Raw genomic sequence first — 54,804 nt, forward strand, 5'->3', positions numbered from 1 at the left:
CTCACCAAACATTATGGTCAAAAATTAGTCAGTACCATAATAAAACATAATCTCTCCATAATAATCATAACATTACAATTTTATTTTTCATTAGAGTAAATTTAATAATGTTCTTTGTGTTCTAAGTTAAATTTTAAATAATTACAATTTTATTTTTCATTAGAGTAAACTTAATAATGTTCTTTGTGTTCTAAATTAAATTTTAAATATTATGCAATTCCAATTTAATTCTATTGTTTGTTCCGCAGGAGGCTTAATTTTCATAGAATCATAATATCAATTAATCAAAAAATTTGGTAAGGATTGTTCCCCTTATATTTTTTGTTGTTGACAAAAACAAGACATGTGTGTATCTTATTCCTTTGTATGCATGTGCTATGTCTAAAGTATAATTATTATCTTTATTGAATGCCTAATTTATTTTGATATGAATATAGGGAATTTAAAAAATTGTAAATGAAAATTATTAATATCTTGATATAAAAGTGATAACATATAACCTTTTTTTTCAAATTTGGAAACGAAGAAGGTCTTATAAGAATGATATTAATAAAATCTGACAAAAACAAAACAGTGTTGTTATTTTGAGATGATGTAAGAACTTCAAAAAAATCATGGAATATAGTATTTTTAAAAAATTATATAATGTTTAACTAATTAAACTTGATCCATAATTTTGTTTATTTATAGGTATGTAGGTATAAGCTGAAAATAGATATAGGATTGTGACACACATCATGACATGTTTAGATATATTGATAAAATTATTTCAACACATTAAGTATAAAATTTAGTAACACACTTTACATTAAAAGAACCTTTAGCTTTTTCAAAAAACCATAGGTTATAAATTGAGATGATTGAGATTCATTGTTCTCACAAATATTCATAATGAATTACCTTAGTGTTTTGTTTTTGGTCTTTTTATTCTTCCATGATTATGCTCAAGCTTTTGACTATTGGAAGATTTCACAATTTTGGCCAAGAGGCCTTTGTCATCGTAATCCTTCATGTCTGAGAACAAAACCAAAACCATTGGAGTTCACTATACATGGTTTATGGCCATCTAACTGGAAAGGACCACTTTCCTGCACACAAGAACAATTCAATCCTTCTCTGGTAAGATTTCTATTTCTTAATAATAGTATTATTTTAATATAATACTGGAAAGTGATATTCTTTGTTTATTTTATTAGATAACAAGCTTAGATGCTCACCTTCATCAAGTTTGGCCAAGTTATTATCATCAGAATGATGGAATCTTTTGGGGGAAGGAGTGGATGCGTCATGGAACGTGCTCTAACCTGCAACAATTTGATTTCTTCACATTGAACATAGATATCTACGAAAGGAACAATCTGACAGATATACTTAAAAATGCGGGTATAGTAAATGGTAAAACATATAATAGAAATATTATCAGCTTAGCCATAGGCAGAGCATTGCATGTTGAACCACGACTAATCTGTAAATCTACTTCTAAATCTACTGTATCTATTCTAACTGAAATAAGGATCTGTTTAGACAAAAGCAGAATCCCCCAGTACATCAATTGTTCTCTACCATCACAACTAGTATCTTGTGCTAACTTTATAAACTTTATTTAATAATATATAATATAATATGATATAACTAATTAATGAATAATTCAAATATTAAATACACATATCTACAATTATATGTTATAGCTTGTTTTCTGTTGGGACTTGGTATGCTACCCTCCCTATGTTATTTTATCTTCTACGTCACTCATAAATAAAGATTTCACTTCTATACTTCTATTCTGTTGCATATATATCTTTCTCTTCTTTAATTTATGTTTATTACTTCATACTCTATTTCACTCATTATTAATAAATGGAACATTCTTTCATATTTATCATATTATTTTATTTTATCAGATAATAATAATAACGATATTTTATAATTATAATTCATACTCACACAATTATTATAATGTATTATACTATGCATATTATTGTAATAAAAAATTGAATATTTTACCGAATAAATAATACCAATTGTAATAAAAAATAGTTCTTAACTTTTTTTGTCAACTAAGTTATTTGAACTTTCTTCAGACACCCCATGCACTCCGCTATAAGAAAATGCAACTTTAGCATGCATACAAAACAACAAAAGGGGGAAAGAGAGAAAGAATTTGATTCCTACCAGCATTAAAGAGAATAGGCAGATGACAATTAATTAACAAAACATTAATTTGTCCTAAACTAGAACATTAGACAAAAAATAATCTTCATAAAGCAATGTCCACTATGTAAAATTGATAAATTTATCTTTAAAGAGAAGTTAAAAATTGTGGAATTGAACTAACTGTAAGTGGTAGCAAGCTTCCTATGATTAATGCAATTAATAGAACTTTCCTGCATGTCAAATTTAACAAGATTGCAAATAATCGTTAAGAAATAACCAACAAAGGAAGAAATATAACCTGTTGATAGAGAATAGAAATTCAATTGAAAAGAGATAAAAATTGACATCACAATAAATCAGAAAGAGACAACATTTAAGAAAGAAGACTTACTTTATATTGATATTTGTAAGTCAATTACATCCACAACTTCATATTTACCAACAAATTGAACATTAGAAAAGGGGTGAAGATCCAAAATGTTATTTTTCATCTAGTCAATGTGAGAAGTTTACAGTTTATGAAAGTACTATTTAACCATAAATATAATAATATTCACTCACAAAATATAACAACTCAGATTCCCCTCCCTATCTGCTCTTTGAGAAACTAAATAAGACAACGTGATGGAATTTCTCAGTACACATGATGCAAAAAAATTGTTTTAACTCAACTGCAAAAAAAAAAAAAACTAACATCGGCTTAAGGAAACATGTGATTAATTAGTATGAAATTATCTCTATTTAACTACGTAAATTTTGAACAGATTGAGGAGCATGGTTGTAGTAAGGGGTTAGGCATATCCCAAAACCGCAACTCGTGACATAAATCTAGGCTTCTCTTGAATCAGGAAAATAAGTTTTTAAGGCATTTTCTATGCCTTTAAACAGTGGAGGAGCAGTCAACACCCTTTGATCTAAGTCGGATTCTCCCTGCTCAAACATCCCCTCCCAAACACAAAGATCTACTTCCATTAAAACTCATTCATTCCGATTAAACATCAAATAAATGCACCACAGTTCAGAAAATGGAGATCTAGGGAGTGAGAAATGGGAAAAATGAAAAGTAATTTCGAGAAACCAAATCAAGCAAAATGAAACCTAATACCAAATACGAGCTTCGGTTGGGATGATGGAGCTTCAATATTGGTAACATTTTACCTTCTATAAACAAACTTTGTGAGAAAGTGTTTGAACAAAAATTTGTGGTTGAAGCTGAACCAGAAGACAACAGTTTATTCCTGACTTTTTACTTACATATTATCAAGAAGACAACATTTTACTGACTTTTTTCATTGTAAAAAATATTATGATGTCAATCAGAATAAAATAAAGCATCCTTAGTTTGTTCCCGTTTCCATATTCCCAAGCCAGAATTCTACTTCAATACTAAATTCATTAAATTTACTCACTAATATGAGAAAATATTATAATCTGTAAATTTTGTCAAATAAAATTTATATGGCAACCCTTTAAACTTTGTGTAAATTTTAGTTAAAGAAGCTATGTATAACTAATTGATGGAACAGTTCGAAGAGGGTTTTGAGAGACATGAAACAGACTCTCTCGGGCTTGCAAATCTCTCTATGATTCTTCCTGCTTGTTTTGATCGAAAGGCATGTATATTTAAACATGTAAAATATATATGTTGGAAATGATCTTCATAACCATTCCTATTGAAGTGAACACATCATACCAACTCCCCTTCACTAGAATATAATTAGAAGCAAAAATAGTCCTACAAGAAAAGGTTTCTACATACCATTTTGAATCAAAGGAATCAATTGAAGCTAGCCTAGTTATGTGACCAGTTCCATCAGAAGATGTAGCGCCATCAAATTGTCTAACCGAAGCCGCAAAACCTTCTGCAATGTGAGAGGACTCCATGATGAATCATGCACATCATCAGCTGCAGATGACAGAGTCTACAAGTTTAAATTATACCAGTGTTAGACACTTTATGTTGATCAACAGATAACGAGGACTAGAAATGAAGGTTCCTTTTCTTATTCTCGATAAATGACATTTCAAAGAGCAAAGTAATGGTAGTCACACCACATGTTCCAGAGCAACCTTTGGAAGAATTTGTGCCCTCAAGTTATCCCAATCAACCCCCTTGGAGGAATTTGCAAAATTGCCATGGAATTGTTGAATGTGAATAAAAAACTACGAAAAAGTCCTAAGCCTTACAACCAATAAAAAAAAAATCAATGGATACGGATTAGAGGAATGAAATTGAACATTGCTACTCCCAAATTAACAAGAAATTCTTGCAAAATTCATGCCAGTAAAATCCATATCAAACCAAAAACTCAATAATAAAAACAAAAGGCAAAGAACAAGAGAGACATAAAAATACTAACTTTTTTCTCTCTGTTCATAAAATGGAAAGAACCCATAAGAACAAAAACTACTTCAGAACTCCTACATTTATGAGATCCCCAAATGCAAAACAAAAACTACAAAGAAAATGTGAAAAACACAAACTTCTTTACCATCTTATTTTGCAAACTAAATGAAAAATTGAAACATTTTTTTTCAATTTTAATTAAAATGGTGGAGTTGAGGAAGAACCAAAAGAGTGAGGAGGAGAACAAACCTGAAACAACCGAATCCGACCAATCCACGACCTATCTTGTGATTTGAGCTTCACGTAAGGCTCCAGCGACACGCTTGAAATCGCATAGATTAGGTTTTCTCTTGATGGCCAAATTCTAAACACCACCCCGTTGCTGAAAGCAGATAGTAAATTTTTAGGGTTCAAAGAAAGAAATAAGAGGGTTTAGGGTTTCAAAATAGAAGAAATGAGAGCGTTTCTTGACGGGGGTTCAAAGACATGCAAAATATTGGATAAATTCCATATCTAACACCATTTACACTTTTATTTTTCTAACTAATACTTTTTTGTTTTTATTTTCATCCTTTTGTTTTTATTTCTCTGTCTAGCATCCTTTTATTTTTTATTTTTTATTTTCCTATCTAGCATCATTTTAAAAATAAATAAATAAATAATAAATTATTATTTTTTTTATAATTTTAATTTTGAATGCATTAAAAAATAAGTATTTTTAATGTTTAAAATAGTTAGAAATATAATTAATGAATAAATAAATGAATTTTTACAAAATAAAAATAAAAAAGTAATAAATTAAAAATGTTTAGTTTAAATTATTTTTTTAAGAATGAAGAAAATAAGAAATTAAACCCTATAACAACATAAAATTTGAATCTATAAACATAAATTAGTATTTATTTTTATTATTATTGATGATGTAATCATGTTAATTTAAAGTAAAAAATACAGGACATAACTATAAAAAAACCAAAGTCAATTAGTCTTAATTAATAGTGGACACATAAATAATATTGAAGTGTCTACCCTAAATGCAAAATCCTAAAAAAAAAACTAATGCAAATGCTACACTTAATGCTTAAAAATGAGAAGAAAAAAATGCAAAAATAAATAAGTATAGAAAATAAAAACAAAAAATAAATAAACAATGGCAGAAAAAAATAATAACTAAAAACATATAAGATATAAAATAAAGGCAAAACAAAATAAGATAATTATGCAAGATATAAAAAAATATAAAAATCCAAACAAGATCAAGATAAGATATATAAGACGATACTAAATAAGTAGATGTTGATCATAAAAAGAAAATAAATGAAAGATGATCATTCATTTAATATTTTCTTCAATGGTACATTAAATAGTTTGTGCAAAATGAAACATAATTAATGACAAGAAGTGCACAATCCAATAATGTTGGGACATGTTCTTTTTATGTTTGACAATATGAACATTTTTTTGTTCGATCATATTGTTCTTTTATGTCCATATCAGTTCTTATTCGACTTGACTTATGTCTCCCCTTTGATGTTATTTTCATGTCAAGACTTGAGCATAGTATTTGACCAGTGTATGCAGGCCAATACTCTTCATTTACGAGTTCCATCAAATAGTCTTTCATAACATGAAAAATCTGTTGCAATGTTGTTGTTTTTATTTTCTATATTTATTTATTTTTACATTTTTCTTCTTCTCATTTTTAAGCATTAAGTGTAGCAATTGCATTAATTTTTTTTTTTAGGATTTTGCATTTAAGGTAGGTAGACACTTCAATATTATTTGGGCGTTCAATATTAATTAATACTAATTGATTTTGAATTTTTTTATAATTATGTCCTGTATTGTTTAGTTGAAATTAACATGATTACATCATTAATAATAATAAAAACAAATACTAATCTATATTTATAGATCAACTTTTATGTTGTTGTAGAGTTTAATTTTTTATTTTCTTAATTCTTAAAAAAAAAATTAACTAAACATTTTTAATTTACTTTTTTATTTTTATTTTGTAAAAACTCATTTCTTTATTCATTAATTATATTTCTAACTATTTTAAACATTAAAAATACTTATTTTTTAATGTATTCAAAATTAAAATTATAAAAAAATATTTAATTTATTATTTATTTATTTATTTTTGAAATGGTGCTAGATAGAGAAATAAAAAATAAAAGGGTGCTAGATAGGGAAATAAAAACAAAATGGTGCTAGATAGGAAAATAAAAACAAAATGGTGCTAGATAGGGAAATAAAAATGTAAATGGTGCTAGATAGGGAATTGAGCCGCAAAATAGAATGTTTTGGGGTAATTTATTTTTGGGAAATGTTTTGGAGGAACGGGGAAAATTATTTTTGAAAAAAAGAATAATATTATGCACGGAACAAAAATGAAAAATAGTGGTGGTTCTAAATAATACATTTTGAAAAAGAAAAATGACGTTTATTAACTTGTCATATTATACGGAAAATTATGACGATTTTTAAAGAAAAAAAAAGAAAAGAGATTATGGAAATAGAAAGTAAAAAATTTGATTTCTTCAAATTGACATTAGATTTCTACACAAGGATCTAAAAGCAATACTTAAAAATACAGGTATATTACATGGTAACCCATATTATAAAAATATTACCACTCTCATTTTAGAGGTTTTATGAGACTTTATCATATAAATAAGAGTCTCTTGTACATGTTTTTCAACTTTGATTTGAGTAATAAAGTGTTATCCAATTTGTGAGACACTTTTACTTATTCAAAGTTCTCTCTAGAGTTGTCTTCTTGTTAGACAAATTTCTAGACTCCTCCTAGTAGTGTTGACCCAACTTTATTCTATAAATTAAGTGTTGGCCTAACCTCACTTATATTCATTGTCATAATTCCCATCTCTTTCAAAATTTCTACAATTCTTCATGTTTCCGCAATATCAATTCATCTTCCATAGAAGATATTCAAATCAAAACAACAAAGAAGAAGATCTACAAATGAATATGCAAGTTAGGATTTCATCTATTTCAACGACTTTTACAAAGTCATCCTGTAGAACCAGAACAATCACAAAGAGATAACCTATTCCACATAAAGTATAAAGTTTTTTGAATAAAATTTGTTCTGTAATACTGATAGTGACTTTTGATGTAACTATTATAGCTACAAGTTAGGAAATAAATTGGCCTTGCAAGTTATCCCACATCCCCATCCCTATAAACTAGATTGGATTAGTCAAGAGGGTGGTGTGGTAGCTGGAACCAAGTGAGTGTACCTATATCCATAGGAAAATAAAAATAGTTTTTTTTTTGTGTGATTGAGTTTCAATGAAAATAGGTCACATCATTCTTAGGAGACCCTAACAATTTGATCATAATATTTTTCATGAAGGACATACTAAGAAAATCACTTTCTCTTTTCAAGGTCATAAATTTGTTTTGTATCCTCTTACACCTCAACATGTGAGAGAGGATAAAATAAAACTAAAAACAAAATAAGATAGTGAAAAAGAAAAAGAAAAATTTGAAAAAAATTAAACAAATTGTTTCCATATAGCCTCTTTGCATACTCACATCACCATCCTTGGAGAGAGGTACTTCTTCTTCCATTTATATTTCTTCTTCTACTTTTGCAAAATTTCTCAAAATAAAAAACAAAAATTACAAAAAACTTTGATTTTCACCATGGTTTTATACCATTTGTTTTCTTTTGCATTCTCTTAGTGTTTGCTATTTTTTTTACAGGTGGATTCATGAACCTAGTGGCTACCCGAAGCAGATCTGAGGACAAATTCTTTTGAACAAGTGAGAGCCTACAAGTCATATCCAGGTCCAAGCCGAAAGCCCAGACCGAGAGGTCCAAGCCAAAAGTCAAACCGGCAGCTCGCACCGAGAGGTCAACAACCTCAAAAGAAATAAGATTGTTTATAAGTCCTTGCAAGAACAAGAAGATTTATCTTCCTCCATGTTAGTACATGAAATAAGATGAACCTATCCTTTTCAGAGACATAGTCACGAGATCCAATTCATGGTAGCACTATATTGAATAAAATATTGTGAATCATCCTACCCAATATCATAAGGTTCAAGCTCTTAATAAACCCTTGAACCACAACATTTGACCCCTCAGTAGGTATAAAGACACCATTTAAGATGATATCTACTTCCTCAATTGTCAAGTCATCATCTATGATGATGAGAACTTTACTCCTTCCTCCTTCAAGATTTCGATTTAGAGATCAAGTACAACATCATATTGATCATACGAATTCAGATAGTTGATTTATTGTATCAGAATCATTTTTTAGATAAACAAGTCAATTCTTGCAACTTGTAGATATTCTTGCAATTCAAATCGTGTCTTGAGATATCCACGTGCATGTTTCTTCTAATTATTTTGAACTTGTAATTTTGTATTTACATGTTTTTTTTATATATTTTTTTTTTGACTTCTTTCTTGTTTTTTTTTTTTTGCATCTTTCACTCTTTTGATTTTTTTTTTATAAACTTTAGATCCATCTTTCATTTTTGTTAGACTCTCACTTCACTAGATTAATATATGAAAATTTATCTATGTTTTAACAAATTGTAGTACCTTAACTATTAGATGTTTTGAAATACCAACATTTTGTGACATGAGTATCACATTAGACTATGAACATTACAAAAACAAATAACTGCAACATTGTATTTTAATGGTGATACAGCATGGGAGGAATTAAAAATAATGAAATATATATATATATATATATATATTATTTTTATTTTATTTTTCTTTTAGAGGAGTTTAGGTCTTTAGAGTTGGGGGCAAAGTCCATTAACCTTATAACCTTCTCCTTAGCCTCCAAAAAGTTTTATCGTACTCTCCCCTCATTTTCTTCTCTCATTTTGCTATTTAGTCTCCAAAGATTAAGAGAAAGTTTTCTTATAATTATTTATCCATTTATTTACTTATAATTAGTAAATATTTTTTTTGTTATGCGAATATTTTCATCTAGTTTGAATAAATAAATGAAGAGAAAACTGCAAGTGATTTAGTTTTACGAAAAAAAAAAGGTTTATTTTTAAAAAGGAAAAATTAATTTAATAATATAAATTATTGTGATATGAGGTAAAATTAAATAAAGCTGTTTTCTTAAAAGAAGATTTTGAAAACAAATTAGGAATTTAAATTTTTAACAAATAATTTGTATGTCTAAATAACGAAGACGTTGCAGGAAGAGAAATAGAATTCAGTAAAAGATGTTTTTGCATTTCAGTAAAAGTTAGATTCAGGGCTTGATTTTTATTCATGGATAATTAGTCCTTAGAAGCAGTAAAAAGTATTACGCATATTTAAATGTTCAAGCTTAACGCATATAGAATAAAAAATATGTAATTGAAGTAAAATTTTGTTATATTTAGATTAATGTATTCTTATTCAATATCTTTATCTTATCTTTACTAATAATGATATATTAAGTAAATATATTTAAAAAAATAGTAAGTGGACATTGAAATTCTAAACCAGCAAATACTTTAAAATAAAAATAATAATTACTCTTTTATTCCTTATATTAGTATAAAAAATAATTTCATCCCTAAAATTTTAAAAAGTTCAATGTCTGTGAAAATTTCTTTAAAAAATTCAATTTGGTCATAAGGTCAATATTATTTAACTTTTTTAAGATAATTGAATATGGTTTCAATGATAACAATACATATAATTCAATATCCATTTATAGAATGATTAAGATAAAAACAGAAAGGTAATAAAAACAGAAAGAATCACCTTGAATTATTTTAAACAAATTTAACATTAAATTTTTTAGAAATCTCGAGATTGAATTGATTTTTATCCTGATATAAAGATTTAAAAATATAATTAAGTCTAAGAAAAAAAGAGTAAATTGGCTATAGAGAAGGAAAAACAGAATCCAATTTTGACATGACATGATAGTTAGACAAAGAATATGTATTTGATGGATTAACATAATAGTTAAACAGGATATTCATGTAATAAGAATAAATGTTGGATCTTCATATACAAAACTTTGTTAGTAAAGTGACAATTACATTATATTATATTGCTGTAAGTAGAATAAGTATCTTAATTGCTTGAGAAAACTCATAACAGAAAAAACTGTAATATAGGTAAGCTGATATGCAGCATAAAAGTGCTTTTGAGATGGCTAGAAATTGCTTTGCTTCATAAAAGATACATATTTTTTTACACTTTCACATTATATAATATAACTGTATACTATTCTCAGCAGGCACTTAAACAAATTTCTGTCAATTCATGTTCCCAACAAAAAGTTCATCTGATTTACACTATTCTGAAAGGTTTTGTTGCTGTACAAGTTAAGATCATATGCAGCAGGACCTTGTAGCCAAGGCCACTAGAAAGTCTCTGTAGTCCCCAGATGGAAGGCCTTCACATATAACATCAGCAAGTTCCTTATCATACTTTTCCTTGAAAACCCTTCTAATCTCATCCATGTCTACCTCAGCTCTGCTTACCAATGCTCTTGCAAAAACTTTTGTTTCCCCTTTGATGCTTGTGTACAGTTTCTGTCATTATTAACCAAGTTGCAGTTTTTCATATAATCAGTTTCTTCCTGAACTAAATTTATTGATGAACATTACAAACAACAACTCAAGAAAAAAGCAGTGCATCCCATATCCTATTGCTAGTTGATTCCATGATAGAAAAACCATTAAAAAAACCATTAATTTTAATCCTTAAACATACCATGTTAATTTCTTCTAATCCTTCTGGTTTAAGACTATAGATAGTAAAGTTTGACAATAATATATATGAAGATTGAAAGATATTGAAATCCTAGTATAGGAACTAAATGAATAAGAACTTATAAATATAAAATTTATAATTAAGGAAATTAAATGAGTAGTTAAAGAAAAAGGCTTACCTTTGCATAATAGTGTGCTGGATTACAAATGCATTTCACAACCACCATTAGAGCTTTATCAAATTGCCCATAATTCCCTCTATTGATAGACTGAAACATAGTGCATTGAAAACAGTAAATTTCAAAACTTTTCACATAATGACAATACACTGAACAGAATTTTTACCTTTGTGTAGTCATGACCATAAATGTGTTTATAGCTAAGAAATGTTTGCTTCAGTTGGGGAATGCTTCTCTTGCTTAAAATTTCTAATACAACAGCTTCATCTGCAGCTCCTAAGCCTCCCTCACCAGTTTCATAGAGCCTCCTTGCATCACTCTTGGATATGTGATGGTTGACATCTACTTGGTGAGCTTTGTGTGATGCAGCCAATGCCACAAGAATCTACAAAATCAAAGCAATTTCTTTGACAAATTCCCATAAATCAATTGAGTGATTCTGATTGGAGTAATATCTCTCACCTTTTGAAATGGGTGTGGAGGGTCCAAATGGATAATATCTTGGTCTAACTGTCTCCTGAACATTCTCTGGTAGGCCTGTGTGATGAGAAGAACATGACTTGATTTTCTACACACGAAAATCTCCACAAGAGCCTTGAAATCAGTCTCATCTTGTTGAAGAGACTCTCTAACCACAGCAGCATCCCTGTCATGAGGGTCAAGCATCCACCAGGACAAGGCAGAACAGTTCATGGAAGGACAAAACAAATCTTCATACCTTTGAAGATAGCTTGTCAACTCTTCTCCATAGATTGCCTTGAAGGTCTCTTTGAGTTTTTGCTTTTCAAGGAGGGTTCTACAAGTCAGAGATGGGATCAGTTGACTCAAATCCCCCAAAGAATCATGAATTCTCTTGCACTCAAGTTCAAAATTGTGGTTTGTCATTGTAAGAATGTTGTTAGCCATGTGAGGAAATGATATGTATTTAAGCAACAATTGCTTGAAGGGTAAGGCAGGAATCCTACTTTAAGTTTTTGTGCCTTCTTCCATGGGAGAAAAATGGAGTAGGGTGGACTCATCACACACTAATGGCTATAGGGTAGGCTTGAAATTAATGTTCAAAAAGACAAAAGCAAGTGAAGTTTCTATGCATTGAGTTGATGGTGATGTGTAAAGCAGGTTGTACTTGTATGTGCTTGCCATGTGAAGCTTGTTTAGTAGCTGAATTTGTCATTGGTATCCAAGTAGACTCTGACTCCACCATAACACCTTTCCCAACATCAACTAGCTTCAGAGTTTCCATTCAAAATAATTTAATATTCAACCAGAAGAACTACCACTTTTTAAACACTTCTGAAATGCAACTTTTTCATTGCATGTTTACAGACACATCAAATCATTAAATACGTTTGTGTTTTGTTGTATAATGAGTATATTTTCTAATCAAAATGACTTTTATCTTCTTGTGATTTATTACCAGATCCAGAAAATCTATATAATTAAAAACCATCCTCTCCCCCATATTAAATTTAGAATTATAAATTTCTTTGAAGCTATTATATATGAATAAAAACTAGCTACGTTGTTATGCAATTAGTGATCTCATTTTTTTTTAAATATCACATATCTTCCTTTTTTTTTCTCCACAATCTTGTTTTGGAGATGAAAAATAGTTCTTCAATGGCTTTTTCACTTTTAAGAGTGTATTTCTTTCTTGGTCTGGTGCATTGAGAACAATAAAATTGATGGAAATCATTCAACCTTAAAATCATTAGCTAGGAAGATTGAGCTTTATTGGAAAGGAGCACATGATTGAATACTCTTTTTCTTCTGCTTTGTAAAAATTGTACATAGTAGTTTAGGAATTATTTTTGGGTCTTGTATTTTGGGCAATATAGAGTAGAATTTTATTTTGGCTTATTTTCATGAGCCATGTTGGGCCTAGTAGATTATGGTGTAAATAGGAAGAGTCTAGCTAGGGTTATAATGGGCTTCCTTGTGTCCAATGCAACTCTAGGCCATTTAGGGTTTCCAAGAGAAGCATGGAGCGGTTAGGTGGAAGCATCTGATGTCAAAGCATGGCATGGGAAGCATGAGAACCCCACCTAAGCATAGGCAAGGAAGACATGAATGTCAACATGTCATCTCCTCAATAGAGAGAGTTTTCCTTCAATGAAGAAAGGTCATTCGTCAATCTCTAATTTGAGAGGATTTGCTCAAATGAGAGAAAACCATTTGTCACCATGGAAGTGGAGAGTTTTTAAGGTTAAAATTTGAACATTGGTTGTCATTAGCACTATAAATAAGTGTGCTAGGCCTCTTGTAATTCAACTTTTAATTGAGTAATGAATTGTTGTCCAAATACTGAGACACATCTACTTGTCAAAGTTCACTCTATGTTAGTACATCTTCTTGTGACTAACCTAGGCACTTTTAGGAGTTGGCCTCACCTCTTCTAAACTTCTTTCTTCACGGATTCACTTCATTTCTCCATTGAAATTTCACTTATCCATAGCTTTTGTAAGGCATCATCTAGATCCATCCAAAGACAACGGAAAAACAAAAGAAATGAGCAAGATCGGTTTGCATCAAAGATTTGTCAAAACAAGAAAACACAAGAAATGAGTGTTGAATTGTGTTTTTATCAAATTTAAAAATAAAATCCTAAACATCATCTAATTGGATATACTCATACAATAGTTTATTTCATCAAGTGATCAAATTAAAACTCTTAACTCGATCACATGACTTGAGTATTTTCTAGCTTATTTAAAAAAAAAACATCAAACAACTTTTCTTGCATATGATGGATTATAACAAATGCAACTTAAAACCCTGACTGAAACACTTTGAAATAAAGATGGTTTTCAAATAAGTGTATTTACAATAAGTTCTCCATTCCTTAGTTAGTACAAATAATAATCATATAATGTAAATAGAGTAAGGAATAGTTAAATGCACACAACAATTCATATTGGTTCGTCTGTCGCAGTAGGCTACATCCATTTTTCAATCAACAGACTAACTCCCACTTGGTAAACTAATATTGTGAAGTACATTTCAAGTATTTTTTTTTTACTTATTACCACTCCTGACTAATCCCTTGAGTGTTCTTGACATAAGTAACTCCTAACTTAATAGAGTATTCTTTTATATTGTAACCATTCATTGCTAACCTCATTAAGTATTCTTGACACAAGTCATTCCTAGCTTGACCAAGTATTTTTTATCAAGTCACTCCTAGCTAAACTGAGTATTCTTTAGCAAGCCACTCTAAGGTAAACTAAGTATCACTAGTAAAAATTGTGTTATTGATGACCAAAAACAACAACGGTTCCTTCGAGTGTCGTCTATATTTAATTAGTGGCTCTTTTTATAAATATAACAACCTATATGACGATGGTTAAATGGGAATCGTTGTCATAGAGCAAAATAATGACGATTACACTAAAGGATATTACAAAACTTTGTAATTTTATCTTTAAATTTTGGATATTATGTTTTAAATTTCTCATTTATCTTACTTTTTTATGGTTTCGTAGTATATTATTCATTCTACCTGGTTGTAGAATATATATTGTATATAGGTTGATTAATTATCAAGCAAGAAAAAACATAAAATAAAATAAATTAAAAAAGAACATGAACCCCAAGAACGACGATGGTTTATTACAAAACCGTCATTGTATACCACCCCAAGAAGCCCTTGTTTACACATTCAGATCACCTATGATGATGATTTTTATCCAACCATCATCGTTGTCGAACCATGTGACGATGGTCCAAACCGTCGTCTAATATAATATTTTTAACAAAGTCTCGAAGATGACAATTTAGAAACCATCGTCAAAACCTGCTTTAAAACATCATTAAAGAAACTTGTTGTACTGGTGTATTCTTTATCAAATCACTCCTAGCTAATCTGATTATTCTTTACCAAGTCACTCCTAATTAATTGAGTATTCTTTTGGCACCTAATCACTCCTAGCTAGTCCTTTTAATATTCTTTTCAAAACCACTCTTGGTTTTAACGAGTATTGTTTACCAAACAATCAATCCTGGCTAAGGTATCGAGGTTGACTGTTTACATGATCATCACATCATGGAGTTTTTATATTAGGCAGTGTTTGGACCTTACAACAAGTGCAAGGTTAAGCTTTCTCTCTAAATTCATATCATTATCTTTATTCTCTAGAAAGGGGTTGTGTCTTTCAACGTATACAAAGGGTAAACACTCTTTCCTAGAATGTTGGATGAACACTCATAGTGTCTTCCATGTAGCTTTTATGGATCTAAAGATTTGGTAGCCTCTCAGCATTGGGATCTCTTATCTTCTTCTTAGAAGCTTTGAGGAATGCTCAATATTTGAGAAGCATTTTAGCATAGTGTAACCTTAGCTCTCTATTTCTTCTTCTTTATGAAAGGCTTTATATAGGTGCTAAAATCATATATCCATTAAGAGACCATTTCTAGTCGTTGAGAAACTTTAGCTTTCATCCATGTTCTTTTTGTGTTTGACGAGCTTGAAGTGGATGTTGAATTAAATGTACTCCATATAGCTTTAAATGCTCTTTCGAAATACTCATCTACATAGGTAGCATAGTCTTTTGCACAAACTCATGGTAAAAATGAACATCTTACATGGTAGATGGTTGAGCCCTAGTTGAAATGTTCTTTGTGTCAAAAGGCTGGTAAAAAAATCAGCTTTAGATTTTTTCCCAAGATATCGTTTTATCTCTTGGGAAAATGAAGGCAGTGGACATTTATTGCATCAAAAGAATAATTATACATATGTTCAAGTAGTAAAAAGTTAGCTTAATATGTGTGTGTAAGTTTGATCTTGTGTGTGCTTTATCATATGTAAAGGAAGATTACACAGTATTATATTGTTTATCAAATGGAACACTTGTGTCTTACATGATATGTGAATAAAACATTAGTTTTATATATGATGCATGATTATGTTTTATGCTTTGTTTGTATTTAAGCGTCTAAATCAAAATCACAAGGTGTTGGATTTTTTCTTAACAGATTCCTACAAGATTTTTTAGAGACAAATAATCTAGGTTTTTAGACTTTCGCAATAATGTCAATTGTTACCTCCACTGTATAGGAAAACTATATAGTATCTTGCCAATGTGATCACATGTATCATAATGTTTGCCTAGTGAACATAGTTTATTTAATGAGTTTAAATTTGTTAACATATGTTTCATACTTCCATATTAAATAACTCGCATTAAGCACATTGAGTTTGTTCATTTTTACCTTAGTTGAACCTTCATACATTACTATTAGTGTCCCACTTTTCTTAGCACTTTTAAAGGCATGATTTTTTTTATTTTTTTTTGTATTCTTCTTTAAATAAAGCAAGTGTGAGTGCCTTTCTAGACTTTGAGTTAAGCATATATCTCTTTTTACAATTATCGTCCATGTATTTCTTCGAAGAGTTTCTTTGTTGATGTATAAAGAAATATAGTCACCATTCTCCACTATGTCCATCATTTGACATAACTAAAAAACTGCAATTATCATTTCCTTCTAGTAGTTGAACTGAACTCCCTCAAACATGGAACTGTCCTTTCTCCGTGCTTTGTAGGATCCTTTATTTTGATCCTTCAAAGAATTAAGAGGTTGATTATGATATCAATTGAACTAACTTTAAGTATCAAAATATAAATTGTAAAAGTTAAGTATTTTTCAAAACTAAATTAATATAATATTTTTCAATCACAGAGTACAATAAAAATTTATTATGTTAAAAAACAACTGACATTGAAACATTAATATTTTAGAACATTTTGTGAAGTTATGCAAGTTTGTCAGACGATACTTCTTTATCTCCTCGAGATCAAGCACATATGTTTCTTGTATCATTAGACCTAGGTCAAGTTACTTGTGGTGAATGTTGAGTACTAAGAAGGAGGATTGTTTCATGACCTTTAAAGTTATCAAATTTCTAATTTGTTTTCAAGAAAATGCTTATAACAAATTATCTTTTGCTAAAGGTGTATCCATTAACACACCACCTATGTTTGGAAGGGTTCATTACCAATTTTGAAAAGTGAATATAAAAAATCTAATTGAATTTATTGTTAAAGACATTATGAATGTTATTGTTAATGGGCCATATATCCCAATGCATAAATTTTATCATTGCTCTTAGGTGGATTTGACTAATGTTGAAAATCATTACACAAAATATGATTGTAACATCAAAAACAATATCTACACTAAATCTTTATATTTTTTCATGTTTATCAATATAGAAGTTCCAAAAAATATGTGGGACACCTTAAAAGTTACTTATGAAGGCACAACTAATATTAAAAGAACAAAAATATATACTCTAGTGCAAGAATATGACATGTTTTGTTTGCAACAAGGTGAAACTATTTTAGATGTGTAGAAAATGTTTACCCACATCATAAATTATCTTATTGAGGTTGCAAATATTTTAAGAAGGAAGGTACTTGATAAATATTGGAAACCAAAAGTTATTGTAATATTCAAATAAAAGAATTTGTCTGCTATGAATCTTGTATCTTTGTATGGGCAAGATGAAATATCAAGAGTTAGAAATGAATAGACTTTTTAACCAAGAACTCAATAAAGAAAGAAATAAAACACACAAAAACAATTATACAACAAGAAGAATCGAGTGAGAAAAATCCTGAAGATGGAACATGCAAAATTTATCTCACTTGGTTAAAAGATTTTTGGAAAACAAGAATAGGAACAAAAACTTCAATCAAATGAAGCACTTTCATAACAAAATTTAATTATAATCTTCGTAATTTCACTTGTTTTGATTGTGGTGAATAGAAACAAAAGAAAATTAAGTGTCGAAACACACACAAAAAAAAAATATACATTTAGTATAAAAAAACATAATTAAAAGAGATTATGGTTGCATGACATTCACAATGATACATCATCATTAAGGGTATTCTGAATTTTGAAATTTACTCTAACTATGAAAAACTTGTATATGCATTTAAGCATTTAATGAGATGCATGATAAGGAAAATAAGTTGTTATATTCAAATAATAGACTAAAAGGTATGAAGAGTTGACTTGAGAAAAAAAAATGATTTAATTAGAAGGGAAAATGGAAAATTCAAAATCTAATTACGAGGTATTAGAAATTATTTATAAAAGTTCTTCTTTCCTACTTCTCCATGTGCAGTTCTCTAATGTGAAAATTACATGGCTTTGGAAGATAAAATTTAGTTTTTGATAAAAACCACTTCCAAAATTCATAAAAGAAGAGCTAATTTGGATAAATTTTTATTCCGAGAATATTATATGCCTAATCCAAAAAAATTAAATTTAAAAATGAAGAGAAAAATTCAGATTTTAAAAACAAAATGAAATCTCAAAACAATTCTCCAATTCCTAGTCATGTTTCCTTTATCATGCTTTTAGTTATGTGGATATATGGATTTGTGTTAATTCTCTTCTTTCTTGTCCATCTGGTGACAAGTAAGAAGCACTACAAAAAATTATTAAATACAAATTATTTTCAAAAAAAAAAATTAATTATTATATTAATTAAATTAAATACCACTTTATGGACTTAAAAATCATTAATATTTAAAGTTATTTTAATTAATAGAGTATTTAATCATTTTAAGAATTCAGTATAATCTTCTGAGAAAAATTACTCAAAATACGGAAAATAATTAGAGTGATGGTAGCACTACAAAATGTGGAGGTAGTAGACTCTTAAAATACATAAGTTAATTATAAATAAAAATATTATTTTTATATATGTTATGAGCTTGGTTATGAATTTCAGAATATTAAGATTCTCATTTGTCTTATTTTTGTTAATCAAAGGAAGTAGGGATGTGTATGGATTGGATTAATCTAAGTTCAAATAACCGGAGTAGAATTAAATCTAAATCTATTTTTTTTTTAAATAAACTAGTTTGAAATTTTGTAGATTCAGATCTAAATAATTGGATTAAAATTTATCTAAATTCATAATTTATTTTTAAATCCAAATCTGTGTTATGAAAAAAATAAGTTAGATTTTTATAAATTGGTATAGTATCAATTTTAGAATTGATACTTTATTTTCTCAAATCAGTATTAAGAATAATTTTTAAAATGAAAATTTATTGAAATCTTCAAAATTTCATAAATGTGTGATTAAATAATAATTCTAAAAATAAGTTAATTTTTGTTAGTTAATACATGTTTTATGTAGAGTTGTCCATAATCTTTGGTAAATGAATGTGAGCAACATCTCACTTCTCAATAAAAGAATATGAATTTTGTTTATCATGTTCCGTTTTCAAAGAAAGAATTGATCTTCATCTTCATCCTCTTCAATAAGTATGAATTTGGTATAATCTTCATCTCCATAAAAAAAACAGGTATATCCATACCGATCATCTTCCTATTCCAGCTATTAATTAATTATTTTTTATAAAAAAATCACATTAAAAGAAACATGAAATATTCAATATCAAATATTAAGAAATTATAATTATATAAATATCAAATAAAAGTATAACAATTAAACAAAAATTAAATGATTATAAAAAAGTGTAAAAATAATCACATATAAATAAGTTACCAAACTAAAAACCAAAAAAAAAAAAATATAACCTTTTTAAATCACCTAATAAATTAAAGACAATTTAGTAATTTAAAACTGAAATTATAAGACGAGAATAGGTGCTGGACAGACAGTACTCATCCCTTTACTCATTCAATAAGGAGACTCCCAAGTAAAATCAAAACAAATGAGACAATAATTTGTCATTCCTATTACTTTTACTTGATTTCAAAAGATTCTGCAAAGTTCAGAAGATAGTCAAACCTTTGAGGTTACTCCTTTATGATCAACACAAGGTTAAATAAGGTCAAAATCAAGTTATTGTTGTTTAGGGTGTAGGATTTAACCTGACTTGAGTTACTATAGTAAATTACAAATAAAACAAATATTCAAACCTTTGAGGTTAAGAATGAAAAACTTAACAAGAATGCCTAAAGATATTTTCAGCAAAACTACACGGAGGAGAGTAGTGTCTGGAAAAGACTCGTTAAATCAAAAGTTGTGAACTAGAAATTATGCCAATAGAGATGTACCAAAGCATTGTGCCCCTTCCATCAGAGAAAAAACAAGGTGAATTTGAACAGTCAGACTGTTGGATTATGGAATTATCTATCTTATTAGGATAAGGGAGGTAGGATAAAGGAAGGAGAGATTAAATTCTTCTTTCTCCTTCCTTTGTCCGAAAATAAAGCTATATAATTCCAAAATCCACTTCTTTGTCCGAGTGAAGCTATATAATTCCAAAATCCAACGGTAGGATTCTCTACCTTGTTCCATTGAGATATATGTAGAGAGACACACTATTTAAAAAATTGTAAATTTTTAGTTGCATAACAAGTCTTTTACAGATTTGCTACTTGTTTCAGTATCTTAAACATGTACTCTTGTCGGCACTTCCCTTCCATCTACATTTGGGATTTATGAAAGAGAATAAGCACCTTTTTAGTGTTTGAACTAGTGAAAATAGTCCAAGATTATCCGAAAAAATCATTAATGCACACAGCTACTTGGGGGATGGAGTGATGAACTTGCCTAACCAATGTAGTTAAAACCGCAAGTAAACTCGCAAAATCTTACAATGCAACGAGTTCGGAGGCCAAAACAAGTTGACTTGGATGGTGGATCGGCGTCGGAGCAGATCGTATCGCGTCGCCGCAGAGTTCCCTGCATCGGAGGCCATCTCCGAGCTACCTCATACTTAGCGTGACATGTTGTTTGCCCAAAAATAAACCCTAAATTTTTTTAACCTAGTGTGCCCAATGCAACCCAAATCATATTTCTATAGAGTGAAGAGTGAATAATCAGAAACCCTAAAGAGAGAACAAGCACCACACCCATGGTTATCAAACTCACGAGTCAACTCGTTGACTCGTCCGAGTTTACGTGTCCACTTTGCCTTACCGAGTTAACTCGGTAGTAAACTCGTTTTTGGGGTAAACTCAGTGGACTCGACACGGACTCGGTGAAATCGTAGTGGACTCGCGACTCTAGTCCGAGTTGAAGAGTCCAACTGGGTTTTTTTTAAACCCAAAACAGTGTCGTTTGTGTTTGTGTGTGGACTACGTGTTCTTCTGTGGAGTGCGGCGGTAGATCGAGCAGAGCGTGCGATGGTCGCGGGTTGCAGGTGGTGGCGTCGCAGTGGTCGCAGGTTGCTGCTTGAGATGGGTGGTGTGAAATTAGGGTAGGGAAGGGATTAGGGTTCTATTTTTTTTATTGGGCTGCTGCAGAATGAAGTCTGTTTTTTTTTAATTGGGCTTGCTGCACATTAATTTTTTTTGGGCAGAAGTTGAATTTGGAGGAGCAGTATATTTTTTAAGGAAGGTCTGGGAGGGTGTGGATCAAATTCAAGTGAGGTCAGTAGAACTGCATCTTCTAATAGAAGTAAAAATGCTCTAAAAAACTATTAATTTTTTGTAATAGGAAAGTAGACTCTTACGAGTTTACGAGTTTACGAGTTTACGAGTCGAGTCTACGGAGCTCCCACGAGTCTACGTAGACTCGCGAGTTTGACAACCTTGACCACACCACATCGTCACGACCAGTTGCGAACACCGCTGCAGCCTCTCGCAAACGCCATCATCACCGATCACGAACACCATCACCGTTGGTCGCAACACCACTGCCACCTCTCACGAACGCCACGGTTGTCGTCACGTTCTCCTCTTCTCTCTCATTCTCCATCACAGTCACGTGTTCATTTTTTTCTTCTCCCAAGAGAGTGCCTTTTATTATGGCTTAATGAAACTAGTTAGTTGTTTTATGTGGGAACAATTTATGTGAAGTTAGTTGTTTTTTATGAACAATTTATGATTTATGAAAATGTTTCCAGTTTTGTTATGTATTGAATATTATTTTTCATATGTTAGTAACTCTTACGAGTCGAGTTACAATCCTCGGGTTACGATCTTTTAGCTCCATCCCAATCCTCGCACGAGTTACAAGTTTGACTACATTGTGCCTATCCATCATCTTTCTTAATAATAGCAAGAGAAGTTCCACTTTGTCCTTCTTCAAATGGCTAGCTATATATTATTGAGGGGAGTTTAGTTATTTCAAGAAAAATAAAGATGTCGTTAGAGACATTTAAACAATATGAAGGAGGTTAATATGATTTGTCCAAAGATTATGAGCAGAAAACTACACTTCTTTAAAGAGCAAATGCATTAGCAATTTTAGAATTATCACAAGGAGCAGAGGCAAATTTGCATGACATTGCATTAGACAGTTAACACAACAGTTCTTTCCATTATCCCAGCCAAGTGTGGATGACAATGAATGTTCCAGCCATCCCAAATTGCACACCCAAATAATCAACAACTAAGGTTTTGCCTAATTGAACATATTATCAACACTGGAACCACGTATTCTCCATCAGAGTTAACAAAAGTTGCTACTTATTGCTAGAATTCAAAAAGGCTAGATACCAGGTGCATGAAAGAGCCTCCCATACAGACAGCAAGATCAAATATTATGACAAAACCCTCCATGCACAATTAATCAGGAACACAAACTTACTAAATCAGACCAATACTGCCTTTCGTATCCGGCAGTTTGGTATATGTGTTTAAACTTTCTATAAAAAAAAAATTAATAAACATTATCACTTATCAGCAACTTTTACATACTTGGGTCAACTTGTTTTGGAAAAGCAAAAGCAAGCTTCCGCTTTCTGTTAATTACTGTACTTCGGAGTTTGAGAGAACAAGCAATGGACTATGCAGAGTTTATAAGTCACTTCGTAAAAAAGACTATACCATAGACACACACAAAAATAATCCACAAAATACATGATACAGAGAGTAGCATAAAGGCCAATAAACGATACCTAACACAATGAACTAATTGCTCGATGACTGAAGGGCTTCAGATATCAACTTAATCTGCTCCCCAATCAGTAGAGAGCGATTCGCAAGTAGTTCCATCTCAGAATGTACCAACATGTTCCACCTTCTCTCCAATTCCTTCCTCTTGGATTCTCCAATTAAAGTAAGTCCTCTCTTCATCTCATCCGCGTCCAGCTCTTCAAAACAAGAAATCTTGCGGTAAAGCAAACTCACGTCCCCACTATCATACTCTCCAGGCGCCGGCAACGCCAGCAGCGGCGCTGATGGCTGCGGCAAAACGTTGTCCTTGGCTTTTGGCACACTTGTGGTGGCAGATTCCTTCTTCTTTGGTTTCCTGCCTTTCCCATTAAACTTGGGCTTTTCCACCAGCCCGTTGGGCCAATCAATCCAAATCTTCTTGGAGAATTCAAACAGGGTCTGGTCGTGAGGTTTCAACAACCGAGGCTCCTTCCCCTCTGCCTGTCTCTCCAAATGAGTCTTGCACCTCTTCTTCATCCGTCGGATCTTCTCCTTCAGCTGCAAGCTGGAAAACTCCACGTGGAGTGACTTCTTAATGAAGCTGTGGAAAGCGTCGGCGTATCTGTAAGGGTCTTGCCCTGTCATTGAGATGAACTCAAGGATGCCCTTAAGAATGCCGACCTCGTCTTCAGGGCTCCAGATCCTCTGGAACAACTTCGCCTGGCTGCCGGACTTATTCCCGTCCTCCTCCGTCGCGTCATTAGCAACGGAGGAAGAAGGAGCGTCGGCTCGTTTCTTCTTCAAGCGTTTCGGGTCAGTTTTGTGGATGGAGCGCTTCGATACAGGTTTCACCTGCGCGGAGGAACGCTGGGCCTGGTCCTGGGGCTGGAGCTGGTCCGTAGGCTTGGATTTTGGTTTGGGTTTGGATTTGGATTTGGCTCGGGTAGGTTCGGAATCAGTGTCAGATTCTGAGAAGGAGGATTTGGGGTGAGCGTTGGAGGGAGGGTTTGCAGAAGCAGGGAGAGTGGAACGTTGCTTCTTGTCTTCTTCGGAAGAATCGTCTTCATCTTCAGATGAGGAAACCTGTGCTGCTGCTACTGGTGGTGGTGCTGCTGCTGCTGCATGCGGTTGAGAGGAACGCGGTCGGTCATCACCTTCCTCGGATTCGGAGGAGGAAGCAGTTGGAGGATCTTCAATGGGGGGAGGAGGACGCTTCTTCCGCTTCTGTGGCATGGTCAAATTTGGGAATTAGGGTTTCCGGAGAGTGACAGTGAGAAAGAACTCAACACAGGAAAGTGGATCGGTTATTACACAGGGAAACAAGGGAACCAACACCAAACATATATATATATATATATATATATATATATATATATTAATATTACTTATTGTAATTAGTTTTTTTATAAATAATAAAATTAATAGAATGAACTGTGTTCTAAACATAAACCCGGTAACATAGCGATAAATTTGTTTTTGTTAAAAATTGAATTGATGATTGTTTTTATAAATATATAAAAAAAATAATAAGTTTTGAAAAATATTGAAAGACATAATATTTGATAATTTTTTTATTGATGGAAAAAAAATAAACTTACACTTGTGTAATTTGTATTGAATATCATATGTCAATAATTTTATATAAAATAATATTTTTTTCAATCTAACCGCTAAATTATAATTTCAAAATTTCTTAATAATTGATACATGTAAATTTACACAATATTTTAATCTTTCAAAATACGGCTCAATTCCCTATATAGCATCATTTACACTTTTATTTCCCTATTTAACATCTTTTTGTTTTTATTTCCCTATCTAGCACCCTTTTATTTTTATTTCTCTATCTAGCACCCTTTTATTTTTTATTTCCCTATCTAGCACTATTTCAAAAATAAATAATAAATTATTTTTTTTTATAATTTTAATTTTGAATATATTAAAAAATAAGTATTTTTAATGTTTAAAATAGTTAGAAATATAATTAATGAATAAAGAAATGAGTTTTTACAAAATAAAAATAAAAAATTTAATAAATTAAAAATGTTTAGTTTAATTTTTTTTAAGAATGAAGAAAATAAAAAATTAAACTCTACACCAACATAAAAGTTGAATCTATAAACATAAATTAGTATTTATTTTTATTATTATTAATGATGTAATCATGTTAATTTCAAGTAAAAGAATACATGACATAATTATAAAAAAATCAAAGTCAAATAGTATTAATTAATATTGAACGCACAAATAACATTGAAGTGTCTATCTACCCTAAATACAAAATCCTAAAAAAAAAATTAATGCAATTACTACACTTAATGCTTAAAAATGAGAAGAAAAAAAATGTAAAAATAAATAAATATAGAAAATAAAAATAGCAACATTGTAACAAATCTTTCATGTTACGAAAGACTATTTGATGGAACTAAAAAATGAAGAGTATTGGCATGCATACACTGGTCAAACACTATGCCTAAGTCCCGACATGAAAATAACTTTAAAGGGAGGACCTAAGTCAAGTCGAATAAGGACTAATATGAACATAAAGAGAACAACATGATCGAACAAAAGAATGTTCATATTGTCAAACACCAAGACACACAAAAAGAACATGTTCCAATATTATTGGATTGTGCACTTCTCGTTATTAATTATGTTTCATTTCGCACAAACTATTTAATGTACCATTGAAGAAAATATTAAATGAATGATCATCTTTTTATATCTATTGAAGAAACTATTTTCTTTTTATGATCAACATCTACTTATTTAGTATCGTCTTATATCTCTTATCTTTATCTTGTTTGGATTTTTATTTTTTTTATATCTTGTATATTTATCTTATTTTGTTTTGCCTTTATTTTATATCTTATATGTTTTTAGTTATTTATTTATTTTTCCATTGTTTATTTATTTTTGTTTTTTGTTTTTATTTTATCATTGTTGTTTTTATTTTCTATACTTATTTATTTTTGCATTTTTTCTTCTCATTTTTAAGCGCATTTGCATTAGTTTTTTTTTAGAATTTTGCATTTAGGGTAGACACTTCAATATTATTTGTGTTTCCACTATTAATTAATACTAATTGACTTTGGTTTTTTTTATAATTATGTCCTACATTTTTTTTCTTGAAATTAACATGATTACATCATCAATAATAATAAAAATAGGGTTTAATTTCTTGTTTTCTTGATTCTTAAAAAAATAATTTTAAACTAAACATTTTTAATTTATTACTTTTTTATTTTTATTTTGTAAAAACTCATTTCTTTATTCATTAATTATATTTCTAACTATTTTAAACATTAAAAATACTTATTTTTTAATGCATTCAAAATTAAAATTATAAAAAAGAAATTAATTTATTATTTATTTTTTAAATGGTGCTAAATAGGAAAATAAAGTATAAAAGGGTGTTAGATAGAGAAATAAAAACAAAAGAGTGTTAGATAGGGAAATAAAAGCAAAAAGGTGTTAGTTAGGGAAATAAAAATGTAAATGGTGCTAGATAGAGAATTTACCCTTCAAAATACTCCACTTATTTTACTTATTTTTCCATGTTTTCTCTATCCGTTTGTTGCTTCATATCATTATTACAAGTTGCATTTTCTGTTTTCTTAATTTTTTTTCTACTTATTTTGTTTTCATTATTTATTTTACCGTTTTTGTGATTTTTTATAGGATTTTGTTTTGAGCAAATGATTTGGCATTGCTCTCTTCTTTCCAATTTTTACATTTTCTTGTGTGGGTTTTTTTTTTTTTAGTTTGTAAGTATTTTTAGTTGAAACACTATACCTACAAAATATTTTAGAACTAAATTAAATTAGAACGAATTGTTTAGTATTAATTTAATTCAAATTATTTATAAAAAATTATAAATATATTTACTTTACATGTTAAATTTTATATTTTTTAATTTAGTATTTGACATCAAATTTCGTCACCAATTAGGGTGATATTACTATTTGATTTTGTAATGTGAAGTACAAAAACATTAACTTGAACAATAATATAAATGAATTTCTAAATTCTCTAATTATCTTTAAAAAAACATTGTTTTGTGTCTTCTTATAATTAGTTGATTTTTATTTTAAAATTAAATAGTTACATTGTCAAATTGACGAAAAGATCAAGTGATATTGACTCAATTAGAAAATATAAAAGTTTTAGACATTCAACAAAGGATTTTTTTTTAATAAGAATTTAGTTGAAAATACTCAAATTTACATGAGATCTAAAACTTAATTAAGATATTTTTTTTATCTTTTAAGTAGAGACACGTAAGTAATGACAAGATAAAATGATCACGTCGGCTAAATTTTAGTCTTAGAAATAAACTAAGGTTGATCATCGACTTAACGGGTATAGCTCGATTAGATTCCAACCTTAGAAATAAACTAAGGTTGACCATCGACTTAACGAGTCTAGTTCGACTAGACATCAACCTTAAAAATAAACTAAGGTTGATCATTGACTAAACAGTTCTAACTCGACTAGATTTCAGTTTTAGAAATAAACTAAGGTTGATCATCAATTGAACAAGTCTAACTCGACGAGATTCCAACCTTTGAAATAAACTAAGGTTGATCATTGACTGAACGGGTCCAGCTCGACTAGATTCTAGCCTTAGAAATAAACTAAGGTTGATCATCGACTGAACGGGTCTAACTCGATTAGATTCCAACCTTAGAAATAAACTAAGGTTAACCATCGACTGAATGGGTCTAGTTCAGCTACATTTCAACCTTAAAAATAAACTAAGGTTGACCATCAATTGAACATATCTAGCTCGGCTACGTTCCAGCCTTAGAAATAAACTAAGGTTGATCATCGACTGAATGGGCATAGCTCAGCTAGATTTTAGCCTTAGAATAAACTAAGGTTGACCATCGACTAAACGAATTTAGCACAACTAAATTCCAGCCTTAGAAATAAACTAAGGTTGACCATCGACTAAATGGGTCTAGCTTAGTTGGATTCCAACCTTAGATTAAAGTAAGGCTCACCACCAATTGAGTAAATCAGTTAAAAGCCAACCATGGAAGCTACAAAACAATGAATGTCAAGCAACTGAATGATCAAAATGAAATACATGAGTTGAAGGCTGATCTGTCAAGGTATTTAATATTTCCCTGCACTTGATATTTTTTACATGTTATAAGGACTTAACGCTTTTTTAATGTTGTATTTGTCAAAATCTAATATTTTCGTACACAACCATAAACAAATTAGGCACAACTTACATTGTGATTTATTTCTTGATTTTTTGCTAGATAAATATCTTCGTCTTGTTTCGCTTAAGGTTGGGGGTTGTGCACCAATAGTTGATTTGATCTTCAATTAATAAGGGAATGTAACTTATCTAAAGTTGGTTATTGGACCCTATTAATTATTAACCCTTTTCACCTTGTTTGCTCGGCTTGAGACTGGGGGACTATGTACCTATAGTTGATCTGATTTCCTATTAATAGGGAATGTAAATTATCTAAAGTCGGTTATATGACCTATTAATTATTAACATAAAGATTCAATAAAATGACCCAAAATCTTAGTAAAAAATAGAAGGTATCTACTAGTGGTACTTAAAGATACAAACTTTAAAGATTTGATAATATTAGTTAAACTTTAGAAGAAAACAGAAAAATAATTATTGTGAGATTTCTTGAAAATTATCATAAATTTTTGAAAACTAATAATGCTCAAAGTTTGAAAATAATTTAAAATTTGATAAAATCAAATATTTGTAAGAATTTTAACTCAACTTTTTAATTAAAAGAAAAAATATTAATATAATTTAATATTAAAACTCAAAAAGATAAATATCAACAAATATTTATTATAAATTAAATTAGTTGATTATATAAATGCATAATTTTTATTCTTAATCAAATATCACATAACATAATCTTATTTTACTTTAAGAAATTTGACACCACCAAATACCAATGGAATAAACCCTTCTTTTACTTCAAAAGCATAATATAAATGGAGTACACTTGTTTCTCAAAATGGATAGATAACTTTATTCCATACATGCTTTACAAACTTATTATTGTGATGTAATCAAGTATGACACTGTATGTGATAATCTTTTGGTCTCTTATTGAGAAAACTTATTGAATTTAACATAATGATACTCAACAAAGGTTTTTGTTGAAAACTTGGGTGGGTTGTGATCATTAATAGTTCCTATCACAACTAGATGTGGAGGTACAACAAACATTGCCCATGACATGCGCATTCATTCCTTGTTCACCAAGCTTTTATGTAGAACACTTTTATACCTTCCATTATTGAACACTTGTCACGAGAATAAGAAGAAATAAAATAATCTTAAGATAGTTGATGAGAAATTAGCTGAGAACGAACTACTTATACAACAAATCCTAGAAGCAAATGAAAGAGCTAATTAAGGAAAGAAACTGTACAGTTGGAAGACATAGTAAAAAGTTGATGCAACACAAATTAGCTATGATGATGAAACGACAGTCAGGTCCATCCTCACTATGTGAAAGACTTTGATGATCACCCCTTTCTAGATGACCACTTACATTATAAGTTAAATTAGTTGTTTATTGTTTTCATCTACTAAGTGTTTCAATAAACATGTTGAATACCTCTTTGTGTTGTATATTTTTATTTCCTTTAATTGATTGTCTTCTCAGTTTTTTATTCATTTTAACTGTTGTTATTCTTTTTCATAGGTACTTTCCATTGTCCACTCACTATGATGCTTCAAGAAACACTATATTTGTCAAATGGAACACTTTTTTTCCTTTTGTGTAATATCCATCTTATATTCATACTTTCTTTGATTGACACATTGATTGTTTTTATTAAACACACATTACTACTTCTTATGTTACGTAATTTTAATTTTCATGTGGTTTTTATATATAGTTTTCATAATGATTTTTCCTTTCCAAATTAAAAATGGATTTTAATTTGAACTTTCAAATCGTATGTGGATTTGGCATTAAATTTCATTAACATGTGTTATAATTGAAATTGAAGTTATTGAATTCAAAGTTTCAACACTACCAATTACAATTAGATTAATCACATTGTTATGGTAAGATTGTGGATTCATCGATCTCTTGCTATAACACCAATTAAGTTTTATTTTATTTTTATACTTTAATTTCACAAATTTATTCTATGAATTTGTATAATTTGGTATGTTATTATACCTACAAAATCATACAAAATGCAGATTTTGTTTCCACTTGTACTATGTGTGAGCTAGACCGATGTTGTGGTCACCCATTATTTTTTTTTTGTGTAGTGTCGGCTAATACCCTCTCTAAAATCAAGAACCATTATCCAAAGTGTGTCTTATAACGAGGGCTGAGTCCATGCTATTAGCGTCCCTCTTAGCAAGGACTGAGCCCACTCTATTAGCATCCATCTTAAAAGAGTTAAGGCCACTCTATCAACGTCATTTTTATGATGTTAACGCAATTGTCTTAACACGTGTAAAATGTTCATTTTTTAGCCCACACAACACCGACACAAATTTATCCTTAATGTCAGTTTTTTTACCTTTGAGATTGTTGTTAACCTACTCTAACTTGCAGTTTTCCTGCAGTGAAATAAGAATTTTTTTTACTTCGAAAGCATAATCTAAATTGAGTACATTTATTCCTTAACACAGATAAATAACTCCTACTCCATACATGCTTTACAAATTTATCACTATGATGTTATCAAGTATGGATGCCTGCCATTATCTTTGGGTCTTTTAATGGGAAAACTTATTGAATTTACGATAGTAATGATCTCTTGGTCTCTTATTGGGAAAGCTTATTGAATTTACGATATCGATACTCAGCAAAGGTTTTTGTTGAAAACATAGGTGGGTTGTGATCATTAATGAGAGAAGGAATAGGTCCTATCACAGCTTCATGTGGAGGCACAACAAATACTGCCCAGGACATGCGCATTTGTTCCTTGTTCACCAAGCTTCTATGTAGAACACTTTTATATCTTCCGTTACTTAACACCTATCACAAGAATAAGAAAAAATAAAATAATATTAAGAAAATGAAATTTAAGTTTAACTTAATTTATAAAAAATAATAAGATAAGTTTTTCACTCATTTATATATTGCATAGATATGATATCTTCAACATTCTTCTCACATCAAATACATTGAACATTCACACCAAAAACATCAAATATAAGAATATAGTGACCCAGATGACACAATATATCTAACTAATTTATACTAAGATAGACTCTTAATAAGTATAATACCATATTAAAATAATAAAATTTAAATATAAGTCAATCCTACAAAATTAGTTCAATGTAATAAAATTTATATTTACTTATATTATAATTTATTTATATCCTAATTGATGTTACATCTCAAAAAATAAAAATAAAAATTAAACATTTTTATTTAGAATTATAAATGTTAATTATATAAATGTTTAACACACTTTTATATTATTATTGAAGGGAACATATATTCCATCACCACCGTGTCTTTATTATCACTTTATTAAATATTTATTTATCTGTTATTTAAAAATTTGATAATATTTTCTCAATTATACTCTAAAAGAGAAAAGTGAAAGTGTAGTGATTGAATTATCAAAGTAATATATACATGGATGAATGACATATTAAAAAAATGTCACGCTAGTTTAAAGACAAAGAAAAAAAAAAGTTAAAATAGATGAAAAATAAATAAAAATTTAAAATATCTATTTAAAGAAAAAAGAATAAAATGAAAAAATATAAATAACAAAATAGATAATCATACAATAAATCATATAAAATGTTAAATAAGTCTTTTATATCTAAAAATTTGCACATTAAAACTAGCATCACCAAAACATTTGTTATTTGTAATATTTAATTTAATTACATTTCAATTAACAAAATTTCTCAGTATTTCATGTGCGTATATATAGCAACTCTATTAAGTTAAAAGTAAGCATATTTCTGTGACACTAATAAATTAATATATTATTAAAGATAGAGATTAAAAATATTTTAAAAACATAATTTTAAAATATGTCGGCATAAAATCTCTTAATTTTTTTTTCTGTAAAAAATTACCAAGATAATTCGGCACCAATAAATTCACATAAAAACACCAAAACATCACTAACAACCAACCAAAATCCTTAAAACAATAGACTTCAGAATCTTATTTATTATATATTACTCTCCAACCTCATTTCTACTTAATGTGGGATCTAACTCAGACTTAAAATTCTAACAAAACCTTAATTATTCTAACAAAACTTTTTCTTCATCATCAAAGTAGTTCCATTGATTTTATCATCTTTACTTTTCACTTCCCAAAACAACATAAATAGTTTACCTCTAGTTGATCACCAACATGAACCAAGAGTGCATCCTGCAAGTAATTGACTGCAATCCAGTTATTGTCCTTCCAAACTTGCAGACCTGGAACTTCATTAGGAACAAGTAGGGTTAGGGCACTCATGTCAGTGTGAGGCTCAACACCCAAAGCCAAATGTGGTTGTGGGCATGGTGGATACATATTTATCTTCATTTCAAGTTCTATCATTTCACCTCCCAACTTGGACTTCAAAGTCTTTCTCTCCAACCCTAACCCTTCAGATAGAACCTCCAAAACCTTCTCTGTTACCCTTAACATCTCCTTCTTGTAATTTTCTGTCACTTCCCTGTCACACACACATCATACCTTAATTAGTACCTACAAATAGATACACAGTTTATGTTGACATGGTTTTTATTTTTTTTATTGACAAAGAATAAAAATAAATTAAGAGGGACACTTCAACCGTGTTTCAACCCTTATACAAGATTCAAATCAAACCAAAAAAAGATTAAGAGTGTTCTAACCCTAGATTCAAATCAAACCAGAGAAAGGTAGTTATGACAGTAAAACCAAACCAAACCAGCAGAGAAAGGTAGTCATGACAGCAAAACCTAACCAAACCAAACCAGCAGAGAAAGGTAGTCATGACAGCAAAACCAAATCAAACCAGAAGAATCTAAATTGGTTATTTACATGGTTTTCATAATTTCATCAGTGTAGAATATTAATCTCTTTAGTTTAATTATATATTTCATCTTCTAGTTTTTCAAAACCAAACAATTTTAATTGCATATTAATATATAATTTAATTACTAAAATATGGTAATACATTTTCAGTGGCAATAAATGTTTTTTAACAATAAGAAACTCTTACCATGCCATTAAGGATATTAAATTACTTACCATTGTCATGATAAGTTAGCATTTGCTTCTGTTTAAGTGTATAATAGATTATGAACCCATTTATCTATTATTTTTTATATAGTTAATTTTTTTTAATTAATATGTATATTTTCATTATAAAAAATTAAAATAATAAATTGAATTAAACTATTTACATTTTAATATTATTATTTAAAATATGATTTTTATTTATTAAGATTTTATAATAATTTTATAATATTATTATTCTAAAATATAATTTTTATTCATTAATATTTTATTTTTGATTGAAACTTATTTCAATTGAATTTATATTTTTTAAAATTACTTTTTACATTAAATTATTTTTATTGTATTACAGAAATCAAGTAGACTATAAACTTTTCACCTATCTCTCTTTTCTTTCTCTTAATTCAACCATCCACACTCTCTATTCTCTTTCTCATCCTTTTTTCTCTCTCTCCTCTTAATTCAAATACACATAATTATATTAGCACTTAATTATAGTTGTTTATGTTTTATAGTCTGAAAGATCAAATTAGAAATTAAATATTCACATTTATTAAAATATGTAGATTCACAAAACTTAACCAAAAGTACATTTAGGCATACATTTGATGAAGTAGCAAGAATTTCCATCCATTTTATGTAAAATTTTAAAAATATTATCTGGTATTATCTTAATGGATTCTTTAGATATTATATTAGAGATGAAAAAAAAATTATGCACTCAATAAAAATAAATAAAATTTTGAAAATATTTCAATTAAAGATGATTTTTCTAAAACATGTTTGTCATATTAATATTTTGTATATATGGACATAGTGTTTATAAGTACCAACAACAAACCTCAATGCATAAATGGCTTAACTTTCAACTTAATTTCTTTTCACTGTCTTTAAACTTGCTAATTGACTGTTTCTTGTGAATGACTCACATTTAATACACATTGGTAACATTTTCATTATGCTATATTAACTGGCTAAATAAAAATAAAAAAACTCCAATGTGCAATAACTACATTGATTTTTGCATGTTTGATATGAAATTTAAAATCTTAAATGCATAGGTTCAATATGACCCTTTTATGTTTTTGTTGGTAGTAATGCATTGTAAATAAGGAATCATCTAAGAATTTTTGTAAAATCGGTTTACTAGCAATCTTTATATACGAAATGAATTTTTCAAGTGTTTTTTTTTTTATGTTTTTGTTGGTAGTAGAATGCATGGTGCATAAGGAATCATCAACTAGTTTAAATTTTTTATAAAATCTGTCTATTAGACTATAAATATCATTAAAAAATCATTAAATAATAACTAAATTTAGATTAAAAAATAATTAAACACTCTATTTACTAAATTATATATTATTTTAAAAATTAAAAAAAATATTCATATCTAAAGTAACTTCTATTATTAATAAAAATTTATAAAATAATTTTTAAATTAATATATAAATTAGCTACCAAGGTTTTAGTTACTAATATTTTAGATTCTAAGTTAATCCTTAAAAGACTAATAGAGACTAATTTAGAATATAAAGTAGTAAGTAGTAAAATCTTGGTAACTAATTTGGACTAAGTTGTTGGATTCCTTGATAGATAATTTGATTTATGTATTGACATCCTGTTGTTTTTAAAGAAGTTTGAATTATCATATATATGTGTAGAATATGTCTATGTTTTAGCATTTGATCTGGAAACCTCATTTCTCTAGCATAGAAAATTTTTGTACATGGGTTGGAGTACCCCTAGTATTCCTATTTATTAAATTTTTATTGCTGATTGAAAAAAATTTGGTAACTAATGATTTTAGATAGCAATTTAGAAACTATTTTAAATTTTTTATTAATAATAAAAACTATTTTGAATACCAATATTTTTTTTTAATTTATAAAATAGTTTTTAACTTAGTCAAATAATAATTAATTATTTTGGTCTCTAAAATCAATTTTTATTTAATAATTTGTTTGTAGTGTAGTAATTTTTGTATCCAGAAACATCTTTAGATTTTTCATTTTATTTATTTTATTCTTTACCAAAAATAAAAAGTAAAGAAAGAAAGTATTTGAAATAACAGTTGTTATGAGTTCATGTTTAATTTAATCCCACCTAAAACCAAAAATCTATAGCATAGTTTTGTTTTCACAAACACCAATGCAAAATGAATATATAGCATGGATGATATATAGATATACCTGTAGGAAGAAGGGTGTTTAGGCCACATGTGATAGTTGACCTTAGAAGGAGGGGCCATGAGATGAAAAAAGTAATCAACCCACTCCAACTTTTCCTCAAGGTTTTTGGTCATTCTTGTGCCATACCCATCAAACTTCCCATTGGAAGGGTCATTTGCATAACCCTCTTTCTCCTCTTGAGGTAGGGCAAAGAACTCCTTGCCAACCTTCTGCAAATTTTGGATCAGTTTTTCTGATATACTGTGGTGAGTTATTTGGAAAAATCCCCATTCAGATGCAGCTTCTGCTATTTCCTTCACCAAAACATGGTGTGGCTGAGACAGTGAGATGAGAGGCACAGTGACACCTTCTATGGCTTTGCTGTTCTCTGGCCTCTCACTTGCAGAACGGATGAACTGTGGTGGAACCTCCTTCAGCTCCTCCAAAGCCAAGCTCTGTATTCTTTTTACTTCCATTAGCAACTTTTTTCAACATGCATACACAATAACAATGGAGTTATGTGTATATATATATATATATATATATATATATATATATATATATATATATATATATATATATATATATATATATATATATAAAGATGTTTTCACCATCAACCAACCCTTTTAACAATCAACCAAATCTAACTATCACTATAAAAAAAATAATAAATCATAATATGAAGGTTATTAAAAATGGTATAATTAGCTATATCAGTTCAATTTAACAATCATTTACTTCTTACTATAATCTTTGATTTTTCTTTATCTTTATAGCATGTATATATATAATGATTTTGTATAAATAAGTATGGTTTTTAGTTTGGAAGTTATAAATGATGAAAAGTTAACTTATGTTTGAGTATGTTTAAGAAATCAGTTTCTTTTAACAAGCAATTACTTCTATGAATAAATTAAGTAGTTATGTTTGGAACAAGAAAACTATCAGTATTTAATTAGAGAGATATTTATTATTTACGTTTTAGTCTTTATTTTTTTAGGGCAAAACGCAAATAGTTTTTGAAGTTATCAAATATACAATTATGAGACTCCTTGAATTCAGATTATATTTATAAATCATTGAATAAATTTATGTAGAGATTGTATGAAATACTATTAAAATATTTGTGAAATTACATATACATTTCATTTTAGTTTTCCTAATTTTATTAATATATTACATGAATATAGTGTAAATGTGATGCCCTAGATGATGTCAACTATCTACAAACAAAAGCATGATTACGAAACTAAATTCATGATAAAACCCTATAAAAAAACCATTAAAGTATTATAAATAGGATGAGGTATATCATCTTCAATTATTTTACTTATTTATTACACTTTTAATATGTTATATGTCATTTGAACAGTGGAGTGTCTTCAGTTAAAAAACAAAAAGAAAAAAAAAATCCTCTCAATAGTCTCAAGAGAGTTAACGAAATATTAAAAAAAATATCATGATAATTTATTTTAAAAGACCATTCTAAAAATAAATGTAATAATAAAATTATTTATGTAATTTCTTTTGATCTATCTCGTCTTAAAATAATGGCATCTATAAAAAATACCACAATGCTAAAATACTTTATTAGTATGCATATAAAATTTTATATTAATTCAATATTTTTTGCTATTTAATTTATATTATATATTTTTTAAAATATACTAAAATATGAATTATTTAATTTTTTTTATTAATTTTTATTTTTGATAAAAGTTTACATAAATATTTATAACTTAAATAATCGACACATTTATTTTTTATTTAAAATTATTAATAATATAATAGTTCATAAAAGTTACAATTTTGTATAATTTGATCTCTTCATACATTCAAAGAAAATATAACATAGTAGAAAATACATTAGTTTATCTAAAATAAAAATTAAAAATTTAAATTTAAAAATTTAAATTTAAATTAATTTATTCAAACAAAGTAATCTGAAAATATAAAAAAAAATCAAAATAATTTAAATTTCAAGCATTTTAAATTTTAAAAAATTTGAAAATTCTCTTACATTCCAACCACAAGGTTAAAAAGATGAAATCCTAATTTTTAATAGGATAGATATTAAGTAGGTTTTATATTAAAGTTAATTGAGTGCTAAACCACTTAATGTAATTACATGTTTACATGCAAACTCAAAGATAACATTGATAAAATCTATTTCTTTAATCCAAGAAAGCTTAAATAAATAACATGGCTGCAGTAATCCATTATTAATAACAGTCTTATATAACTAAATAAATGTTTAATAACCTACAAAATAAACAATTACCATTGTTATGAACTACAACATATTTGTTAGTATTTAGATAACCCATTAGTGAATTATAGTTGTTTAATTTATAAAATCTATATTTAATTTTAAATTAAACTGTGTGAGTATATTTAAAAAATAAGAATATTTTAGCAATAATTACTTTCATGAATAAATAGTTTTGGTGGTTCCTTTTTAGAAATAACAATAGACAATACAAAAAATATATGCATGCTTTTTACAATGAAGCTTGTGTTCCTCATATCCAATTATAGTTTTATTATGAGGCCTTTTGATTTTTTTTATAAGAAGATTAAAAGACTTTTCACTTATAGTAAATTTGAATATGACTTTTTTTTGAAGAAAGTGCTTTTAGGTCAAAACATTCTTCAAGACTTTCAATTTCTAAAGTGACTTCATTCTTTAACTTTATCAAACTTTGTGCTTTGACAAGTCTCTTTCTTATATTTTTGTTCTCTTTGCACAATTTTTTTATTTTCGTTCTTGAGTTTTAAACTTTCTTTTGATAATATCATTTGATGTTTCAAACTTGGTTTTCTAAGGCTCAAGCTTCGTAGAAACGTTTTTAATTTTAAGACATTTAAAAGCATGAAATATTTTGAAAGTATTGGAAATAACTTCATAATATGCTTTTAGTGATAGAATGTATCTCAATAAAATCTATCTTAAATCAAAGTCATTAATCATTATATTTTTCATGACACCAACATGAGCTTCTTCTTTCTTATCTTTTGATTCAAAGATCAAGATTTTCCTATTTAAACATGAAGTTTTTCTTTTATACAGAGTAAGATATTGTATCTTCTCAATAATCAACCCAAAGATTAGCTTTGATGTCACTACAATAATAGACCAAATTTAGAAAGAGAGCTTGAACATAACAACATTTTCTTTTTCTTATACATTGTAATATACATAAAATTTCTAGAATTTACATTCGTAGTTTAAGTTGAATGTGTTCGTTCTAAATTTTGTATTCTATAATAAGCAATTTATATTTTTGAAATCGTTTTACAACAGTTAATAGGAAAACCATTATAATTTTAAAAAAAGATGGGTTGGTTGATCATTCATCTATAAATTATATAAACAGTGACTAAACAGACTAAACCGGAAGAAAACAAATGTAACCAGCATTACACATCTGAAGCTCTGATAATTACAATTATAGTATAATTATGAACAAAGGTGGATTACCGTCAATAGTTGCTGAAATGGTGAAGTTCAGTCCCAGCCAGATCACAAAATAAACATCAAGAAATCTAACTAATGTCTCTCAATTCCAGTACTGCAATTGCTGGATCAGGGCAGAATATACCGGGGACTAAAATTGCAAGGCACTACTCCACTTTTGCTCCCACAAAGCATTAAATAATTCCACGTTCAACGACTTCCTACCAATGAATTTCTATATGAAAGGAACGGCACAAAACAATCCTATGCAAAAGGATTTCCCCCAAATGAAGCAACTGGTTCTGGTGTCTGGATGTTCCTGTAAATATGCATGCAACTCAGTCAATACAGCACTTCTTTTGACAACATAGAGATAAAAAAAAAGACCACATTGTAATGTACTGCTGTACCAAAACAAATTATGAAACATGCTCAACAGAACTATTAAAGATGGAACTTAGGATAAAAAGAATCTTATGTTGCTTAATGAAGATGTTCATTCAGTACACCACCAAGCAGCCAACTATCAATATGGAATTCGATCGTATCTAAAAAAAGGTGATTAGTGCATAAGCTTGTCGACCCAACCCAGGTGTAGGTCTTTCTGTATCATTTACTTGCCTGACACCTTGGTGAGTATCGTAGTGTTCTATTGATGAATTAATAGTGCACCACTGATCACTAATGATTACAGTTACAGCTAAGAAACAGATGCCAAATATTTCCAGTCTTGGTAGAAAGAATGATATCCACAAGCAAAAAACACATATAACTTCAATGGCTCGAAACCAAAAAAATCCAAAAAGAAAAAAGAAAAGCAGAGGAGAAAAGGACCATGTATTCAACTTACTGTATTTGAGAGCCAGGTGATTGCACAGCCATGAATGACAAACCACCTAAATCAAATTATCAACAAATGAAAAATAGTTAATGCAGTAAGAAAATTGCATTAAAACAATTATTTGAATTGCATTTACAAGAGTAATATAGAAAACATACTGGATGATTCAAAACAGTAAAGAAAATGGAAGTAGGCAAGACTAAAATATTTGATTAGACAAATAATGTTTTAATTTTCACTAGATGTTTTCAAGCACTACCTTCTCCTGAAGAGGAAATATAAGGGGTCACTGTGTTTTTAGGAAGCCAAGATTCAGCTATACCACTATGGAAGGAGGTTGGAAACAGGGCATCTGGCAGTGCATCTTGCAAAGAGCTCATATCAAGAAACTGAAATTGAAACACAAGTGACGTGTTAGATATAATAGGTGACTGAAGGTAAGTCACAATCTCACTGTCTTCTATATCTCATGATTCGCATTGCCATATTTGTATCTTTTCCATAGGAAGTAACTCCAGAGTATTAGAATCCATGCAACAAAAACAAACTAAAACCCTTTAGATTTTTTGAGGTGTGAGGTGGAATTTCAAAAGGTTTTAACTGAAGGTGTTTCAATTCAGAACATTCAAACGAACCAAATAGAAAGGCTGCAAGTTAAAATTCTGAATTTAAAATCACATGCTAGGAACCTTGAAGAGAGAGATCCGAGGAACTATCACCAATGAGTTAAAATTTTGCAGCAGTATCACTAGGAACCAGTTTAATGAGGCAATACTAGAAATATTAAATAGATCAACAGCTAGCTATTCACTATTCATGACATACCATATTGTTGTGATCTACATCAGATTCATGAGGATAATCAAATGGATTAGTTGATTTACATTTCATTCCAATAGGTTCAGTGTCTCCCTGAAAGAAGAAATAATATTAAAGACTATTTAAAACCTATCACTTTATTGAATATAAGAAATTTTCAGTCAGTCTAAGAGAACAAACCATTGGAGGGAGCATGGGTGGGGGAAATGCTGAGCCACTGACAAGCGATGGGATGTCATGATTATCAAATCCACCAACAGGGGCTATGCCTTTAACGCCATCACTTTTGGACCCCTGATTTTGTAAAAAGAAAAAGGTGGGCGAGTGAATAAAATAGGAGAGGTTGTGAATTTTACAAGGTCATAAGGTAATTAAGGATGCGTGTAACAACCTCAGACTCTCTTAATCCCAAAATTTGATTATCAGCTGTGGGACAATTGTGAAATTGTAATCCTTGACTAAGGGCATCCACAGGATGATGGCCACCAGAATCTTCAAATGCATTCCATGGCTATACAAAGTACAAACAACACATGAAACCTTATACAAGCTTTCGATATACTCCATAAGATCTTTAAATTTAACCAGGAACAAATGCAAAGGGTGTCCATTAACTTATTCATTTCAGAACAGACACAACATACACAACATGCAATCTATTCTATAATATCTTGAAATTTCTCCACAAATAAAAGCAAGGAACACAAATTTCAAATGGAGTATTTCACAAGAACACAAAACCAACCATTGACCAAACATTCTTGTACTTACTTGAGTGTTTGTTGACATAGCAGAAACTTGTTCTTCTCCATTCCACACACCATCATGCCACAAATTAGATGTAAGTGAAGAATGTATACCGACACTAGAAAATTCAAAAGATGGCCATTGTGTGTTTGCATTTGAGGTGGGAAATGGATCAAATCCTTCTTGTAAAGATTTAGAACTTGAGGGTACAGTGGCTGGAATTTCCACTTGTGCTGTAGATGAGGTGCTCTGAGGCACATCAAAAGTTGCCCATCCTTCATTTTTAGGGACAGATAAATCCAGTGCCTTTTCATTTGAGTTTACAGTAGAAGGCTCCTCAGAGAGATTGGCAAAAAAATCAACAGATGCAAGTTGGGATGCTTGAGTAAGTTGATTCTCATTGAAAAATGGAACTGCAGATGAAAAAGATGATTGAAACAGATCCACTGTTGGAGCGTGGTATGCTGTTGCTGATTCCAGTGGTGCCTTGGAGAGGTCCATGCTAACAGATCTTGTAGGACCAGGTGGTCGTGGAATGCCAAATGCTTTATTCTGAAGTGGTTCTGAAGGTTGAACTGGTTCAGAGAAAAAATCAACTAAACTGCCAGAGTTATAAGATCTCAAGGACGAAAATCTGTTGTCTGCTGATTGTGCAGATGCAGTTCTCTGGGGTATGAGTGCAAAATAATGTCATGAAAGTAGAAAACACCCGATCAGCATGCTACAGAAATAAGGCCACAACACAAGCACTTGGAAAGTGAAATAAACACGATCATTAGAAGAAAATGCTTATTCACCAAGGACTTTGAATCAATGTTTTAAATCCCTGATTACAGCGTGTAGTGATCAGCTCTACAAATGCTTCAGTAAGATAGTATCCGGTAGTAGAAGTATCCTTGAAAGGAATTATCAATCATCGTCTACTAAATTCAAGCCTTTATTGTTGTCACTATTACTAGATCTATAGATTTCATTTTGAAATTAAAATCCAAAAAATAGCCAGACAAAAAAGCCATAACATCTTTGTTCAGAGGTCTTGTTTCAAATCAACACATTGCACCTCTATAGCACCAGAGTGTCAGCAACTGAGCCAGCTATTTGATCTTCTAGAGCAGCTACACTAAATTGCTCTGTGTGTGCTATGTAAATCCAAGTTTGAAGAATGCTCAAGCTAAGCTCTTGGTTATTTTAGAAAGGTGGTATTTGAATGCTTGGACTTCACACAAGAGATAGTAATGCAGAACACCACATCTCAACATTTTAATAGATCTTCTCTGAATAGTGCTGACTGATTAAGAAATCCATTATTAACAAGAAAATCAGACTCAATTTTCTGTGTACTTGATTTGTTATCCTTCTGGCCTGAATTATGTGACTATCGCTAGAGATCAGAAAATATATTGCTGCACTAGTAATTTTTTTAATCTTTCCTATTTCATATTCATATATTTGTACCATATTACCACAATGATAACTTTAGATACGTAATTTTACCTGATAATAATTTTCATCCTAAACTAGAAACAGCTTGCAAGCCATATTTTATTTGATTCCTACAGGAAAAGCCAAATATTCTACTGATAATATTCCAATAATTTAATACCTGCGGAGGAAGAATTCCATCTGCATCTCTCTTGGCATTAACATTAGTTTCCAGAGATGCATTTCTTGCTTGGGACCACACATCTTCACTCGAACTGGAACCAGAACGCCTTTGATAGGATGGACTGCTAATCTTGATATCTTTATAGAAATTGGGAGACTGAACATCAGATTTGAATTGTTCGCCACCACTAGACACAGAAAAGTCAGAAATTCTTGGACCAGATCCTTCATTTGCAAATCTGTCATCATATGCATGATCACTGAAGCGGCCAGGACTATAAATAATACTAGAAATCTTCCCTTCATATCGAGCTTTATCTGAACCAGGCTTCCTGGTAAGCACAGCTGCTTGTTTTCCATACTTCCTATCCTCATATTGATAATCATATGGAGGACTTTGAGAATATGAATGATAAGAACTGGCGCGCCTAATCTCATCTTGATGAATCCCATGGCTCTACAGTTAATTGCAGATATAAATGTTCAGCATTAAACCAAACGGTTAAACTAACTTGTTGGACTACAAGGATAGTTAATGTAATTAATTATGTAAAGCTGATTACCTTAATCATTGCTAAGGCATCGTTTACTTCATTAATTCACAAATTTAAGTTTCATTAAACAATTATATGCAGAAATTAGAATGCTAAAAAAATATCAGTGTGATTGATCATCTTATTCATTTATTTATTTATGAAAACTGAATTAAATAGAATATTAATATTATTATATGTATTTAGAACAAGTGAAGCACACAAAAATATCATAAACCACAAAATATTTCTAGAAACCCAATACATCTTTTGCAGGGGAAGAATAGCATACCAGATAAAAGAATAAGCAATACACTCATAAGAAAAAAAATTATTCAGAGAAAAAAATCAGTATCTAAGTATATATTGCCTGTGCATCTCTTGGAGGCTTTTCTGAAGACTTCACTGCAGCATATCTTCCATCCACATATACACTCCTTATAAATTCCCTTATTTTATCAACATTGCTGCAAAATGCATGAGATCATAATGTCACACAATAAGTAATACATATTAATACAGGTAAATAAAAGGTAACTTTAATAGCTTTAACCGCAAACCGTGTAATAATTATACCTGTTATCTGGCAACCGCTGCCTTTGAAAGTCCCAATTTTTCAAATATATTTCCCTTGCACGCTAAATCAAAGAGCCACAGTTAAATCTTATTTAAGAATATGAAATATAGGTAGCATCAACTGTCAAAAGAAGAAATTTCAACCTTTTACCTGGTTACCTCCACTTTGAAGAGCATCGACTTCTTGTGAAGTGAACTTTGCCATCGAGACGGACTTCACACGATGAGTAAACTCACGACTGCAGGACATGAAAATAAACAGGTGCTTTTAAGAAATACGAGGATTTCATTATTTTCTATGATTTCAACTCATGTTAAAATTCAAAAGTAAAGCAGAAATTTATAACAAGACCAGTTTCGAGTTAAAGATTCTCTCAAATTATTATGAACTACTGCAGAACACATAGTTTCATTTTTATTAAAAAAACAGAAAGAAACTTAGTAAAGTTAACGAAATAATGCATGTTCATGATTATTTTCCTCCACAAGAGTATCTAACATTCAATGACATTGCAAACATGTTCTGACTTAAAAGTACATATATAAAATAAAAATTAGCTTAAACTTGACACCAAGGCTCATTTTTTTTTTCTGAATCAAAATCCCCATCTCCTTCGATCATTGAGGAGTTGACAAGGAAATCAAAGGGGAGAGATATAAACATGAGTTAATAAAGTGAAAAGGAACTCACTGTATTCCACTGCATGTGGTGCAAATGAAAGTCCAAAAACTTGTACATACATATTGTGGTCCCTGTACAAATAATGGGGATCCATTAGCTGGAAATCATCTCATAACAATGACAAAAAGTTCACAAGTCCTTTCATCAACTACTCTAGTAATTAAGAGTAAACCAGCATCGTACAACAAACCCAGAAAAAGAAAAAAAAATAAAATTTGAAGTCCTATTTCTTAATAATAACCTTATGCACATAAGACTAAATTTTGTCTGAACTCTAAATCAAAGTAATCCTGGGAATCCGAAGAGAAAAATGGACTTTAAAATTTTTAAACAAAATATCAATATTAAATTCTAGAAAAACGTGTCCAATCCTTCCAAGTTCTCTACAACTATCCCCACTTCAATTCAAAGACTTAAGATTTTTTCATGTTCGAAATAGTCATAAAAGTCAAAGCCCAAAACCTTAGAAACTACAACACAGTTTCACTAAACCAATGAGAAAAACGAAAATCAAATTCAAAAAAGGAGTTGAATTTACCAAGCTGTTGCAGTTGATACATCTTCGATTAGGTGGAAGCTTCATGAGACCTCTGATAATTTTCTCGTTCTTCTCTTCTTCCTTTCTGCTCCCCATCACCAAACCCCAAATCAGAAACAAATAAACCCTAGAAACTGCAATCGAAGTCACAGGAGAAAAAAAATGGAGAATATTCAAACTTCGGAAACAGAGAACAGAAATTTTCCAGTGTTCGATCTAGGGTTTTGGGGTTCCTGAATTGGGGAAAGGTAGAAGGCGAAGAACCCAAAAACCCTTTGGTTCACAAAAAAATGGATGATTCAGGGAACAGGAAAATACAAATAATAGAAACTTTGTTTTGTCACATTTTTTAAATTTAAATTTTGTCGGGAATTTTTACATGAACGTTACCAATCATTTTATTTTGACATAAAGTGATAAACCTTATTATTTTTATTTTCTTTTTCTTTTTTATCTGATAAGCCATAATATATTATTGTACATAGCTCAATAACAAAAAGGCCAATCATCGAATTTCATAAATGACATTAATTAAGAGAATAAAAATTAATTAAAAACATTTTTTTCTATAAAAAAATATTTTCTCATAAAACAACAAAAATATATTTATTTTTCTTTATCAATACTTGCCTTTTACTCTTAATTAATCATAATTTTCAAGATATATTAACAAAAAATTAATAAAATAATAAAAGTTTATTTTATTATAATTCAAAAGTTTTGTTTTATTTGTCTCTTGTTGATTTTGTTTTGTTTTAAAAGTGAAATTATTTAGTGAAAGGAGAGGAACAAGGTTTCCGTGTTTCAATCTTGAATTAAATGCTTTCTTTTAGTAATGAGGACACGAAGTATGTCTATTTACATTTCCGTGCGATACCATAATTAATTTTAATAAAAAAATATTATTAGATTTAAAATTTATATTTATAAAAAATAATTATAAAATAAATAGCTTTTATAATTTATAGATAATTTTTTATTCTAAAAAATTATAAAATTTAAAAAGTAAAATAATAAAATGAGATATATTGATGAAAATAAATTAATAATAAATTGTGTATATTAACTGTGATGGTTACAAAATAATTATAGAGAAAAATATTTTTTTATTAATATTAATATTTAAATTAATAAAATAATAATTAAAAATATTAATGGAGATTGGATTTTGTAATTTGTTTTAATTCTTTTATGTTTTGTAACTTTATTTTTATTATCTGAAAATACATGAAAATTAGAAGTCTTTTAATTGTATATATAATCATAATTCTTATAAAAATTAAAATATTTAAATTATTTTTCTAAGCATTTTATTACAATTTATTTTTCATTTTAATGAAAATTTACAAGTTTTTAATATATGATTATAACATAAAATTAATAAAAAAAAAATTATAATTATTTCTTATGTATATAAATTTTTATAATTTTAATAAAATAATTGATATTTTATAATAATTTTAATATTTTATTATAAAATAATAAACTCATAATATACATGTATTTCATTAATAATAATGACAAAATAATAATATTAATAGTAATAATATTATTATTTTATTTTCTCAAATGATTGAGAAAATGGGAGAAATAATTGTTCTTACAAAACCTATGAAACAACTAGCTTCTTTTTTTCTTCTTGGTATCTCGGTCTCCAACTGGTATTTTGGACCATCAGAGTCTCCTAAATCATCAATCGGTGCCTTCTCCCTCTCTATGAGCTTACACCCAAGATCTCTACCTAATTGATCCCAAATGACCTTTCCTTAGTCGTCTTGGGCGACTTCAAGGTCTCTTGGATCACCAACCTCTGTCAACCCCTGTCTCGAACTCGCCAGCTTGGCCAATAGGTCTTCTCGAGAGTTCTGCTCTCTAGGAACATGGACAAGTTCAAACGTGGAGAAGGCTTTCTTCAAAAGCATGACATACCTGAGATACGAGGCTAGCTGCGAATCTTTGGCCTGATACTCACCGTGTCCTACCTAGTGACAAGCAATGAGTCACTCTTTACCAACAGACTTCCAGCTCCCAACTCCTTGGCCAACAACATCTCTGCTACCAAAGCCTCATACTCTATTTGGTTGTTGCTTGCTTTGAATGCAAACCTCAAGGCTTGCTCGATTAACAGGCCATTAGGTCCCTCCAAAATGACCATAGTTTCACTCCCCTGTTGGTTGGAGGATCCATCCACTGAAAGGACCCACTAAAAGTCGTCAAGGATCAGGCTGAGGGCCCTCTGATGCAAGCTCTACCATGAAGTCAGCATACACCTGCCCCTTAATCGGCCCCAAGGCTCGTACTATATATCAAACTCGAACAACTCCACCGCTTAAATAACCATTTGTCCTGCTATGTCAGGCTTCTGAAGAACCTTGTGAATGGGCAAGTTAGTCATTACAATCACAGTGAAGCTCTAAAAATAATGGCAGAGCTGCCGAGTTGTGAATAATACTGCCAAAGCAGCCTTCTCGATAGCTTAGTATTGTATCTCCGGTCCCTGCAATACCTTACTCATAAAGTATATCGGTTTTTTGACCTTATCTTGATCTTGCACAATGACCGAGCTGATTGTCCGATTTGTGATTGTAAAATAAAGTCAAATGGGGGTACCTGAAATGGCTTACCTATAAAGTCGAAAGGCTGAGAGGCCGAAAGAAGATAAGGACCAGTGCGAATGTGGAAATATTACGTGGAGAAGCATACAAGTGTCAGTGTTAGTAAGGGACAAGCATGAAAGATAAATAAAATTAATTAAGTACACAAATCAATTAATAAGAGATAAGAGAGTGTTTCTGCAGTACCACCTCACACACGGAAAGACCGAAAGATAGTTCCAAAGAGTGATCGAGAAAAGAGGTACGAATGGAGAAAAGGAGAGTCAGGAAGGATGAAGTGAAGATAGATTTTGGAGTCTTTCTCACATAATTAGTACAAATACAGCTTTCATAGTGTTTATGTTGGATGTTGCTTTTGCCTTCCCTAAAAGGCATAAGGTGATGAATGACGCCTACTCTAAAATAAAGAGAGATTAAACTATATAATAAAAACAAGTGCTAAAACTTTTGTTTAAAAATTATAACATGAGTTTACATTTAATACAACAATAGGCCACATTTTTTTGGGCTTGTACTGTAGCCTTCATCATGCCTATGGTATGTCAATTTGATAAATACGTCAAAGACAAAACATTATCATAAGCCTGTTTAAGATCCAACAATAACAACGTTCTTCGTGCCAAATACCTTTACAATATTTAATACTAAAAGGAGTAGTAAAAACAAAAAATGAAGGTTGAAAAACATAACAAAACACAAGAGATTGAGTTTGTACAAAAATGGAAGGGAACCATTTTGGCTCTCCTGGATTTTATCATTAATATCTCTACATATATAAAATTAGTAATGGTGAACAAAATCTTAGAAAAATAGACTATGTGAAGAAGAATATGTGCTACATTTTTTTTAGAGATATTAATTTTGAGATGCAGAATAAAAAATGAATTATCTATCTATGATTAAGTAGTAGTTTCTTCAGAGGTGTCATTTATATAAAAAATTATAAACGAAGATTATATAAAAGTCCTAAACAAAATTGCCCTCATAGTACAAAATTTCGTGTTGACGGTTAATGATTTTGATTTTTTTTTCATAATTATTTATATAATAAAACATATTTATAACATTTAAAATTATTATTTCTTTGCATTTTTTTCATCTCAGTCCCCTCTTTTATTTAAAGAAAAACATGTTACATTTTTCTATGCTCCCTTTTCCCAGAAAAAAAAAAATCATTTTCTGAAAAAAATTCATTTTCTTTGGTGTCCTGCATGATTTCCAAACCCTTTTTTTGAAAACCCTCCTGGCCAATCCTCATCGTCACCCTCGTCACTGACCAATGAGACATGACATTGAAATTGATTTCTAGCAATTATAATTGAAATTAAATTTTCATTTTATTTTGATCTGAAAATGAATTTTGCTATTACCTATTATAATTAAAATTTAATTATTATTTAGAATTTAAATTAATTAGTACAAGAAAACAACTAATTAGCTTAAATAATATTTACGTGGAACTAGTGTGGACGCGCTTTTTGTCGATCAAATTCACGAAAAATCGATGCAAATTAATTTTTCATAGGTTTACAGGAAGAAATTTTAAAAAATAATAATAATTTTATTTTGCTTCGACCATCACCAATGTTTAATTTAAGTTGTGAGTCGACATGGCTGACGGTACTCGTAGAAAAAAAATATTTGGTGTGGGCTGCAGTGGACTCATAATATTATTTTAATATTTAAATTTTTTAAATATATAATATGGTAATAAATATTCTAATTTTTAATAGTGTATAGTATTTATTTTAAATTTCATTTAATATTATAATAAATTTTTTAATTTTAATAATACATGTTTAAATTGAAAAATGTATAATTGAAAAATGTTGAAAAATAATAATTGAGTAAAAGAAAATACGTATTTAAATTTTATAAATATTATATAAAATAAATATTATAATAAATATTATAATAAATATTTAAATTTTGATATAAATTAGTTAAATTAAATTTATTAAATTGAGTAAGTGTTCAATTTTAAAATTATTTGAAGAAATTATCTTATAAAGTTTATAAAGAATTGAAAGATGTAGAAAAATAATAATTGAGTAAAATAAATACGTATTTAAATTTTGTAAATATTATGTAAAATATACATAAATTTAGAAATATAAATTTAACATGAAGTAATTAATTAATGTAAAATGTAATGAATGTATTTAAAAATAGAGAATCAATTTATCTTAAAATCTGAAAGTAAATTTAAGAAAATAAAAAGTGAGATAAAACTTTTTTATTGATAACTTGAATAATTTGAATGTATATTTATGTAATGGATAAATGAATTTGTGATATTACTTTGATATCTATTGTGATTTAAAAGATGTTACTTTTCATAAATGAACATAAGATCACTTTAAAGATTTATCGAGAATGTTTATGATTCAAACATATTAAGACTAAGTGTGTGAGTAAGTAACTTATTCTTAAGTCTTAGATTGCCCCAAACTTGCCCACGTTTCTATAAATGCAATTGTTATAGTTACTGAATATGATCTTCAAAAGAAATTGATGTTTTTTCAGCTGAAAGACATAATAATGTAGTAAGTTTTGAGTTACGAGATGACACATGTGCAATATTCCATTTAAGTGTGTTAATACAGTTTCCCAATACACTAAAGAACATATTCATAGATTTAGGTTCTTTTACTGCATGTCATTGACCTCATATTAAAGAACATAAATGTTGTACCATGTAAGACAATTCTCATTGCATGAATAAGAGGTCTTTGACATAGTATTTTTTGTAGACTTACTTATTAATAAATGTAACATATATAACTCCATTTCAATTGAGTTTGGCATAAAATGAATTTAGAATCATGGAATATAGTTGATCATTAGATTTTGGATTATAAGTTCATAACCCTAACTCATTGCGCATTTTGGGTGGGGCATATGTACTTGTTTTTTTTTATTTCATTTAATAAGGTAAGAGTTGAACTAAGAACTCGATTGTAAAGGTTAAAAGAGGGTTTCATGAGCAATTTCAATAATAGAGTTCATTGATATTTGTAGTAGTAGATGCTATGACACATACAAGTTATACTTAATTTGATGGAATTGTTTGATTGGGAACCTTTTTTTTCAATATCACATCTTAAAAGTTATTTTTTGACTTCGTCAAGACATTAATAAATTGATTATTTTTAGATAATAATAGATAGAAAGAACACTTGTAAGGATAAATGATTTTCCAAACCAAAGTTTAATTTAATTATGTATTTATTTTTGTTGTATAAATTAAATTATTATTTTTGTATAAATTAAATTAAATTTTTGTTGTATAAATTAAATATATTTTTTGTTGCATAAACTAAATTAAGTTTTTGTTGTATAAATTAAATAAATTTTTTGTTATATAAATTAAATGAATATTTTTTTTATAAATTAAATTAATATTTTTGTGTGTAAATTAAATATATATATATATATTTTATAATTAAATTAATTTTTGTTGTATAAATTAAATTAATTTTATGTTGTATAAATTAAATTAACTTTTTGTTGTATAAATCAAATGAATATTTTTTTCTATAAATTAAATTATTATTTTTGTATAAATTAAGTTATTATTTTTGTATAAATTAAATTATTTTTTTGTATATATTATTTTATTTTATTTTCTATAAATTAAATTAATTTTTTTTTGTATAAATTAAAGAAAGTTTTTTTAGTTGTATAAATTAAATGCATTTGGTTTTATACATTAAATTAATTTATTTGTTGTATAAATTTAAAATAATACTTTTTAAAAAAATTGAATTAATTTTTTAAAAGTATTAATTTAGTTTTTGAAGTCTTAATTCTGTTTTTAATTAAATTAAGTTTTATAAAAGCTATGTGTCGGTCATGTCTGATGCATAGTCTACCTATTTAAAAAACAAATTCACGTTGTCCCGCTCAGTTTAGTTTTCTCCAAATCACAAAACTTAATTTCCCAATTTTCCTTCCTTATACATTCTGCCTCCACTGCCCGCTACACTCCGTTGTCCCTGTTGCACTCCACTGTCGCCGCTGCACTCCACCGTCACCACTGCACTCTACCGTCACCGCTGCACTCCACCATCACTGTCGGCACTCCACTCCGCTCCTACGCTTGTTGTTGCCGTCTCCGATGCACTCCACCATTTATTGTTGTCACTGTCGTCGTCTCTCCACTGCACCATGTCGCCATCATTGGTCTGACATTGTGCACTTTGGTCTTCATTTTTTGCCTCTTCTCCATTTTCGCTCTCGCTAAGTTTTTCTCATATTTTTCATTTCAGCTCTAGCCTTCACCGCAACTGTTGAGGTCCACCTCATGCTTCACGAAGGTCAACTTAAATTTCAGAATTTTTTAATTAATTTGATTGTTTTGTTGATGTAGTGCTCTCTATTGAGTTGTGTTGGTCTGTGAATGTTGTTGTGTGAATGTAATGACACACATTTTACTTAGCCAAAACTTATAATTTTAATGTCTTAGTCATTAAGATGAGATTAAAATTCAACAAGTTAATCAACATATTTCTGAATAGGTTATCTCAAACTTTTTAAATCTTTATGGATTGTTAATATGGACTTTTGTTAATGTTGTTCTGGAATAAAAATGGAATTAAAGTTTGAGTTTAATAATTGATAGAATATGGCTGAAAATTTTGGAGAATTAATTAATAAAAGGATACTTAATTAATAAAAGGATATGAAATTAATAAAAAATCATAATTTGTTTTGGAAAAAAAATTATTAGCGTTTAGAAATAATTTAGGAAATTGCATTTTTAATTTTTCCTTAAATATCTTGCAAGACCTCTCTAACTATGTTGACCATGGTGTCACTGCTGCTTTAGAGCACGACCTCCCCCTGAAGAGGTCCAACGTGACCCTACTAGTAGGGTCATCATCCGACTTCTTAGTAGAGGGTAAGTCATCCTAAATTTATATTTAATTTTATCTTCATATTACAATGTATGTAATTTGATTTGTTTGTATTGTAGTTGGATGCCAAATCATTTTGCTAGTGAGGCCACTGAACATTGCATTCAATTCAATTTAGAGGTCCATATCATCATTATGACACCATGCCTGAGGAGGACAAACTAAAATGGTGGACTGACTTTTAGGTAATTTTAATTTTTAATTACAATTTCATATAGATAAACCAAAATGGGAAAATTGAAACAAACTATTTTCTTGTTTTTAACAGAGTAGAGTCACTTGGGCACCTCAGGATGAGTGACAAATTAAAAAGGACTATAAGTCTAAAGTCAGAAAACGACTTTGTGACATGTTGGCCAAAGCTAGGGCGAAAAGGTGTCCGACCTACTTGGATAGACGAGCAGCCATGGATTGAGCTTCTGAACTGTTGGGATTCACAACAATTCAAAGATAAATCAACTCAGAATAAAGTCAATAGGGCTTCAACTCATGGTGGAGCACTGCACTCCACAAGTCGAAAACTACATACAGATATTGTAGTGACCTTGGTAAGTACTTGTCACTACCTTATATGAAATTCATTTTACATTTGCAACCTATAATGCTTCTATTGTACAACATTATTAGGAATGTCAATATGGTCATCCTCTAGAACTTGATGAACTATTTATGGTCACCCACACAAATAAGAAGGGTAATTGGGTTGATACTCGTGCTCGTGAAACTTATGTAAGTTATTCTTTTAACATTTTTTTTATATTTATATTTCACTACAAAAAACGTTGTATACGATGACAATTATTTTCATATAAACTGGCATTTATAAACACCACATTATACGCGTATGACGGTTTCCCGAACCGTCATAGAACTGGTCATCACAAAGTTTAATGTGGCGGTCTTATGCTACCACAACAACACCCGTCACTTTAACACTTTGTTTAAAGTGACGATTTTTATATGTAAATAGTGCCAATCATAATGGTCACAATTTAATTCATTGAAAAGTATTTCAGCGTCATTATATATGCAAATTGGACTTGAAATTGAAATTCCATTTTGTTCCTGCTAGGGAGATGGGACCTAGAGAACTATTGAAGTCTTCTTCGTCTTCCTTCGGTCGGTCAGGTGACTGGGTGATGAGCTGGGATTCTTCTCGCCCTCTTGCTTATCCTTCGGCGCTCGGGACTCGGTCGTCGGGGGAACACCGGATGGTGGGGGTACCTGCGAAGGCACTCCGACGCTCAAGTCAGTAAAGCGGGTGGTTAGCTCTCAGGTAGGTGAACAGTAATAATGACATACCTTACTCTTTGAAATGCGTGCTATTTATATTATTCTAGTGAGCCTACCTTGTTGGGCCCGTTTATCGAGGTGGATACCGCTTAGGGTTGCATTACCTAATTCTTGGTGATGGATTAGCTTCACTGATCTTGGTTTGAGCGTTAATTGTAATGGGGTTCGGCCATCGGCCAAATTCTCAGGGTGAGGATTGGCCATCGGCCAAACACCCGTGGCCTTCGGCCGTCTTAGTTGAGTCTTCAACGGTCTCGGTCTCTCGGCCAAGTCTACAAAAGGTCTCGGACCCTTGGTCTTTCGGCCAAGTCCTCAAGGGGTCTCAGCCTTCGGTCATTCGGACAGGTTGACTGGACATCGGGCAGCCAGGTGGGTCCCAGTCTCGCCCGGTACCCGTACACATTTGAATTAAAAATTTGATTTAGAATTGATGTTTAGGGTTTACAACCAGGTCCTCAAATTTGAATTGATATTTTTAATTGAAACAGGAAATTTGGTTGAGCTAAATCAACACAATAGACACAATTTTATTTATATATATTGATAGCACCAGCTATAACCAGCTAGTCAGACGCCACACTTT

At 29.6% G+C, this 54,804-nt stretch overlaps 5 protein-coding genes across 9 annotated transcripts; all 5 read right to left on the reverse strand.

Moving 5' to 3' along the window:
- Positions 1–723: 723 nt before the first annotated feature.
- LOC137837103 (uncharacterized) lies at positions 724–5,023 on the reverse strand. Of its 3 annotated transcripts, none has more exons than XM_068645961.1 (5): positions 4,751–4,996; positions 3,914–4,076; positions 2,336–2,384; positions 1,218–1,304; positions 724–1,088 (listed from the first exon to the last, which is right to left on the reverse strand). In XM_068645961.1, the coding sequence occupies exons 2-5, from the start codon at positions 4,036–4,038 to the stop codon at positions 996–998; spliced, it is 354 nt and encodes a 117-aa protein (XP_068502062.1). In that variant the 5' UTR covers positions 4,039–4,076; positions 4,751–4,996; the 3' UTR covers positions 724–995. The 3 variants fall into 3 exon arrangements, 2 of the variants coding, with proteins under 2 accessions (XP_068502062.1, XP_068502063.1); XM_068645962.1 differs by having other exon boundaries at positions 3,914–4,060; positions 4,751–4,987; XR_011085363.1 differs by lacking the exon at positions 2,336–2,384 and having other exon boundaries at positions 4,751–5,023.
- A 5,633-nt stretch (positions 5,024–10,656) lies between these two features.
- Positions 10,657–12,431, reverse strand: LOC137837104 (uncharacterized). Of its 3 annotated transcripts, none has more exons than XM_068645965.1 (5): positions 12,119–12,431; positions 11,863–12,028; positions 11,567–11,785; positions 11,401–11,490; positions 10,657–11,041 (listed from the first exon to the last, which is right to left on the reverse strand). In XM_068645965.1, the coding sequence occupies exons 1-5, from the start codon at positions 12,304–12,306 to the stop codon at positions 10,838–10,840; spliced, it is 867 nt and encodes a 288-aa protein (XP_068502066.1). In that variant the 5' UTR covers positions 12,307–12,431; the 3' UTR covers positions 10,657–10,837. The 3 variants fall into 3 exon arrangements, with proteins under 3 accessions (XP_068502066.1, XP_068502065.1, XP_068502064.1); XM_068645964.1 differs by having other exon boundaries at positions 11,863–12,046; XM_068645963.1 differs by having other exon boundaries at positions 11,863–12,430.
- A 10,616-nt stretch (positions 12,432–23,047) lies between these two features.
- LOC137837106 (probable transcription factor At1g11510) lies at positions 23,048–24,547 on the reverse strand. The gene has a single exon (XM_068645966.1). The coding sequence runs from the start codon at positions 24,442–24,444 to the stop codon at positions 23,248–23,250; it is 1,197 nt and encodes a 398-aa protein (XP_068502067.1). The 5' UTR covers positions 24,445–24,547; the 3' UTR covers positions 23,048–23,247.
- A 6,284-nt stretch (positions 24,548–30,831) lies between these two features.
- Positions 30,832–36,092, reverse strand: LOC137836405 (flavonol synthase/flavanone 3-hydroxylase-like). Its single transcript, XM_068645129.1, has 3 exons — positions 35,615–36,092; positions 32,550–32,877; positions 30,832–31,214 (listed from the first exon to the last, which is right to left on the reverse strand). The coding sequence occupies exons 1-3, from the start codon at positions 36,067–36,069 to the stop codon at positions 31,002–31,004; spliced, it is 996 nt and encodes a 331-aa protein (XP_068501230.1). The 5' UTR covers positions 36,070–36,092; the 3' UTR covers positions 30,832–31,001.
- A 2,894-nt stretch (positions 36,093–38,986) lies between these two features.
- LOC137837107 (probable ADP-ribosylation factor GTPase-activating protein AGD14) lies at positions 38,987–45,775 on the reverse strand. Its single transcript, XM_068645967.1, has 13 exons — positions 45,395–45,775; positions 44,866–44,927; positions 44,326–44,413; positions 44,175–44,236; positions 43,969–44,065; positions 43,064–43,522; positions 41,485–42,126; positions 41,105–41,224; positions 40,894–41,007; positions 40,720–40,806; positions 40,154–40,283; positions 39,904–39,949; positions 38,987–39,372 (listed from the first exon to the last, which is right to left on the reverse strand). The coding sequence occupies exons 1-13, from the start codon at positions 45,488–45,490 to the stop codon at positions 39,318–39,320; spliced, it is 2,058 nt and encodes a 685-aa protein (XP_068502068.1). The 5' UTR covers positions 45,491–45,775; the 3' UTR covers positions 38,987–39,317.
- Positions 45,776–54,804: the final 9,029 nt, after the last annotated feature.

Source organism: Phaseolus vulgaris, chromosome 4, assembly GCF_000499845.2.
Source record: "Phaseolus vulgaris cultivar G19833 chromosome 4, P. vulgaris v2.0, whole genome shotgun sequence".
Taxonomy (NCBI): domain Eukaryota; kingdom Viridiplantae; phylum Streptophyta; class Magnoliopsida; order Fabales; family Fabaceae; genus Phaseolus; species Phaseolus vulgaris.

Coding starts and splice junctions, on each gene's coding strand:
- LOC137836405 (XM_068645129.1), bottom strand. CDS start 36,069: ATGGAAGTAAAAAGAATACAGAGCTTGGCTTTGGAGGAGCTGAAGGAG. Junction 32,878..35,614: donor AAACACCCTTCTTCCTACAG/GTATATCTATAT, acceptor TGTGTGTGACAG/GGAAGTGACAGAAAATTACA. Junction 31,215..32,549: donor ATGTTGGTGATCAACTAGAG/GTAAACTATTTA, acceptor TTCTTGTGATAG/GTGTTAAGTAACGGAAGATA.
- LOC137837106 (XM_068645966.1), bottom strand. CDS start 24,444: ATGCCACAGAAGCGGAAGAAGCGTCCTCCTCCCCCCATTGAAGATCCT.
- LOC137837107 (XM_068645967.1), bottom strand. CDS start 45,490: ATGGGGAGCAGAAAGGAAGAAGAGAAGAACGAGAAAATTATCAGAGGT. Junction 41,225..41,484: donor CTATGTCAACAAACACTCAA/GTAAGTACAAGA, acceptor TACTTTGTATAG/CCATGGAATGCATTTGAAGA. Junction 39,950..40,153: donor TATTTCCTCTTCAGGAGAAG/GTAGTGCTTGAA, acceptor AATTTGATTTAG/GTGGTTTGTCATTCATGGCT.
- LOC137837103 (XM_068645961.1), bottom strand. CDS start 4,038: ATGGAGTCCTCTCACATTGCAGAAGGTTTTGCGGCTTCGGTTAGACAA. Junction 1,305..2,335: donor GAAGCTTGCTACCACTTACA/GTTAGTTCAATT, acceptor AAATTGTTGCAG/GTTAGAGCACGTTCCATGAC. Junction 1,089..1,217: donor CTTGGCCAAACTTGATGAAG/GTGAGCATCTAA, acceptor TCTTGTGTGCAG/GAAAGTGGTCCTTTCCAGTT.
- LOC137837104 (XM_068645963.1), bottom strand. CDS start 12,306: ATGGCTAACAACATTCTTACAATGACAAACCACAATTTTGAACTTGAG. Junction 11,786..11,862: donor CTCCACACCCATTTCAAAAG/GTGAGAGATATT, acceptor TTGATTTTGTAG/ATTCTTGTGGCATTGGCTGC. Junction 11,042..11,400: donor CAGCACACTATTATGCAAAG/GTAAGCCTTTTT, acceptor TAATAATGACAG/AAACTGTACACAAGCATCAA.